This window comes from Lissotriton vulgaris, chromosome 8 (assembly GCF_964263255.1).
Source record: "Lissotriton vulgaris chromosome 8, aLisVul1.2, whole genome shotgun sequence".
NCBI lineage: Eukaryota > Metazoa > Chordata > Amphibia > Caudata > Salamandridae > Lissotriton > Lissotriton vulgaris.
In genome coordinates, this window is record NC_141696.1 from 1,512,907,866 (window position 1) to 1,512,979,954 (window position 72,089).

Genomic DNA, 72,089 nt, shown 5'->3' on the forward strand with positions numbered 1-72,089 from the left:
TTTCTTCTTTCAGGAACTGGTTCTTCGGATTGGTGTCGTTACAACGCAGGCTATTACAACGCCTGCTGTTACAACGCGGTTTTTACATCGCATACCACTACAACGCATAGTGCTTTTAAGCGCTGGATAGTGATTTATTTAATTTACTATTCCAACTCCAGTCCCCGTGGATAGTAGGGAAGGTGTTGGATAGTAAATTAAATATATTCCCTATCCTAGAGCACCCCCCAGCGCAATGCGTTGTAATGGTTTCCGTTGTAATGGTTGCGTTGTAATGGTAGTGCGTTGTAATAAATGCGTTGTAAGTGATGTTTCCCGGTTCTTCACATAATACATGTACAAAATTCAACAAAGGGTATTAAACTTATAAATAAACTACAATATGATCTCCAATATGATCTACAATACGATTTCCAATATGGTCCACAATATAATCTATAATATGGTCTAGGATATGCTTGCCAGTATGGTCTACGATATGATCTATGATCTACAATATGGTCTAAAATATGATCTACAATTATGCTCTACAATATGATCTACGATATGATTCCAATTTGATCTACGATATGATCCACAATATGGTCTACAATATGATCTACAATATGGTCTACAATATGATTTCCAATATGATCTACGATATGATCTACAATATGGTCTACAATATGATTTCCAATATGGTCTACGATATGATCTAAAGTTGTGTTCTACAATATGGTCTACAATATGATCTACATTATGGTCTACAATAGGATCTACAATATGTTCTATTATATATTCTACGATATGATCTACAATATGTTTTATGATATGATCCCATTATTGTCTACAATATAATCTACAATATGGTCTACGATAGGATCTACAATATGTTCTACAATATGTTCTACAATATGGTCTACAATAGGATTTACAATATGTTCTACGATATGATCTACAATATGTTCTATGATATGATCTCCATTATGGTCTACGATATGATCCACAAAATGGTCTACAATATGATCTACAATATGGTCTACAATATGATCTCCAATATGGTCTACGATATGATCTACAATATGGTCTACAATATGATCTACAATATGTTCTACGATATGTTTGCCAGTATGGTCTATGATATGATCTACAATATGGTCTACGATATGATCTACAATATGGCCTAAAATATGATCTACAATTATGCTCTACAATATGATCTACAATATGGTCTACAATATGATCTCCAATATAGTCTACGATCTGATCTACAATATGATCTACAATATGGTCTACGATATGTTTGCCATTATGGTATATGATATGATTTACAATATGGTCTACAATATGATCTACAATATGGTATACACTATGATTTTCAATATGATTTACAATATGATCTACAATGTGGTCTATGATCTGATCTACAATATGATATACAATATGGTCTACGATCTGATCTACAATATGATCTACAATATGGTCTACGATATGTTTGCCATTATGGTATATGATATGATTTACAATATGGTCTACAATATGATCTACAATATGGTATACACTATGATTTTCAATATGATTTACGATATGCTCTACAATGTGGTCTATGATCTGATCTACAATATGATCTCCAATATAGTCTACGATCTGATCTACAATATGATCTACAATATGGTCTACGATATGTTTGCCATTATGGTATATGATATGATTTACAATATGGTCTACAATATGATCTACAATATGGTATACACTATGATTTTCAATATGATTTACAATATGATCTACAATGTGGTCTATGATCTGATCTACAATATGATCTACAATATGGTCTACGATCTGATCTACAATATGATCTACAATATGGTCTACGATATGTTTGCCATTATGGTATGTGATATGATTTACAATATGGTCTACAATATGGTCTACAATATGATCTTCAATATGGTATACACTATGATTTTCAATATGATTTACGATATGATCTACAATATGGTCTATGATATGATCTTCAAAATGGTCTATGATATGATCTACAATACGGTCTACAATATGGTCTACAATATAATTTGCAATATGATCTATGATATGATCTACAATATGGTCACACTGTGACCATAACACAATCACCCCAAAACCCACTTTAAATGCCCCTCTTCAAATATTATCCCTAAAGGGTATCCGCATTTTCAGGTAGGTGGAAGATATCTCCTGTTTTGTTTTTTTAGATGGTCAGACCTCGCTGCAAGGAGAAGGGATCTCATTGCACCAGGGGTATTTCAACCTTATGGGGGTTCAGTGTACAAGTAGGACCTGATTCCAGAACACAGAATATGGTGGTGAGGGATAGGACTTAATGTGCTCCTCTTCCATGTTGTGCACCACACAAAACATTACATTCATATCTACTAAGCATGCACTGCAGAGTCCATGTGCACATACTGTTTGGACATTACGCACTTTAAGGTACAAGGAGATGAGTGGGTTGCCCAGAAGCAGAATCCTGGTCATATCTAGAACCCAGATTTCTTTATTTTAACACCAGTGACGTCATCACCACCTGATAGCACCTCTGCTTTGTCATTCTGCATTGTATCTGCTCAGCGCCTTCCTCCTGAGGCTAGTCCTTGATATGACACATCATAGATAGGTACGAGGTGGTGTAGAAGGCGTCATCATTCACAGCTCCGGTGTCTTGGGTTTTCAGGGGCTGTTCATCATTTTTAGCAATAGGTGGCTAACACCGCCTGAAAGGTCTCTCAGAGGGGCCACATGCTTTTATTCCCGTTTTTAAAACAGGGATGTTGAAAATTACCCATTGTGGGTTTCAATGACACTAAGGAATGAGACTCACATAAGAAAGGTGGCGCCTGGTGCACATAAGAAACATACTTGCTTGGAGTGGCTGTTAAGGTAAATTTCTTTATTTGTTGTCTCAAGCACAAATAGCAGATAAAGTAAACATATTCCCATGTCTGTGCATGTGCAGTCGTGATCACTCGGTGCACGGGTGTCACACCAGGAGGGCGAAATGGACATGATGCTTCAGAAGAAGACGATGGGGTCCTCCGGGGTCGTACAAACCTGATAGCCCAGCAGACTGGGTGGTTCTTTCTTTTGCGGTAGGGGTACAAATATCTTAATGCACACACAGCCGCCATCACCAGTATCAACCTAAAGAATACAAGAGAAAAGTAAAACCGAGTTATTCAAATTCAGTTAAACTGTCTGAAAGGTGTCTGTTCACCAATAAAGCACCACCAAGTCCTCAGGGTCAGACTGGGGAACAAAGAGCACAACTGGCAAGATGCCTAAACCAGCCCTTCTCTCTTCATCTTGTGTGCCGTCCAGAAATCCAGCAATCCATCCACCCAACCATCCATCCATTCATCCATCCATCCATTCATCCACACAGTTAGCCATCCATTCATCCATCCATCCATCCATCCATCCATTCATCCAGCCAGCCTGCCAGCCAGCCAACTAGCTATTCATCTAGCCGTAAAATCCATCCAGCCAGTCATCGAACCATGCATTAATTCTCTTTCTCCTTCTATCCTTGGATTCTCCCTCTGATCACTTTCTCTCTACCTTCCCCCTCCCTCCCTCTTTCATTTGGGGCCTCCCAGTGACTACTGCAAATAACGTAGCAGAGCGGCGACAAGTGACAGAGGCGCTGGGAGTAGTTCTGGTCTCCAGCCCACTCGTGAAATGCCTGGTAGAATAAATGGTTAGTCCGAATAATTCAAGGCCATGCAAAGTGGCATTGCATGGCCTCATAGATATCTTTGCAAGGTCTCCCCACCTGGAGCGTGACTAAAAATTACTCTACGGTGGCAACAGTGGCACAAGGGGCTCATAACCATTTCGATGCTGATGACGAGCTCAGCTCGTCATCAGGCTTACCTGCCGTGTGCGGATGATGAGCTGAGCTCGTCACGTAACGCGGTAATTTCAAAAATGCCGCACACAGCGGGAAAAGCCGCCGCAGCGATGCGGTTAAATATGCCCCTTAGTTTGAGAATCTCCTTTCTCTCCGCACCGAACTTGAAGAGGTGGTTGGAGATTTTCTCATACCAAGGGTGGGAATAAAGGCCATTACAGAGTGGAAAGGTAATGTGAACATCACCAAAATGGGTAGCGTTGTAGAGGAACGGGGGCATATTTATGAGCCCCTTGCGTCACCGTGGCAACACGTTTTTTGCGGCTCCGGCTGGGCAAATCTTAAATTCATATCTATGAGGCCGTGCATAGCCACTTTGCATGGCTTTGAATGGCCTCATAACTATGCAGTAAGCCAAGTCAGCGCAAATCAATGTGTTTCCTTACTCTGCGCTAGGGAGGCATTCCATGCGCATTGCGGTGGGTGTTCCCATGCAACACCCATGGAGTTTGACGTTTTCCTTGATTTACAAGACCATGCAAGCCCGGGATGTGCCAAAACCTTAAGCCTCCCAAAGTGAGGCGTAACAAGGAAAAATAACTTTGGGGCATATTACCAAGCAATAGCGATAATTATCGCTATTGCTTGGTTAGAGACAATAAATTACCGCTGAGCTGCGGCGATTTTTATTGCAGATAAACCTTGGTATTACCATTCTGCAGCACACATAGAAATAGTAACACACCTCAATGGACTGTTTCTGTGCAGGAAGGTGCCCCTTCCTGCACTGAAACAATCCTGCTGACATCTGGCAACACAGGTACCCTTGTACCATGGAGCAAGGGTGCCTGCATCGGTGCTAGGCCACCGAAAAGGCGCCAGCACTGTAGAAAAGGACAGGAATATCAACTCAAATCAAATCAGGGGATGTTTATTGAGCACACATCACCTGAAGGTCTCAAGGCGCTTAACAGACAACTCCGACCTGAGCAGCTAAAGGAAGGGGTACCAGTTTAATTTTCAAACAGCCACGTTTCCAACTCTCCACAGAAGCTATTATGATCAATGACAGTGCGTAGATGAAAAGGCAATTCATTCCAGAGGGTAGGCGCCAAGAAGGAAAACGATCTTCCGCTGTTCTTGACAGTGCGAACTCTAAGAGGGGTGGGAAGACATTTATGACTGAACCTCAATGTTCTACGGGGCTGGTACCAGTTACGTTTTCTTGCTAGGTAGCTGGGGCCGCTGCCATACATACTCTTGTGTGCTAGACAAAGGGTTTTGAAACAGATTTGCTTCCTCACAGGAAGCCAATGAAGATATTTTATAATTGGTGCTGAGGGAGATCTTGATGGAAGGTTCAGTACCAGCCTAACTGCTGTGTTTTGCAGAAACTGAAGCCTGGAAAGAAGTTCTTCATTTATTGATGTCAACAGGGCATTTCCGTAATCCATACGGCTGATTATTAGTCCCTGGACAAGTGATTTCCTGGCTTCTATCGGAATCCATTTGAAGACTTTGCGCAAACTGCGCATAATACCAAAACAGGTACAGATTGTATGGTTTAGCTGGTTCTTCGTTGCTAGTTGGTCGTCAATTAGAATTCCGAGGTTCCGCACCACCTGTCTAGAAACTGGGCAAGAACCGAGATTAGGAGGCCACCAGTCGCTTGACCACTGCTCACATGCCTCACCAAAGAGTATTACCTCGGACTTGCCACTGTTAAGTTGGAGGTGGTTAGTACTCATCCACCTGTCAACATGAGACATGCAGTTTATGAAATGCATTTTTGTGTTCTTAGGATCTGGACCTAGGGTGATCAGAATCTGAGTGTCATCTGCATATGACACTACGTCAAATCCATAAGATCCGATCACCCTGGCCAGTGGAGTTACATAAAGATTAAAGAGTGTAGGGCTCAAATTAGAGCCCTGAGGCACTCCAATCTTTACTGGCCGACTGCATGAAACCATGTCACCGGTCAGTACTGTAGTGGTTCTATTGGCTAAATAACTCTTGAGCCACTTCAAAGCCTTCCCTCTGACACCAATCTTCTAGAGCCATTATTCTAGAATGCCATGGCAGATGGTTTCGAAAGCGGCCGACAGATCTAACAAAACAAGAATGGAGGATTGTCCTTTGTCCAGTGCCAATCTAATATTATCCATTACTTCCACCAGCGCTGTTACAGTGCTGTAGGCAGCTCTAAAACGAGATTGCGATGGATTCAATGATCCATGACTTTCAAGGTGAGTTTCAAGTTGACGGTTGATCAAAGACTCAAGTACTTTCCCAAAGTAGGGGAGCAACAAGATCGCACGATAGTTCGTCAAGAGTTTCGGGTCCGTAGTAGGCTTTTTTAAAATTGGCCTAACTCCGGCAGCCTTCCATATCACTGGAAACGCTGATTGTGACAGTGACCTATTAAATAGGTCGGTGAAATTGTCGAGGAGCAGAGGGATGATGGTGGCAAGAAATCGAGGTGGCATAGGGTCAACTGGTGAACCAGATTTATTTTTGACATAGCAATTGCCACTTCCTCAGATTTACACCAAGAAAATTCTTCTAGCAAGGGAAAAGGACCAGTTGAATCAATGGGGTCCTTTCCCTGAAAATTTATAGATTCAGGAGGCGGAAAGGAGCTATGAATTGCCAAAATCTTATTCTCTAAGAAATGAGAAAGAGTCAGTCCAGTCCTGTGAAGCGGAGGCACATGTCTGGCTGGGAGGAGTCGAAAAATCTTTTAGAATTTTAAAAAGCTCCTTATTGGAATTTGCCGCCTTTTCAATCTTGTTTAGGAGAAACGTTTTTTTTGTTTGCCTGATATTCATCATGTAACTGCGGTGCATGCATTTATATTCTTCTTGATCTTCCGGGGTTTTTACTTTCTGCCATTTCTGTTCCGCAGTCCTACATGAGAATTTATCCATTTTTAATTTCTCAGTAAACCAAGGGGCGGTTTTGGGTTTAAATTTAACCCTAGTGAAGGGGGCAACTTTGTTTAAGGTTGCTGTGATTGCTTCCTCAAAAGAAGTCGCTACTTGATCTACACTAGCCTTGTGACATATGGGAGGGAAACTAAAATGAGTTGAAAAAGAAGTAAAGGTGACTTTCCGCCATGGCCTTCTCCATATAAGTTCCTTTCCAGTCTCATTTTTGGTCATATGGACTGGAATGGTAAATTTCAGCAGGTCATGATCTGACCATAGTAACGGGGACGGGGGTCTACTAAGATACCGATGGAGTTGGTAAACAAAAGGTCTAAAATGTGGCCAGCAGTGTGTGTGGAACCAGTGACTATTTGGGCTAGCCCCAGGGTACTTACGTAAGTGACCGATTGATTGGTATCTGGGTCTGATAGCATTTCTGCATGGTAATTGAAATCTCCTAGTAAAAGGAAGTTCTCTGTAGCAAAAACATGAAGAGCACTGGCCTCGAGCAGATTGTGTGTAAAGTCCTTTCTCGGGCCAGGTGGTCTATAAACAAAAGCATCTCTCCATGTGCCTTTGCACAGCCCATCTATTCTAAAGATACAAGGTTCTAGTTGATCTGAACTCATACATTCCAGAGAGGTGATTTCCAGGCCATTTATTGTGGCTACAAGTAGACTTTCCCCTCTTCTCTTAGTTCTGTCCACTCTAGTTATATTATATTTATTATATTGAGGGGGGAAAGAGGTTACTACATCAGAAGAGGCATGTTCATGTAGCCAGGTTACTGTTATAAAACAGATATCCGGCAACTCCATGTCCAGGAGACTCCATATTTCTATTGTGTGCTTTGGAACTGAACGGGCATTAAAATAAATCCCCTTTATTGGTTTGGGGTTTTTGATGTTGGCTGATTTGCATTTTATAATGAGGTTACATGGAGGAGCAAAGTTTCAGGACTAACATTTCCAGATGCACTGGTAGTGGCTATATACCCTGGTATAATAGGTTTTTCCCCATGGCAATAATTTATGCATTTAAGATCTTCACTAGAGTAACGCAATCTAGCCATATTTAGCCACTCACTGGAAAAACACCTGGGGAAAAGACCAAAAGATTGGCAGGGGTCCTGGCGCTGGTGACGGTCTGGCGTGGACGGGTGTAGACGGGCTTGCCTTTGGTGCGCCACTACACGTCTGCGCGCTTCCCCACCTTAAGTAGGTTGGGATGTCTGGGATGTTCTACAGGCTAGAGCGCTGACCTGAGTTTCCGTCAGGCACCAAAAGTTGGCCAAAATATACACGCCCCTCGTCTCAACAGGCACAGGCCGTGGCGGACCAAGGGCAGCTGGCAACAAGTAGGGGGAGGATAAAAGAAAGTCAAAACACTGACTACACAACGACGCAATATAAAAATAGGTGAGTAGTAACAGCGTAATTACATCCAATGAATGCGTTAGGGATTAAGACTTTTACAAGTTGATGAGAAAAATATATACAGTTTCACATTATTTAAAAAGCATCACACAGTAAAAACAGGGCAGGATAGTACCAGGACCGCACCCTATAGCCGGCACACAGTAGAGAATACACTGTATTGCCCAAATACGGTATGCAACGTTTACAACAAAGTTTTTACAACGCACTACCATTACAACGCAGGCATTACCACGCATACCATTACAACGCATTGCGCTGGGGGCGCTCTAGGATAGGGAATAAGTTTCATTTTCTATCCAACACCTTCCCTAGTGTCCACGGGGACTGGAGTTGGAATAGAAAATTATACTTACCACTATCCAGCACCTCTAAGCGCTATGCGTTGTAACGGTATTCGTTGTAAATACCGCGTTGTAAAGGTATGCGTGGTAAAAGTATGCGTTGTAACGTCATACATCCCCTAAATACGGTGCATTCCTGTCCTTTCAATTTGACGTAGGACTGTGCAGCAAGGTGCAGTGCTGCGCTGCCCTACGCAAATCCCTGTCAATGAGGCCCAGGGTTCCTCCATGGACAGATAATTTGTATGGACTTATCTGAGTGATCTTCATTAATGAGACTCAAAGCAGAAAGAGGTCCAGTCTCCAGGCGAGTTGTAAAAATGAGTCAAGCAGGCATGCTGATTTTTAGATCGAGCCTGCAGTCAGTGTGCATGCGCTGTCGCTATGGTGACAAGCTGTTGTGTTTTTTGTTTAAAACATAGAAGGGGCTTTTAGCCCACCCACACTTACCATTGGTTAAGAGCATAATCACTTTTGTCTGCTGCCTTATAATTTGGCAGAAGTCACAATACCTCACTTCCTGTGGCTTGAGTGAAGCACCGCTCAACTACAAATTAAATAAACTTAATGAGTGTTCTTCCGCAACAAATGCTGTGATTGAGGTACTATTACTACTGAGTTTCTGAATTATGTGTTACTACCGCAAACATATTTTGTCTGCTTCTGCTTATGGATTGTAATGATGTGTTTGTGTTTTGTTTACTTTGTGCCAGCTTGTTTTAACAGCTGTCCGTGGCCCGGAGAACTCCAAACACACTGCAATGCCGGCGTCATTATCGCCCCACCCCTTACCCCTGTAATAACAGAGCCACCCGGCCCGTTTACTCACGCAGTCACGCATCCCGAGGGTGGGCTTGCCCGAGGGTATAAATAAAGGGGCGCAAGACCGCTCGGGTTCTTTGGCCCAGAATAGTAACAGTGTGTGCTTGTGTGATTACTTAGCCCGGCCCAAGCCTGTGGACTAGTGCAACCCTTGCCCTGTGGCCACGATCACCACACTGGTGACGAGGGTGGGATCTACCCCACGCCTCGTCCCGCAGTCCCACGTCGGACCCTCTGCCCAGTGTCCGCAGTGCTTGCGCAGTCCACGCTGGAGCTACCGTCTCGACACGGAGGCGGGTGCTCACCCCGCGAGTGGCTGCCATCCAGCAACTGCCCATGGCCCTGGGTGTGCCGCTCCTGCAGGCGCACCCCCGCCGAGGACATCGTCGCGCAAGGAGCAGCGCGGGGGTGAGGTCTGCCCCGTGCTAGAGTGAGCGTGCAAGCACCCTGCCATCCCACGGGGCCCCACACTGCTGCTGCCCGGCCGCGCTCCTGCTCCCACATGGCAGAGCCGGCGGGTGAATCTCCGCGTCTATCTCAGCGCATCCTCACCAGCTGCCAGCACGCTCGCTCGGAAGGGGGAGTCGGCCCTCACGAGCTGGGGCCTGCCAGAACACACAAATGTGCCCCCACCTTCCTGCACGCTGGTGCACTGCAAGGCATGTCTGCTTCTGAGGCCTTCACCTCGAAAATCCTGCCTGCTGCCCTGCCTCCTGGCCCGCCCGACTGTTTGTGGACACGCCCCCGCTCACAGGAGCCGACTTTGGGAAGGCAGTGCCTCAAGGCCTGGTGCCACGCTCTTCCACAGGCTGCGCAGCAGGACTAGCCCCGGACTGCCCTTCCACTGGCCCTACACCTGGAATTTACAGTGCCCTCACGTGGCCGCCAAGCTCCGCCCAGAGGCGCCTGGGGGAAAGTCTTACGCGCCTGTGTCTGCGCCTCGGCCATCTACCAGTGTCCCTGCCCTGCGGCTTAGGAGGGACGGCGCCAGCCCCAGCCACACCCAACGCCTTACCTACCATGGGCAATGAACAATCAGGCTGCCACGGGGGGAGGGTGCCCCCTCAGTGGCACCGCCCCCTCAGCAAGCCACGTACCAAGCCCCTGCGCTGCAAAATGCTGCCCAGTAGGCTCCCGCTCCCCCCAGCCACGGCACGGCTGCTCCACTGCCGCCCTTCAATGAACTCTCTGACCCGTCCAACGCTTGGGCGGATGAAATGTAGGCGGCCCTGAATCGACCCACGACGACGCAGCTGACACCCGCGATTAAGGAGGAGAGGGTGGATGTGATTCGCAGACGGACACCCCAGTCGAGAGGAACTGCGAGGGCTCCACAAAACAACACGTGCGGCAATTGCGGTTTGGACCACCCCCCAGGGGGTAAATGTGTTGCGAGAGGAAAAACATGCTCGCAGTGTGGCAAGCTCAACCATTTCGCCAAAGTCTGTAGGAGTGGGAGCGGGTGGCGCAACACCCCCGGCCCAACCGGGCTTGCTCCGGCGGTACAGAAGATGAGGATGACGTGTTTTTTGTATCGTTCGCCGGCAGAGACGGCTCCAGGAGAAGACCACCGCCCATGTGCGATATCACCGTGGCGGGATCCCCTGTAAACGCCCTGATAGATACAGGAGCATCAGTCAACGTAATGGACAGTGACCCGTATGAGAAACTAGTGCCTCGCCCGCCCCTCCGACCGTACGAAGCGAAGATATATACGTACAATAGTGATGAGCCACTCCCTCTACGAGGCATTATGGAGGTCGAGATCACTAGTGAGGGCTGGAGTTTGAGCATGAGATTCCACATTACAGAAGGAAAGAGGGGAACCCTACTCAGTTGCCACATGGTGGAAGACTTAGAACTTGTTTTTTTGCCAACCAAGTACACGAGTTACACGCATGTGAGATGCTAAAGGAGTTTCCCATGCTGTTCAAGGGCCTAGGCTGTCTCAAAGGGAAGACGTTCAAGTTACACGTGGACTCAACAGTCCGGCCCATGGCACTGAGACACCGGAGGGTGCCATTTAACCAGCGGCCCCAGGTGGAGGAAGAACTCCGAAAGCTCGAAGACTTGGGGGTGATAGAAAAAGTATCGGGTCCAACCCTGTGGGTGTCCCCCCTCGTCGTAGCCCCAAAACTGAAGCAACCGGGGGCCATTCGACTATGCATCGATATGCGCCTGCCGAATAAGGCGGTAAAAAGGGAGCGTCATCTCACGCCCACAATGAATGACATCATTGCTTACTTGAATGGCGCCAAATGGTTCACCAAGTTGGACCTCAATGCGGGGTATCATCAGCTAGAGCTCCACCCCGACAGCAGGAACATCACAACGTCTTCCACCCATGTTGGACTACGTCGCTACAAGAGGTTGAGTTTTGGCGTCTCGTCAGCTGCGGAAATGTTCCAAAACGCAATAATGGAGACAATCTCCGGGCTGCCTGGGGTAATCAATTTAAGTGACGACATCCTTGTGTTCTCCAAGACCCTTGAAGACCACCATGCACACCTCCGAGCCACCCTGCAATGCATGGCAGACAACGGACTCACCCTGCACGGAGTCAGTGGACGTTCGGATACATCTTCTCCCGAGATGGGCTGCGTGTAGACCTGAAGAAGGCGGAGTCCATTCGGTCGGCCCCAAGACCCACGATGGCCACTGAAGTCCAAAGCTACCTGGGGATGGCCACTTGCTGTGGCCGGTTCATCCCCAATCTCGCATCCATCTCCAAGCCACTCCATGTCCTCACGAGGTACTCTTCTGACCAGGGGCCAACAACCCAGCAGATTTCCTCTCACGCCATCCAGGCCCTACCACGTCACCTCTCACCCTAATGGACGAGGAAGACACCGAGGAATTTGTCCGAATGATCTCCTTGGAGGCATGTCCCGTCGCGCTCACGCTTGAGGACATGGGGAGAGCCACGGAGTCCGATGAGTGCCTCGCCAAGGTCAAACACACTGGTCAACCGGAACTGGCGGCACTTCCTGGATAGTGTCAGCTCCCTCATGATGGAGGAACAAGTCTTTCGGCAGCAGATGTGGAGGGCGCAAAGCGAACTTAGTGAAGGCCCTCACGGGGTGATCCTGAGGGGTACCTCCCTCGTAATACCGACAAGCCTGCAGAAAGAAGTAATCTAGCTGGCACATCAAGGTCACCAGGGTGTCTCCAAAACCAAAGCCAGACTCAGAAGCAAGGTCTGGTTTCCAGGAATGGACGTCATGGTGGAGGAAGTGGTGCGAAACTGTCACTCCTGCAACATCACGAGCGGTGACCCCGTGCCGCACCCGGTAATCACTGAAGACCCATGTCCAGATCCATGGTCCAAACTGAGCATAGACTTTGGGTCATTTCCAGACGGGGAACATGCTGGTGCTTGTTGACTCGCATTCCAAATTTACGGTGGTAGAAGCAGTGTCCTCGACGGCGTTCCCCCATGTCAAAGCTGTGCTAGACCGCACGTTCGCAATGATGGGCCTACCAAACGAGATCAGATCGGACAACGGACCACCGTTCCAGGGCAGAGATTTCCAGGACTACCTGACCTCCCGTGGCATCCGACACCGGAAAATTACTCCACAGTGGCCCCAGGCAGCGATTCATGCAAACAATGAACCTGGCCCTCAGGATCGGGGTGGACAAAGGAGATGATGTAGAACAGTGTCTCTCGCAGTTTCTCAGTGCATATCGCCAGACCCCGCACTGCACCACCCGGTGTGCCCAGGCTCATCTGCTGTTTCGTCGGGTCCCAGGGTACTGTGTGCCTGCAGACCCGTCCTGGAGACACCCAGACTTGGATCAGCAAGCTGCACAAGGGAGAAGGAAATCCTCCAACGACAAGATGAGCCAAGCTCGAAGAGCCCAGCCCATGAACATTGTGGTTGGCGACCGAGTCATAGTAAAGGACCGCCACCCGAACTGGAAGTATCGCATCCCATACGAGCCAGAAGTATGGGAGCTAGTCAACACCCATGGGACCATGGTATCGGCCATGCGAGGTACCCGCGTGGTCACGAGAAACACCTCCTGGTTCAAAAGAGTCCCTAGGGACATGGGAGTGGATGACCAACGGCCCGAAGAGCTGGAAGGAGGAGAAGATCCCAAGGAGCCAACTGGAGAAAGCACCTGTACAACCACAAAGAGAATCGGGAATTGTGGAAGTCAGGGGGGGTTCTCCCAGCCAGAGACTGAAAGACTTTGCGCGGTGTGCTCAGAAGATCTGAGCGGTTCCCTAAAAAGAATCACTGTATCTAAAAGATTGGAGGGATGTAATAACTGAGCCACCCGGCCCGTTCACTCATGCAGTCATGCACCCATGCATCCTGAGGGCGGGCTCGCCCGAGGGTATAAATAAAGGGGCGCAAGACCGCTCGGGGTCTTTTGTCCAGAATAGTAACAGTGTGTGCTTGTGTGATTATTTAGCCCGGCCCAAGCCTGCGGCCTAGTGCAACCCTTGCCCCGTGGCCACGATCACCACAACCCCGTCCTTGTTTGTTTTTAAGACCACCTACACTATTGCTGTTCTTTGCAGGCTGGCACTTTGGTTTATTGAGGAAAGGTCATCAAAGTAATGCAAAAACAAGCCTAGATGAACTCTCTGCACTTTTATTGTTGCCTACATGCCCTGTATCGTTATCACCGTTCAACGGAATTCACTTCACTCAGACTGTGTGGCGCAACATCGGTTCCTGAACGGTACCTCTGCTACAATCTCTTGTGCCCCCCCCCCAGCCCAAACATTTGTCGTGGCAGGGGAAGGAGAGGAGGAAAGTGCTCCATTTTATGTGCAGTCTGAGTCGTGAAGTCACGAGCAGACAAACACATGTGAAGCTGCTGATCGCGCGGGCGGGTGGATCCATACCGGAATGCAGGGGGTGTTTTTGTTTTCTTTTGGTTCACCACTGGAGCCAGTTTGGAACAATCTGAATCTAGCCATTGAAACTGCTGTGCTGTTGAGGTTTCAGTATTCTATGATTCAAGTCCTGATCATGTTTATCTCTCTCCCACTTTTGCTGCCAACCAATAATAACAGACTTTCCAGTGGAAATCTCTTATTGGGAAATTGAAAGTTGTCGTTTTGCATAATTATTGCGGTCGATCTCTCAGATACAACGTAAATATATGTAAGAGTGGGGATTATCACCCCGTCAGCACATTTTATTTACCACAATGATGTCATCTGGCAGAGCCATAGCATATACCTAAATTGTTGCATCTCACAGGGGGTGCCGATCGAGTCTCAGGGTCTAAGGGACAGTACTTAGGGGAGCACACTTGTATTAGTTGAACACCTGATTACGTCCGAAAGGCTGTCTTGCCAGCTTTGCTTACTAGCTGCAATAGGGGCTGAGCTCATAACTTACAAACCTATGGTATGAGTAAGCCATCACTACCATACCCAGAATGCATTAGGTTGTCACACCAAAGCCCAGCCTCTGGCACTATGATTATACACCATATGTATAATCATGGTGTGTGAGCAACAAGTGTCCATGTCATCCAACTGGCCCACACAACATAAATTCACTCAACACCACACTTTTCCATGCAACACTATTCAGCTCAACACAAATCCATTCCACACCACATAATTCAACACAAAACCATTCTATTCTACTCCAGAACACAATTCCACTACACACCACATATATTCAATTTACAACACATAATTCAACATCACAACACAAAATTCAACAGCAAACCAGATAATTAAACTCCACTACATAACCCTCCACAAAACAAAACACCATTCCAGATATTTACACTCCATTACACAAAATCCCACTCCACATAATCCCCAAATATACTCAAAACACATAATTACTATCTATATAATGCAACTATATACCAACCACATAATTCAACCACTTAAATCCACTCCAAACCACACAATGCTACAACTAACAATTCCAATTCAACCCACATAATTCCACTCCAATCCATAACACATCGGTAAGAAACATTTACATTTACAACAGCAAGAGCTCTAACTCTTTTTTTACACCAAAAGACTGAGGGCCCGATTCGCAGAATGAACTTAAGACTCAATCCTAAACTTACTACTATTTTGGTATTCACAGAATGCAATTACTACTTTTGGCATTCACAGAATGAATTTACTACTTTACGTATTCACAGAAGTTAGGATTTTGTCTTAAGTCTGCCTTAAGTCTGTCTTAAGTTTGTCTTAAGTTTGTCTTAAGACAAACTTAAGACAAAATCCTAACTTCTGTGAATACCAAAAGTAGTACGTTCATTCTGTGAACGCCAAAAGTAGTAAGTTCATTCTGTGAATGCCAAAAGTAGTAAGTGCATTCTGTGAATGGCAAAATAGTAGTAAGTTTAGGATTGAGTCTTAAATTCATTCTGTGAATCGGGCCCATAGATCTCGAGCTTAGATCCTACCTATTTATTCTCTTTTGTAACCGTCAGTGCAAACCTTTCCACACAGTTTCACACCCGCAAAGCTATCCACACAGATCCACACCACACAATTAAACTTCACACATTTCCAATCCACAGCACAGAATTCGACACCGAACCACATCATACAACTCAACATTACAATTACATAACACACCACATAAAATCCAATCCACACCACACAATTCCACATCATGCCACAAAATTCAACAACACACCACATAATTAAACTTCACTAGAGACTACTCCACAACACAAATTACCATTCCACCAAATTTCACTCTTGAACACACTATCCCACTCCATAATATTCCACTACACTCAATACCACATAATAAATATCCACATAAATCCACATCATATCATGCAACATAAATCCACTCCACAAATCCACTCCACACAATTCCATGTCACACAATTACACAACTAAATAATCCAATCCAACCTACATAATTCCACTACACACCACATATGTACACTCCATAACAGATAAATAAAAAGAAATGCAATTTACAATACCAATAGCGCTAACTCAAACAAATGCGAGACCGATTGCATTTCCAATGCTGTTTCTTATGTGGATGCACAAACCAAATGTGACTTGGAGAATGCATATAGCTTCAGTTGCTGAAGTTGTGATGCCACCTGCAGGGAGTTTTAAAAAAACAAGGGAACCCTTAAGGTAATCAAGGACCTGGGGTATAGTATATAAAGCAACAGTGGTCCTTAATATACGGTTACACAAAATATACAATTATAGACAACAGCCTGTTCTATAAGGAAGCATGTGTCCAGCCGGATACTAATTTAATCAATGTAAGGTGACACAAGGATATTTAAGCAACAAATACATTGTTCCTTATAGTACAGACTGTTGTCTATAATTGTATATTTTGTGTAACTACCGTATATTAAGGACCACTGTTGTTTTATATGCCACCTTCAGGGAAGCATTTGTCTGGAAAGACTATGGGGTACCAGGTACAGCTTTTATCCTTTCTTACTTTTGTTTATATTTATTCGTTCTCATAAAAGAGTAATATATGCAGTTTGAAAAGAAAGCCGCAATAGCTCAACAAAGAGAAACATTTCTGTGCGGACCCCATAATGTCACAAGAGATTGGCACCTTGTAAGTGTTTCACAACTTTTGATTGGTTCAAGAAGAGTGCCTGAGATGAGCGAATAGGTGTGATGTGATTGATTTTGACGTGAAAGAATTACCTAAAGGGAAACCTTTCTTTTTACTTTACAGTATTTGAGTGCTCCATTCCCTTTTTGGTTTAAATAGAGTCCCTCTCCCTGGCTTGGGACTGATCCAGCAGGTACATGTGAAGTCAGAACACCAGCTTTCTGTTTAGGTGCACCTGCTGATGTAAGTAGATACATTTTAGGCAATTCAGGGGAGAAGGAGGGATGTGACATGAGCATCTTTCCAGGGCTGTTAGACAATGGTCCACAAGAGCCATGCTGGGGTTTCTGGATGTTGAGAGGAGTTACATTTACATAGAGTGAATCTAAATAAAAATCATTCACACAGACACTGATTATCCTGGAATCTGATGTGGACACTCTCCTTCCAGTAGATTCATCTGTATCTTTCTCTAACTTTACCTTCACAATATATTTCGCTCCTGCAACAACTTGACCGATGTAGGCTACGGCTCTAAAGATCCCAAAGTTTGCCCCCATCTTCTCTTCTAATTCAGGCTTGACCTGTAAGAATAAAAAAGAGGAGACGCACGTTCAGTTGAAGATATGAATCAAAGTTTCCATCTCAATCAGTCACAAATAGAGCATGGCTAAAAAGGTTCCTCCAGGATAAGGGGAGAGCAGGTAATTCCGTGGGACTTAGGTAGTACCAATGGTGAGGGACAGAAACACAAATATAGCGGGTTGAGGGACTCATTTATGAAAAGTGATGCATCGCTGCGTGAAAACAGTGATGTGTCACTTTTCATTACGCCCTCCTTGCGACATGCTGGATATTTACAGTATGACGCATCGTGTCGCAAGGAGTTACAGATACGTGAGTATTTCTGAGTATCTGTAGGCACAAAAATGACGCATTTCTGGAGTGTGTCACGAAAGTGACGCAACTCAATCAATGGGTCATTTCACATGGGCAAGTCCCATTTCAAATGTGCCTGCGCCAGTCTTACGCCTGCTGTGAGGCAGGAGTAAGATATTGATGCATTTGGTCCTAGAAGTGACGCAACGAAATCTCAAAGATTTCACGGCGTCACTTCTACGAGGTTTACTAGCGTCAGAACGCCCACCCTGCATTCATTAAATCTGGCACAGGTGTAATGTGGCCCAGGGGTTTACAAAGTGACGCATCTACCTAGATGAGGCACTTTGCAAATATTACGCAACATGGCGCATTTTTTACCCTACTGGTGCGTCACAAAAAGTGACCACCAGCGGCGCAAAAGTGACGCAAGGGCTCATAAATAAGCTCTTGAGTGCCTTGTAGGAAAGGATCTGCCTTGCACTTCGACATGAAGGACTCTTGCATCAGGGTACAGTGATACTCTATGCCTGCAGAGCATATTCTCCTAGTAACTTCACGTTACAGCAGGAAAAATGAAGTTGTATTAAGTGCTAGTACAGAACTAAATACTTTTTTTAAAGTTGCAAGTTTTATGCATTCCTTAGCTGAATGCCCAACCCGACCTAATAGGGTCTGAAGAGTAAACTGGAGTGTCCCTATGAGACCTTTAAGATCAGCTAATCAATGACAGCTCGAGCCCCCCCAAAATATAGAACTCATTCTCACATAAAATCAACAATCTTCTGCTGTTAAGGACAACACTGGTGTCCCAGTTCCCATGGTAGACTGTTCTACAGCAGATGCTGTGTTTAAATCTGAGCACTCGACTGCCTGCGTTAGAGCTTTAGAGAAGACAATATTGAGTATTAATAATTTTTATGTTGAATTCAATACTCAAATACTGAATTAGGGTGAATGCACTTGAAAAACTTTAATATGAGGTTTGGAAATGTGTATTTATTGACATGATTTAGTTAGGCTACGTTTTAGTAAAAACACCACTTTGGATAAAATAGATGCTGTTTCTGTCTGTTTTCCAATCCTGCATCCACCCCTCCCATCAGGTTCCCCTGCACATCTTCTCGTCTCACAGGTTTGCAGAAGGGAACACAAGTTGATGTGGATAATACAAAGGTTTAATGACAGTTTCAGTGTACTAGATAGGTTGCAAGATTCTAGGTCTCTTGCTGTGTTTCTGTAGCTCAGTTCAGAGTTGCATGTTCATGAATTGCCTTTGTTTAATGTTGCTCAAAACATTGCCGAATGACAGCAACGCAGAAAAACAGGATGTTTTCTTTAAAGTGGGATAGTGGTAACATACAATGGTATCAGGGCTGGACTGGCTGTAGCGGGCACCGGGCTTTTCCCCGGTGGGCTGCCGGGGTGGGACTCGGTTTTGGACCCCCTGGGGGCTGTTTTTGTTACCGGGGACTGGTTTTGCAGCATAGCAACAATATCGGTCCAATGTAATAAAAGCATTTGCAGTGTTTTCCAAGCGCACATGCCTCCCCACAACCCCAATCCACCCCCTGCAGCCGGCCTGAGACTCTATTGCCAAGGCCGGTTTGCGTGCCCATGCCGGCCCTGAATGATTCTGCTTTACCAGAGACTTGTTACATTGGATCATGTCCTCCTGAATCTGGGCTTTTAGCTACTTTCCAATGCAAGAATTGTCTATAAGAACCCCTAGATTCTGTTGGGGAGACAGATAGTTGTTGCAGGTTTTCACAATCTATCAGGGATGCTGTCTAAATTCTTTATGATTTTGTTGCTCATTTGAAACTTAGTATTGTTTCTGATTTTTGACTGCTCTGTATTACCTTTGCATTTTGAGCTTTCATGGCATTTATAGTGTAATGCTTGGTTTTTAAGATTTCAGTAACAAACCCTTTAACTGTTCCCTGATCTAGAACTCAAATTTTGAGTTGTTTTAATTACTTACTTTTGATACTCTGCTAAACTGATGTGCGTGTGGATCCTTTTTGCACAATATCTTTAAAAACTCTTTCAGCTCATCTAGGAACCACAGACAATCCTATAAAATATGTAGCCCCCTACATTTTGCTTTCAGTCCATATGTACACAAGCCCTGCTCATCTCTCATTGCTGCTTTATCTTGAATCTGCGTAACATAGGTTATGCCCAACCCTAAATTTAGCACAGAATTCCTAAGCTTGGGGCTTGGCAGAGCCTTGATATAAGGGAACACATCATCATTGCTGCAGCCTTTAACCACAGATTAGGTGGACGGTTTGCTCCCCAGATAGAGCAGGTCTTCATCACTTGTGCTTTTGCTTAAAATCGCTTGTAGCTCCTGCCTGGGGATTGGTTGCCCTATCTTCCGCTGATCTGGCACTAATAACAATTTAACTCTAAACTTCCCTAGCACGCGTCTAACTTGGCAGGCCCAGTTCAGTTCTCTTTTCACTAGTTCAATTTTACAGAGGTGTAATATTTTAGGATTACCCTTGCTATTCAATCTCTGCCAAAAATTCAGCCTAACTTGCTGCCCCGTGATAACTCCAGGCTGTAAGTTGGCATTCTGCATTTATGGCATGGATCATGGTCGATGATGGTAGTGCAAGAAGCTGTTTCACACATTTCCTCTTCTCAAGATTCCAATCCAATCTACCACCCAAGCTTAACACTTTCACCCCATATTCTAATTGTGGCAAACCACTGTATTAAAGGCTGACAATATTGGGCATAGGGATGGCCCTCCCATACTTTCACCCAAACTGTTTTAGGCACCATACAGAGGATAGTGCAGTTGATTTGAATGACTATGTGGTCTCTCCAGTTTAACTTGGTATCAAACCAAATACCCACAGATATTTATATTTGTCAACAACATCAACTATATCCCCTTCCAAGTGCCAATTAAAAGCCCCCTTTCGTCTGTCCAGCACCTTTATTTTGGTCTTATTCAAATGAACCATAAGATTTTTCCTTGAGCAATAATCATGGAAAATATCCAGTTTCCTTTGCAGACCCGAATTCCGTCATATCCACTATCACCAGATCATCTGCATATAGTAGGCAAGGGATGTGGATCCTGCCCATTTTGAGCCATAGGCTGCCCGTTTTTCATAGAGTATTTGGTATATCGCACAAGAATAAAGAGAACAATAGGGGAGCCAGAACACAGCCCGCCATAGGCCATTTTTTATCTGTATACTCTTCAATAAGGTCCAAATGGTATCTCAGATCACACAGGCCCAGTCCTAGATTCCTGATTAAGTGAAAGCAACGCATTTTTGACACCAAGCCGCCTTGGTATATTCCACAGTAATTTACGATCGACCAAGTCAAAGGTGGCCCAGAAATCAGCAAAGCATCACAATAATACTTCGCAACACAGTTACCTTCTTTGCCACTGCCCATACACTAAGACAGTGATCCATTGTTGAATGGCCTTCCTTAAAGCCTCTTTGCTCTATTGGAATTATATTGTTTTGTTCTACCAAAGACTTCATTAAGTCTAACAATACTTTGGAGAACTAATTAGGTGATCATTTTTTGGCTGTGAGGCATCGTCCTTCTTATATATTGGCCTAATTATTGCATGCAGCCTGGCTTTCCAGCAAGTTTATCCCCTGACTTTTTGCTTTTTGCCCTCCTGTTTTGGACCTGTCTTTGTTGGTCCTAGAACTCTGGGCACTTTACCTCTGCTGATCAGTGCTAAAGTGCATTTGCTTTCCCTGTAAATAGTTATGATGGATTGGTGATTTCATGATTGGCATAATTGATTTACTGCTAAGTTTCTAGTACAGTGCACTGTGTGTGCCCAGGGCCTGTAAATCGCATGCTGCTAATGGGCTTGCAGCATGGATTGTGCCACCCACATTAGCAGCCTGTAAATGTAACTCAGACCGGCCACTGCTGTGTTTGTGTGAAGTTTGTTACTGCCATGTCGACCTGGCAAGTGCACCCACTTGCCAGGCCCTAACCTTCCCTTTTCACACATGTAAGACACCCCTAAGGTAGGCCCAAGGTACCCCTGTGTGCAGGGTGCAGGGCATGTGAAAGGTAGGACATGCCCTGATGTGTGCAGCATGTCCTGCTAGTGAAACACTGCCAATTTTGTTTTTCACTATTGAAAGGCTATCTGTCCCATAGAATAGTATGGGGAGTTAACTTATAACATTTCAAAAGTATAATTGCCCATGGGTACAAGATAGCAAAATAGAGTTTAGTATGCCTGAACTCAGAATGTAAAGATTAATCTTTTAGTAAGGATCATTTTTACATTCTGTGTTGAAAAATACCACTTTTAGAAAGTAGTTATTTTCTTGCTTAGCCATACAGTGTGCATCAGCTGGTTTGTGTATTGATTGTCTGGCTTTGGGGTGACAATGGCTGGGGATGTGTGTTCTCTCAGATGGCCACTGGGGAGAGGGTGGTTGATGCGTGTCCTACCTTTTATGAATGGGTCGGGCTGGTCTGAATAGACCTGGGCTGCATTCAGAGTAGCAGGAGGAGTTTTCACTAGCACCTAAATAGGCCCTGTCTGCCTTGGACAATGCTGCCTCCACCTCCTTCCGGGCAGCTGCACCAGAGAGGACAGAACTGGGTTTGGCTGATTACAGAGCCTCTCTGCACCAAATGAACTAAGGAATTTGCTGTATAAATAGTGGGGCCCTTACCCCAGTATTTTAGATTACTGCTGAACCAAGGAACCTGCCAGGAAAAAGAATCGGGAAAGCTGAAGGAGGAGTACTGCCTCTTTGCTGTGTGCTGTTGGGTTGACCTGCAGTGGTTGCTTCTATCTTAGTCAGGGAAAGGACTGGACTGTGCTTTCATTATCCTGCTGTTAGAGTTTGAGTTTGAGAGCTTGAAATAGAGCTTGCCACCTGTTGGAAGTCTCAGGGATGGAAAAGACTTCAGAGATTACTTCTGGGGTTCAAATCAAATCAAATAAACTTTATTCGGTTTCACGTCGGATAACCATAAAAGTTACAAAAATTGCATGTACATCAAATCAAATCAAATCATCTTTATTCGATTTCCATTTTGTGAAAGCCATAAAAGTACATAAGAACACAATAAATATTAAAACTCTTATTCATTCTGTATCAAGCAGTGCCTTAAAAGCATTTTTTAGAAATCCATTTTAAACAGGATGCTCAGTCATGTTTTATAAGTTCGTACGGTGCCTAATACATAATTTTAAATACTGTGCCACAGATTTTGTCATTAAATTATTTTCCAGGAATTGCAACGCCAAATAGGCAGGGCGACATCTGCGAATTTTCAAAACTTTTAATAGTGGTATTATCCACCTCCTGCGTAATGGCGTGTAAAATTTGCAGAAAAAAAGGACATGAATTGTAGACTGTGGGGACATTGGGTCACAGGGACACGCTGAAGTATTATGTGTCCAAACATTCTGGTTAGGAAATAAAACCATATAATGATATAAATTAAACCTGAAACGAGTAAGAAGAAGTTTTTCATATTGTGATAAGTCATACTGCAAGTACGGTTGGATGGTTGGAACCAACTGTATTAGTAGACATTGTTGGACTGATGGCTTTCCTATTTCACTCAACATCCGTAGTTGAGATAAATGCGACAGACAGAGTGTTTTTAGTTCTTTCTTCGATATGTCAGTTACTGACAGTGGGTCATCAAAAAATCTGTGAGAAAGGATTTTACGTATACCATCGATTTTATCTTTATCATGTTGTCTAATTTCATGCAGTCCTGAATTATTATTCTTGTAAGCTGGCACTTGTCCGTTGCCCATATTCTGCGCCATAACATGATTGGCTGGATCTTGATAATGTCAGAAATATGATCCACCCCAAGTTCGAGGTGACATCCAAATGTGGTTGTACTTTTTGGAACAGCCAATAAAAATTTTAAAAAGGAGTTTTCAACTATTTGTAATTGTTCTACGTTTGCCGTTCCCCAGACTCCTGCTCCAAAGGTGGCTGTACTAATGCATTTTGCATTATATATTTTGATCATCTCGGTCGGAGGTCTTTTACCAAGACGAAGAGAAAAAGCTTTTAAAGCGCCAACTGTTCTTATAAGGGACAGCTTTCGGGAATTAATTGCTTCTTTCCAATTAAACGCCTCGTCAATGGTGATGCCAAGATAGGGGTACGTATTGGTTCTTTCAAGGGGAAGGTTGTCCACATAGATTTTCTTCACTTTTTTCCCCTTGGTACCGGCATGCATCACGTAAGTTTTCTTTATGTTGACTTTTAAATTTAAACTGGTCATAAAAGTGCAATAGTTGTTTAGAGCCCGTTGAAGCTGGACTGGAGTTCGAGCGAGAATTACTGCGTCGTCGGCATATAATAATGCTGGAATCTGCCGACGACCGGCTTCTGGGAGATCTTTTACACCCTTTAACATTGCAGCCTCAAGACCATTAGTATAGAGCGTAAATAAGAAAGGGGCCAGCACGCACCCCTGTCTGACCCCCTTCTGTATTGGAAAACTGTTAGTTAATTGTCCTGCTGTCCCAAATCTGACCTTTCCCGTGGCTCCGGTGTATAATTTGCGCAGAAAGTCGACTATTGGTGATTCGATCCCCATTTGCAGCATTATTGACCAGAGTTTTGAGTGTTCCACACAGTCGAACGCTGCTGTGAGGTCGACATAAACCATATGTAGGCAGGATTTTTTTGCGGTTACGTATTTTCCGGCCAATAGTGTTAGATTTAGGACTTGATCCACTGTACTCAGTCCTGCCCTAAACCCGTATTGTAAGTCTGAAAGTACCCCATGTTCTTTTGACCACTCCTGGAGTCGATCAAGGAGTATGCGCCCTGCCATCTTTCCGACCGAGTCCAGGAGGGAAATGGGGCGGTAGTAGGAGGGACTTTCTCTGTTGCCCTTCTTAAAAAAGGGGACGAGTATCAATGTTGACCAAGAGTCGGGGAGATCAGTGTCCTTTGCTGCGTTTAATACTTTGGTTAGAAGGGGAGACCAAAGGTCGGGTAGGAATTTGTAGAGATCCATGGGAACAGAATCTGGTCCTGGTGCTTTGCCAGTTTTGGCGGTCTTTATGGCTTTCATCGTTTCATTAATTGTAAAATGTATTGCTATTGGATATTTCACCGATGGGAGAGGGTCCGGGGAAATTGAGTCTATAGGTTTGACCTCTCTGAAAACCCCTGAGAAATGTTGCACCCAATCCTCTGCGTTTATGGCGACATCCAAGGAAGGGCCAACATTGTTTCCTGTTAAAAAAGGGCTTTTAACTGTCTCCCAAAAAGCTGCGCTGTCTTTTAAAGTACTGCTTTTTAGTAGTTGGGTCCAGAGATTTGCTTGTATCTCCTTTTTTCTTTGTTTGATTGCCTGCATATAAACCTTCCTAAATATAATTACTTCTTCTCTATTTCTTTCTTTTTTTGATAGGGCCCTCTTTAAATCGGAATAGGCTTTTGTGCATTTCGTATTAAACCATCCTTTTCTTAAAGTCTTATTTTGTTTGTTGGGCTTGGTTAATTCGTTTCTTATGGTTTTCACTATTACGTTGTAGTTAGTCATGATCTCTGTTGGGGTTGTAGAGGGGTCTAGGCACTTGTCGATTTCGTTTCTACATATTTTAATTATTCTCGCATTGGTGGTTTCCTGGTCTAATTTACCCCATTTGAGGGTATAACCGTTTAATCTGTCCAGTATTAATGCTTCCTGGTGGAGAATGCCAGGATAAGCCTTGTCTGTATTCTTTCGATGATCGGGTTCTTGATACTTCAATCTGAGTGGAAAATGATCGCTGAGTGCGTTGTTGTCCACTTCAAAGGACTTTATACGTGTGGCTTTGTTGATGGATACTAGGATATAGTCTATTAGGGTTTCAAAACCTCTTCCATGAAATGTTGGAGAAAAATGGGTTGTGGGCGTCTTTAACATGTTCGCGAACCCTATATCTAATTCGGACATAATGGCCTGCATGTTGGTGCCTTCAACAGTGTGGGTGAAGTGAGTTAAAGGATTTCCTTGTTCGTCTGTGATCCCACAGGTAGAGGTGTCACTTTTGTTGCATATATGAAGGTTGAAGTCTCCTCCCCAGATTATTGTATGTGAGAGTTTGGCGTATTTTGTTTTAAGATCGTTAGTCTCATCGGAAATTTCGTTTAGGGCCTTGGACAGGTCCATTGGGCTCATATTGTTGTAGAAGTTTATAATGGTATAAACCTCTTGATTGATTCCTAGGATGTTGATAATCTGATCATTCTGATGGAGTAGTACAGGAGTTATTTCACGACACGGCCAAAGGTTGGAAATGTATACTGTTAGGCCTCCTTTGCTTCTCCCTGAATTTGATTTTATTGCTTGGGAGAAGTATGTTCTATATCCCACAAGATGGATTGGGTCGTTAAGCCATGTCTCCTGGAGACAAATTATATCGTTCGAATCCACCAATTCTAGAAACCTTTTTTCGGAGTGTTTAGTCGCTAGCCCCGCCACATTCCAAAATAACATGCTCTTGTCGAGATTTTTACTGATAACGACAGGTGGCGTTAACTGAACTGTGATTTCTTCAGGTTGGATAAGAGGTAATTCAAAATTCAAGTTTGGAGCATATACCTGCGCATTTGGGGCGTTTTTTAACGGAGTCAACGGTCTGATATGAGCCTTGAGAAGGCGTTGACACTCTTGAGTCTGATTTGCCGTATTTGGGGTTTTTGTCATTGCTGAGGGTTCATGTGGCCAAGTTTTTGTTACAAAGTGAGCTTTATTAGATGACTTGCTCTTAGGGTGGGTAGCAGAGTTGTTTGGGGAAACTCTATTATTAGACAGAGGGGTCACAGTATGGTTCTGTGGTGGTGGTCCTTCGACCATCTCTAAGTAGCTGTAGCTGTTGAAAGTTGGTATTCCACTCCATGGTTCCCTGTAAGGAAATTGCTGTACCCTCCTGCCATAGTTATTCCAGTCACCCCGATCTTTATAATCGTGCCCCCATTCTCCCTGGTACCAACCCCTTTGGTTGTTTCCATGGCCCCAGTTTGACCTCGGCGTGTTATTGTTTTGGCTAGGAGCCATTTTGTTGTTGTGCCTGCCAGCCCGCCCATCCACCCCGATCACACCTCCCTGCGGCCCCTCCCTCTCACTGAGTGAAGAGTGCTGACCCGCCCGAGCCTCCTCTGTGACCTGCCTGACTTGCTCAGTGTTGGCCGCTCCCCGAACATCGGTGTCCCTGAACCCTGGTATCGTTACGATTTTAATTGCAATTGCCGCCACCTTTTTGCATATTATTAGTACATAGCGCTAATTTCATTTTAATCTGCCTATAGCGCTGGAATTTGCTGTAGCGCTGGAATTTGCTGTAGCGCGTGTTTAAATAGGGATTTGACCGCAGCGCTACTGACTTTGTGGGTACTGCCTGACTTTCAACAGCTGCACCTTCGCCCACTTCCCAGATATATTTCAGCTGATTGTGCCGACCTCGGCGTGTTATTGTTTTGGCTAGGAGCCATTTTGTTGTTGTGCCTGCCAGCCCGCCCATCCACCCCGATCACACCTCCCTGCGGCCCCTCCCTCGCTCCGCCCCCCTACACCCCCCTACTTATGTCAGTAGGACCTACGCGCAGCGTTCGAGCGCAGCGATCGCGCCCAACCCGCGCCGAAGGTGCGCCAAAGGTAAGCCCGTCTACGCCCGTCCGCGCCTGGACCGCGCCCAGCGCCAGAGCCCCTGCCCCACGCGCTGCCCAGCCCCCCCGCATTACCTACGATGCCGCCACCCTCCTAGCCCTTAACCCCGGTCGCGTCCCCAACTGCGTCCAAGCCGCTCCTGGACACACCCATGGGCCTTTCTCCTGCTACTCCTGCAAATTCATCGGCACCGACAACGTATCCGCTACGACCACAACACAGACCCCTGACCCCAACCACCTACATTGCATCCTTCTCAACACCCGATCAGTCCACAGACACGCCATTGAACTATGGAATCTACTAGACACCATCTCTCCGGACGTCGCCTTCCTAACAGAAACTTGGATGAACGCCTCTTCCGCCCCAGACATCACCATTGCCATCCCAGAAGATTATAAAATCATACGCAAGGACCGTACCGGCACAGGAGGAGGAATCGCTATCGTCCATAAGAAGTCAATCCGCATCTCAACCAACTCTGACGCCAATCTCACCAACTCAGAACACCTTCACTTCCAGATCCACATCGACCCCAAGACCACACTCAGAGGCACCCTCCTCTATAGACCACCAGGTCCCCGCGCAAAATTCAGCGAAGACATCACGGACTTCATCACTCCACACGCGCTCCCCTCCAAAGACTACATCCTTCTGGGAGACCTTAATTTTCACCTTGAAAAGATCAACGACCGCAACACCACCACCCTCTTGGACAATCTCGCCAACCTCGGACTTAACCAACTGGTCACATCCCCCACCCACATCGCAGGTCACACACTCGACCCCATCTTCACCTCCAGCAACCATGTCTCCTTCAGCCACACCACGGAGCTCCTCTGGACTGACCACAGCTGCGTTCACTTCACCTACAACAAACCAAAACCCACCAACCACCTCCAACCAACTCTGCAAAGAAACTGGAACAAAATCACCACGGACCAGATCTCCGCATCGCTCCTTCTAAACACCCCAGCCCACTCTTCTAACGCAAACGAAGCCGCCGCCAACCTCACCCTATGGTTATCCAACACCGCCGACACCTTAGCACCACTGAAGAAACGTCAAAACAAACCTGCCAACAAAAAGGCCTCATGGTTTAATGATGACCTTAAGAAGTCCAAGAAACTCTGCCGCTCCCTCGAAAAGGCCTGGAAAAAAGACCCAACTACTAACACCAAGGACGCCTTCAAAAACGCCACCCGCACTCACCACCAACTAATCCGAAAGGCCAAGAACACAGCATTCAAGGATCGACTAGACAACAACGCCCACAACAGCAAGGAACTTTTCAACATCGTCAAGGAATTTGCCAATCCCTCGGCCAACTCCAACGACATCACCCCCTCTCAAGCCCTCTGCGACTCCCTAGCCTCTTTCTTCCACAACAAGATTGCAGACATCCACAACAGCTTCGACAACCATCCCGGAGACCAACCCACCCAACCATCTGCTGAACATTCTCCCCCCGTGAACACCCTTAACGACTGGAACCCAATCTCCACTGAGGACACAATCCGCCTGATGAACTCCATCCACTCAGGATCCCCCACAGACCCATGTCCTCACCACATCTTCAACAAAGCAGACTCCATCATAGCACCGCACCTCCGAGACGTCATCAACAGCTCCCTCAACTCCGCCACCTTCCCGGAAGACTGGAAACACGCCGAACTCACCGCCCTCCTGAAGAAACCCACAGCGGACCCCACCGAACTCAAAAATTACCGCCCCATCTCGCTCCTTCCATTCCCGGCCAAAGTCATCGAGAAAGCTGTCAACAACCAGCTCGCCGCCTTCCTCGAAGCCAACAAATCCCTCGACTCCTCACAATCTGGCTTCCGAGCAAAACACAGCACTGAGACCGCCCTCATCGCAGCAACAGACGACATTCGAACTTTACTGGACAATGGAGACACAGTCGCCCTCATCCTCCTCGACCTCTCGGCAGCATTCGACACAGTCTGCCACAGCACCCTTTTACAACGCCTCAATAACATCGGAATCCAAGGAAAAGCACTTGAATGGATCACCTCATTCCTCACAGGAAGAACTCAGAAAGTCCGCCTCCCACCATTCAAGTCCGAAGCCACCGAAGTCATCTGTGGAGTACCTCAAGGTTCCTCACTCAGCCCCACCCTCTTCAACGTATACATGAGCCCCCTCGCGACCATCGCCCACCAACACAACCTCAACATCATCTCTTATGCGGATGACACTCAACTTATCCTCTCTCTCACCAATGACCCCAGCACCGCCAAAACTAACCTACACGAAGGAATGAAAGAAGTTGCCGAATGGATGAAACAAAGCCGTCTGAAACTGAACTCAGACAAAACAGAAGTCCTCATCCTAGGTACTTCCCCCTCTGCATGGGACGACTCATGGTGGCCGGAAGCCCTCGGAAAGGCACCCACCCCGACAGACCACGCACGAAACTTGGGCATCATCCTGGACTCCTCACTCTCAATGAATAAACAAGTCAGCGCCGTATCCTCTTCCTGCTTCAACATTCTTCGCATGCTGAGAAAAACATTTCGCTGGATCCCCACCGAAACAAGGAAAACGGTCACCCATGCTCTGGTCACGAGCCGACTGGACTACGGAAACACACTCTACGCAGGCACTACCGCGAAACTCCAGAAGAAACTCCAACGAATCCAAAACGCCTCAGCCAGGATCATATTAGACATCCCACGCAACGAACACATCTCCGGTCACCTTAAAGACCTCCACTGGCTACCCGTCAATAAGAGGATCACTTTCCGACTGCTAACCCACGCACACAAATCACTCTACGACATCGGACCAGAATGCCTCAACTCACGACTGTCCTTCTACACCCCGTCCCGCCAACTACGTTCTTCCAGCCTAGCCCTCGCCACTGTACCTCGCATCAACAAGACCACCATGGGAGGCAGATCCTTCTCATACCTGGCCGCTAAAACTTGGAACTCACTCCCCGCTTACCTTCGCCTTACCCAGAACCACCTAGCATTCAGAAAGCAACTTAAAACGTGGATATTTGACAAATAATCCTCCTCTCCCCTCTAAGCGCCTTGGGACCCTCTGGGTATGTAGTGCGCTATATAAATTCTCTGACTTGACTTGACTTGACTGGTTCCAGCTTCTCTGTCCGTGATCGGACTGGTTCCAGGACCAATTTGAGGGCCAGTTAGGGTCCTCAAAACGGTGGCCTTGTCGAGGATAGAAAAAGGATAGGCGTTTTACGTTTATTCCTCCGTTATTTCCCGGTGAGTCCCATGAACATATGTAGTCCACAGCACGTGGATTTTCAAAATTAACTATTATACAGTCACCGGGTATTGTTTTTGGTTGATAGCCTATCCATGAGGCCCTTCTCACCGTAGTAATTCTGGTGATATTATTAGGCTGATTGGGTCTGTTAATATTCAGCCAGTAGCGAGTTTTGTTTAGTAAGGACCAAGTTGGTTCATCTGTGTCGTTACTTAGTTCTGGGACCCCTGTTAGGATGACTACAAAAGGTGCTGCTTCCGGTGGGAGGTTTACTGGTTTAGGCCATCTTTTTTTTTACCGTTCTGGTTTATTAATATGCCTCTGTGTCTGATCGTACTGGGGGGTATTTGGTGCAAGCGGCATGGAGGGGGTATTTGCTGGGGGAGCTTTTGCTGAAGGGACATTTACTGGAGGAACATTTACTGACGGTTGATTTTGTGGTCCTGGAGCTGTTTTGAGGGGTTCTTGTGGGGTCTTAGTTTTTGATGAAGGAGTTGGGTTATTTGATTTTTTCACTGGCTCTCCTAATTTTGTGGTTGGAATATTTGTTGTAGCCATGATGTTAACTGATTGTTTTGATTTGTTAGTGGACTTTACATTACCAGCTGTGGCTTTGGGTCCAGACGAGTTTGAGAGGTCTTTAATTCTTGAATTTGGAGTTATTTTTGAAGTAGCAATTAATATCGCTACTTGCTTCTCTATGATTTCTAGGCTTTTTTGAATGGGTTGTAGTTGGTATTTGACTATTTCGGCTATTTTTTTTAGCAGGGAAAATTGTGTCTTAGCATTATTAACGTTTCTTACTGAAGATGGAACCAAGTTTTCTTGATGGGTCTGCTTGGGGTTAGCTCTGTCGTTGTGATCTTCGATTATGAGTACGTCAGAGTTAGTATTGCTGTTAACTTCAGTAACTAAAATAGATTTGATATTATTTTGACTTTGGTCTTTATTCGAGTCACAAGGTTTAAAAAGTGAGTCAAAATCTGAATTTGTAGCTACTGTGTTTGTAGGGTTTTTTGGGTATGTTTCTTTATGATGCGGGAGTTTAGGGATCGCTCCTTCCCTGATCCCTCTTATTTCGCTCTGTGTGAGTTCATTTAGTGATGGCTGCGGACTTGCAAAAATATCGGGGGTCTGCTCGAGACCCTGGGTCAATTGTGAGCCTGACAATTGTGAAGATACTGATAGATCGACAGAATTCGGTATTGCATTTATGTCCGCATGTGTTTCCAACATGGTGGTATTTTGTGGTAAGACGTTTGGGGTTCGTGCCTGTGCCAGCATGCCCATTGACAAGCGTCTTGCTTGGTCTAGTTCGTAGGAAGCTCGTCGATCAATCAACATTACAGTTTGATCGATAGTTTGGTTCACTTTAGTGATGAATTGATCAATGGGGCCTACAGCGCTCGCCATGTTTTTAAGTGTTTTGCTCCTAGAGCCCCTTGTAGACATTATGTGTGTTTAGACCAGTCGGGTGACCGATTATGGTTTACTCAAGGTTATAAACGTAGGTGGTATGTAATCCCTCGCTGGGCTACTTACAGTTCCTTTCTTGGGTCTTTACCTTTTGATAGTTGTTAGGGGGGTGGGCCCAGCCCAGTCTTCTCCGGTCTGTGACGGGCTAGGACGGGCCCACCCTTGGCCCACCCTTGGCCCAGGCTTCGCCCAGCGCCCCGCTCGCGTCCCACGAGTGGGAACAGTGAGGACCTTTATGCGCCTCCTGGCGCGGCGTGATGAGGGTGGGGCTGGAGACCTCGAGGGCTGCCGGGAGTTGTAGGCAGCCCCTCGCCTCACTCCGCTCGGCGGCCCCGCTGTCAGGTGTCAGGAAACAGCAGGGCGGCGGGAGGCTGGCGGTGGTGGGTCTCGACAGCCCGGGGGAAAGATTGTTGTTGGATTCTCCTTTGGGCGCAGTGCAGGTAGTGATTTCAATCAAAGCGGGCAGAACAGCGTGTCACCGCTCGCTGCAGCAGTGAGGACCTTTATGCGCCTCCTGGCGCGGCGTGATGAGGGTGGGGCTGGAGACCTCGAGGGCTGCCGGGAGTTGTAGGCAGCCCCTCGCCTCACTCCGCTCTGCGGCCCCGCTGTCAGGTGTCAGGAAACAGCAGGGCGGCGGGAGGCTGGCGGTGGTGGGTCTCGACAGCCCGGGGGAAAGATTGTTGTTGGATTCTCCTTTGGGCGCAGTGCAGGTAGTGATTTCAATCAAAGCGGGCAGAACAGCGTGTCACCGCTCGCTGCAGCAGTGAGGACCTTTATGCGCCTCCTGGCGCGGCGTGATGAGGGTGGGGCTGGAGACCTCGAGGGCTGCCGGGAGTTGTAGGCAGCCCCTCGCCTCACTCCGCTCGGCGGCCCCGCTGTCAGGTGTCAGGAAACAGCAGGGCGGCGGGAGGCTGGCGGTGGTGGGTCTCGACAGCCCGGGGGAAAGATTGTTGTTGGATTCTCCTTTGGGCGCAGTGCAGGTAGTGATTTCAATCAAAGCGGGCAGAACAGCGTGTCACCATGTCAACATGTACATAAAAACAGTAATATGTTAAAACATGATTTAAAAAGTAAAACCCCATACACAATTTATAAATAGAACCCAGTACCCAGCCTCCCAAATTAGTCAATAACCATACAGTGCAATGTGCCAGGAGAACATATCTTCCTATTATATTTACTTCATCGTGCAAGATAAGCCTTCAAAACTAATAGATCCTACTTAGATCATGTATTATCTAAACATCCATACAGGCCCTGGATTTCGTAGTAGATTTAAAAAAAAAACCTCTATGAAAAGAATACAATCCTCTTTCAACAGTTGAAGATACATAAGGGCATGGAGGCCTGAATACAATTCATTCTTTTTAAAATGGGAACCAGGAAATGCCTTCGAGGGTTTTCATAAAACTCACATAAAAAAACATAAAATGCAGCTGATCCGGTGGAGACTGTCCACAGGGAGCTAGCTCAACTGCATCCAATAGGCCCAGCTAACAGGAGGTGAAACATGTTAATCCGAAACCTAGTTAATAAGAACCTCTCATGTGTTGATAAAAACCCCATAAGATAAGGTTCCGTTGTCAGAGTTGTTTTGAGCATTAAAAACATACGAACACTTGGTTTCGACATTTCTCCTGCTTCTGCCTGGCCATTTTCCTTGAGGTTAAGAAGGCTACCCTGATTAGTTCCACATCTTTCTTAACAATGGATTCAGTCTTACAGAATAAATCAGCGCGACCTACCCCTTCACGGCTACTTTTAATGTAATTAAGCCAAGGAATTTGGGGTGCATTATCGAGGGACATACACTCTCTTAAGATTAAGTGGTTAAGAGTTAACTCCTTATTCAGCCAGCATTTCAACCAAAACATAAGAGGGTGCAGGACCAGGACATCACTTAGGTAGGAGACCCCAATTCCTCAAGGGTCGCTAGGTTAGATATTCCGTGCGGAACACACAGTAGGTGCTTCAAAAAGTCGTTCTTATCCACCTGAAGGGAATCCACAGCAATGTGTCCCCAAATTTCACATCCATAGCAAGCTATTACCATGCTTTTGGCTTGATACACTTTCAACATGGCTCCAATTAGTTTCTTCCCTATTTTTGAGGCAAAATTTAAAATTGCTGCATTTGCCCGGGCCAGGTCCCCCCTTTTCCTCAAGATTAATGGACCCCATTTTAAATGATCATCAAAGAGAGCCCCTAAATAGTCAAAAACAGTGCGGGGATCTTAGCAGGGCCAACACTAAATTGAAAACTTTTTTGGGTTGTTACCCTACTTGCATTATATAAGATTTAGAATTATTTATTTCCAAGTCCCGATCCATCATAAATTAAAAAAATGCCTTTAACAGAGATTGCACACCTAGCGCAGTTCTACATATAAGGACGGTATCATCCGCATAAAGCAAGACGGGGATGCCACGCCGCCCTACACACGGGTAGTCTACCCCGGAGGCTCTTAAAGCAATATCCAAATCGCTCATGTAGAGATTAAACAAGAATGGGGCCAGGATGCAACCTTGCTGTTCTCCCCTCTTTGTCTCCAGGTACCTAGTGACCTGAAGATCCTGAGAAAACCTGACGTTAGCCTTGGTTGACTTGTGCAAATCCTCTAGAATGTTAACAATACTGTTATCCACCCCCATTGCCCTCATGGACTGCCACAATTTAACCCTGTTGACACAGTCAAATGCAGAGAACAAGTACATGAAGGCAAGGTAGACAGTGCCGGGGTGGGCAACTGTATATTTGCTCAGTAACATAGATAAATTGAGACACTGAGCAACGGTTGAACATCCCGACCAAAATCCAAACTGGACATCCGACAGGATCTTATGCTCCTCCGCCCAAGTGGATAGTCTCTGCAAGAGAATACGTCCTACAATTTTAACCACTGAGTCAAGGAGGAAGATTGGCCTTTAACAGTAGGTGCAATGCCTGTCACCCTTCTTAAAGACAGGGACTATCGTGGAAGAGGCCCAAGACGGAGGACAACCGTTCTTTGCAGCTGTGTTAAACAGCCTCCAGTACCGGAGCCCAGACGAAGGGTCGGATTTAAACAGGTCCGGAGGGATACTGTTGTACTAGGTCCTTTTTGCAGGGTCATCCCTGAACTTTTTGCCTTCCTCCTGTATTTTGTCTGACCTGTTTTTGTTGGTTTTATGACTCTGGGCACTTTACCACTGCTGATCAGTGATAAAGTGCATATGCTCTCCCTATTGTTAATTGATGTATGGATTAGTGACTCCATGATTGGCTGATTTGGTTTACTTGTCAGACCCTAGTACAGTGCACTGAGTGTGCCCAAAGCTTGTAAATCCAAATGCTGCTAGTGGGCTTGCAGCACTGGTTGTGCCACCCACAGAAGAAGCCTGTAAAAGTGTGTCTCAGGTCTGCCATGGCAGAGCCTTTGTGCAATGTTGGCTGGGCAAGTGTACCCACTTGCCAGTCCCTAAACCTCCCCTTTTCTTCATATCAGACACCCCTATGGAAGGCCCAAGGGCAGGGTGCATTGTAAGTATAAGGTGGGACATGCCCTGGTGTGTGTGGCATGTCCTAATAGTGAATTACAGGGATGTATGTCGTTACAACACATAATTTTACACCGCATACCTTTACAACGCATTTTTTACACCGCAACATCCATTACAACACATTCCATTACAATGCATGCCATTATAACGAATTCTTTGAAACTACCTTTACAACGCATTCCACTACAACGCATACTACATTTACAACGCATACCATTACAACGCATACCATTACATTGCATGTATGGTAAGTATTGGATAGTGTAGGGGTAAAAATTACTATTCTAACTCCATGGGGGTGCAACAGTAGGGTAAGTGTTGGATAGTGTAGGGGTAAAAATTACTATTCTAACTCCAGGGGGTGCAACAGTAGGGTAAGTATTGGATAGTGTAGGGGTAAAAATTACTATTCTAACTCCAGGGGGTGCAACAGTAGGGTAAGTGGTGGATAGTGTAGGGGTAAAAATTACTATTCTAACTCCAGGGGGTGCAACAGTAGGGTAAGTATTGGACAGTGTAGGGGTAAAAATACTATTCTACCTCCAGGGGGTGCAACAGTAGGGTAAGTGTTGGATAGTGTAGGTATGCGTTGTAATGGTATGCGTTGTAATGACTAAGTTGTAATGACATGCGTTGTAGTGGTATGCGTTGCAGTGATATGCGCTGTAATTGTTGCGTTGTAATGGCATGCGTTGCAATGGATGTTGCGTTGTAAAAGTTTCGTTGTAAAGGTAGTGCGTTGTAAAAGTTGTGTTGTAAGTGTTGTTTCGCGAATTACAGCCATTTTCGTTTTTCACTATTGTAAGGCTACCTATTCTCCATAGGCTAGAATGGGCAGTTAGATTATTACATTTTATAATCCTAACTGACTCAGCGAACATGGTAGAAATTCGAGTTTAGTATGCCTGAACTCAGAATGATAAAATACATCTTTTAGTGGAGTTGGTTTTAACATTCTGTGTTTGAAAATACCACTTTTAGAAAGTAGGTATTTTCTTTTCTAACTATCCAGGCCTGCCTCTGCTAGGTTGTGTATTCCTTGTCTGGAGTTTGAGTGACAGGGCTTGGGGATTCCAGGAGACAGGGTGGGTCCACCCAGTGGTGAATAGAGAGATCTGCATGAAAATAAATAAAACGAATTTCGTTGCGCGCACTGCATCGCATTTTGTGATGCAGTGCAAGCAACGAAATTCGTTTTATTTATTTTCATGTTTACTTACCTGTTAAAGTCCGTAATCCATACATTACTACCCCCAACCCTTCCCCTCCCCCTCCCCATGTCACCGCCCTACCAGTACTCCCACTACAGGCCGCGGCTGGTACTAACTCAGGAGCACAGGATATATTTACTTCACTATAAAACGTGTCTGAGGCGATCTGGGACCATTTAAGTCGTCGTTTGCCATCAGTTGGTCTAAGTAAACCCCTTCTTTTTACCTCGCCAATTTGTGCTGATAATGGGCCCTGCATATAGACACAAAGTGGGTTATGGTCACTATATTCGCTCTCAGCAATGATAAAACCATGAAATAAGGTTTGTAGGGAAGAAGAAATTAAAATGAAATCTATGAACGACCCCCTACCACTCCCTTTAAAAGTTGGCACAGAAAATATAGTGTGCGGGCAGATAAGGACATTAAGGTTATCATATCCAATTAATTTAACAAATCATTCAGCGATTTCCCCTGGGCATGATGTTCAAAATGAAACTCCTTCATACGGGGACAGCCCAACTCAGCTATACAAGATAACATTGGATTTCCACATGGATGGATGCTAAAATCACCAAAAACCATAAGGTTATGTAGAATAGAACCAAAAGACTGTCTAATAAATGTGCCCAGGGTGGTGATGTTACAGGCACCAAATGGACAGGCCACAGAGTTATAGAAATTAATAAGTACCCATCTAGTGTTACCCTTTTTCCCTATCAGTGCCAGTATTCCTGGGTTTGTGGTCAACACAACCTGAATCTGACAATCGACCGCCAAAGATATATATACAACTAAACCTCCCTTGGGTCTTCCACTCACCGAAGGAGTAGCTGGGACAAAGAAAGCCTTATAACCTTCCAAAAATTGATCACAATCCACTGACCATGTTTCTTGGAAACTGTTTACAGGGAATTGCTTCACAAATTGCACCCATAATGGGTCTCGAAGCTTATTTGCCAAACCTGCAATGTTCCAAGATATAAAATTATTGGATATTTCACCTATGGTCCTCTCATCTACCTCTATTGGGAACTGAGTATGTGCAACAAGCTCATTATCTGAGAGCGTAGGGATCCTGAGTCAATCGCACTCCTCCAACCCTGATAAAGCAGAAAATCGGTTATTTAATTCCAACGAAGGGCAGGCGCCAAGCTGACCATCAGTTGCAAATGATGAGTAAACCATGAGAATAGGCTGTTGCCTAGGTACCGGTCTATTTGACCACCCACCTAGAGGAGCTGCCATAGGGACATTGTGATACATGTCCCTAGTAGAAACAGGTTTATAAAAGAAACCCAATGGAAAGGCCCTGATCACAGATCCAGAATTAAAAGGAGCATGAAATGTGTCCCTGGATAAGATCCAGCCCGCAGTTTGGGGGTTATCAAAGTTTACAATGACAGAGTCACCGGTCCGGTGCCCGTTTTGCACAAACTCCCAATCCAGCTCACCCTACCATAAGAATGTTTTTAGCCACATGGGCACCCAGAACGGTGTTATGTGCAAACCAATGAGTTAATTTATTTTTCAGCTGCCCAAAGTCCTCACTAGCCCCTTAGGGGAGAGAAGGAACACTCCCCAAAACCACTACATAAGGAGTAGATTCTGGCAGCAGGCCTATCACTGGAAGACTCGTTGGCTGTAACTCCCTTTTCTCCAACCTCTGTAGTTCTGAAAAATTCTGGACTCATGCAACAAACTTTGTCGTAGCATGACGATTTTTATATCAAAAGACCGATAATGGCTAGTACACTATGCACAAGCATTTTCGTCATATTCTAGTAACGATTTCACCTCGAAATCGTCATTTTCGTTTTTTTCCCCTTGGGTTCCATTTTACGCTTGGCAGCCATTTTGTGAGTTGCCCTTCACATAGGCTTGTAACTACAGCTGAATTCGATATCAAAGGACACATACACCTTAATTGACTTCTCTGTGACCTGGCCAAGCTGGAACCATTGCCCCAAGCCAAACCTGTTCGGTCAGTTCCTCTCCCAGTGGCCGAACGAGATAGCATCAAAGCACAACAGGCCATAAACTGTATGTATGTATGTATTGGCATTTATATAGCGCACTACTTACCCGTAGGGTCCCAAGGCGCTTCGACCGCTGCGAAACCCTTCCTGGCTTCCCTGAGAGATGGTCCCTTAATGGGTATCTCCAGGGTGAGACCAGGCATCCCCGGCGGTCTGGTGGGGCCGTTAGTGAAGATGAGGCAAGCTAATGCCCAGAGTTGCCGAGTGTGATCGCTGATCAGAGTGGGCACCGAGGCGAGAGAATTATCGAGTCCGCTGACCCTGGTCCAGAAACCTGCCGCGCCGGGAATCGAACCCTGGTCCCGGGCCGTCCTCTGCTCTCGGGTCTGCCGCCTCTAACCAGTGAGCCACACTCTTCACTAAACTGTTCCCATCGCACACACAACCCCGCCCAAATCTTGCTCACACCTGTCCCTGCGCTTTTCTCTTCTTTTGCTTTATGATGAGGAGGAGCCTGGTTTTATTGGGGGTACACCGATATCTGATGAAAATGTTGGGCCTTGCCGGGTAATCTATCATGAACTGGACAAACTGCAATGTGGACTTGTCATCATGATTCTGCTTTTTCTTTGTAGTAAAAATATTTGTATGATACACTGTAAAGTGAGGAATGTTTGCCTAGGGCATAATAAACAGTATAAAAGGTCTGTGTGGAGACCATTCAGGAGTCTATCTCATTCATTTGCTTTAGGTGTGACTGGGCGACGTAGCCTCACAATTAATTGTAATAAAGATGTCTTTTCATATTTCAGATTCTCTGTTGATTTCTTTGCTGCTTTTGAATGGACTGCTTATTGGTAAGGCCCCTGAGAAGAAGTCTGAAGTTTTCAGGTACTTCAGTTGGCGCAACCAACCGTGGGCCTCATCAAGAAGTGACTATCTGGAGGAGTAATCTTGTCAGAGGACAGAAATCTACTGGGGAAGGCAAGACAGAAATCTACTAAAAGAGGCACTCTGTGCACAGAGGTTCTGGGGGATTCTTTGTCTTTGCGGCCCAGTATATTTTTGATTTTTCTGACTTAAACTCTCCAAAAGATGTCACTCCTGACTGAGGAACATTTTTGGCGTAAGTTTTTTTTTAAGACAGAGACTGTTAGTGCAGTTAGAAGTTGGCAGTTAGGATTTGGACAAGGTTTGTATAGGTTTGTATATGCGAATTGCAATTTGTGTAGGCAGGTAAGGAAGGAATTTTTTTCTCCATCTGCTTTAGTTGAGGTATAAGTGGGTGGCTCCCAGTCCTTTGTTGTTCTTTGCTTAGTCCTTTGTTCTATTTGAAGATTGCAATTTTCAATAACCAAGGGTCTTGTATATTTACAAGTGTATCGATAGAGATAACCCCTTGAAGTTTGAAGCTAGATTAGCGAGCTATAAGATGCCTGATCTTAGCAAATTTGAAGATTTGTGTTGGCCAACTTTGTATACGTTTGAATTAACCGGTTTACGCTAAAGGGAATATCTAAATAGGTTAGATTTACAAACATATTTCTTCCTTGGTGACTTTGTATCCCCAGGGAATTAAAATATGACATAATACATAACAAGGATCCTTTGCTCTGTGCAATTTTATGAATGTCGATATGCAGAACGATTTTTGGTGTTCTGCCAGCTACAGCTAGTGAATTGAGTGTATTTTTGGTTTTCCTGCACATACAGCTAGTGCTGTTGGGCTGTTTATACAGTCTTTTGGAAGACTATTGAGAAGTGTTTCTTGTAAATATGACTTACAGCTACTTGGTTCAAGTACAGTCTGGGCTGTCCTGTTCTCGTCCTGAGTGTTGATTTGTGGGTTTAATGTATGTTTAAATGTTCATGTGGCTTTTTCTCATTAGTGTAAATTCGGTCTCATTAGTGTAACTTCGGTATGTTAATAGCGTTCGCGCAATTTATGAAAGCGCTGTATTGTGTGTCCTGAATGTTTCAACACTTTCTGTTTGTGTCTGAAATGAGCTCAATGTGTATGTGTGGGTCACATTCAAAAGATATAAATAAGGCCCGGAAAAAAAAATTAAATTATCTATTTTTGCAAAAATAGATACATTTACAGCATTTTTCCTTAGATGCACTGTATTAGATGTTCACAGGCAAACCTTTCAGCTGCAGTATATTTGATTGGAATGTTCATTCAGCCAGCATTTTCTTTTCAGTTAAACATGGGTGGAATTTTGCATAACAGTCCTTTTAAATAAATGTGGCGCAAAAATGTGACGCAGGATTGTAACGCATTTTAAGTTAGGCATATGCGCTTAGGTTTGTGAGTTACTGCATATAAATGATAGGCAAGGGATGCAGCGGACTCTTATATGTAGAACAATCACAAAAAGGAATAATTGGGGTTTGTTTAGAAGACAAAAATTATTAATTATGAAAATAATTATTAAAAAATAAGTGCTACAAAAATCGTTGTTTTATATTTATAAAGCTTAACACTCATACTATGACCTCCTAGCATTACAATTTGATTTAAGTTATGTTGCATCACTAAAATGACAAGTAAAGTGTGTATAATTTCCCCTTGGCATAGGCGCAAGCAAGATCATTTTTATAAAGTATAAGTTATTATTTTCAAATGCCTGACTCATGGGTTCTGTAATAGACATTCTAGTAATGCATATTATGCAAGAAAATTGTAGGATATTCATTTTTTAATGCCCAAAATATGAAAGTCGATTTTGAGTAAAAGCACTGTTTAAAATGCATTTCGCTTTCATTCAGAGTACTTTTTAAAGTGTCTCAGGCTTAAGCAAATGCATGCATTTAGGCTTTTGCTATATATATATATGCAGGTTGTGCCTTCTTATGATTCAGTGGGTTAATGTGCCAGTACAAAGGCTTGTTTTAATATCAGGGTTGAAGGTTCTAGCTTCAGCTAGGCCTACGGAAAGTTTGTTCATTTAAGACTGATGAAGTGTGTACCATAGGATTGCAACAAGCATTTACTCTAAAAAAGTGGTCTGTGTGTCTTTAAGGTTTTGAGAATTATTGACAGTGAATGTAGTTTAATGATCTGGGAATAGAGATAATTTTAGCGCCTAAAAAGAGAAATTATTTTTCAAAATAGAGTGAATTATTGCAGGTTAGAAGCCTTCTGGCTTTGACGGGTTCAGTGTGGCAGAAGCTGGGGGCTGAGAGGATGGCTGGCTCGAGTGCGCTGCTGAGATGTTATCTTTTAGTTTCCCTGTAAACAATGGAGAAGGCTGTCATGTTGACATTTGTGACCCTTTAATTAGGACTTTGCCTCTGAGGAATGCAGAATGACCTTGCTGAACGGGCCTCTAGAGGTGAGGTTTCTGGTTTCTCCATGAGAACATCAATAAAATGAAAGAACTTGATTTAAAAGGGAAAATAAATAGGGGTTTCTTTGGAGGTCCCAAACACCGTGAAAATCTGCAGAACTGATACATTTGTGTCTCCACGCTAAGAAAAATAATGTTTGCTAGTTGCATTTATTTCACAAAAAAAACGAAGTGTGCACTAAGTCTTAGATAAAAAATAAGATGCAGCCCTTTTCCAAAATTTTGAAGGCTACAGGCTACAGGCCTAAGTGAAAACAATTTGTTAATTAGGAGATATTTTTTTTCACAGTGAAAATTATAAGTGCCAATTTAATATGGAATGTCAGTGTAACCATTTCTTTTAGAACGGTAAAAATAAGATAGCTTGATGTTGCGAGGTGAACTGACAAGAGAGTAACAGTTAAGTAATGAAAATTTATTTTTGTGTATGTTAAAAATGTTTTTTTGTGTTGTGTATTTTTCTGCTTCTGCCAACAGATTATTCATGGATTGTTCTAAGGCAGACAAGACACGTGAGTTTGGTTAATTGAAAAGAGATGTGTTTTTGCGTAATTTCTTTGAAAGAAAAAATGTTCATGTTTTCGTTTGGGTATTTGGCCCTGTCATGGAATATTTTAGTTGGACCTGTATGTTAGAAGAGAGACAGTAAAGTAATATTTGACAGTAGACTCCAACTGCGATGTGCTCACTGTCAAAAGGAGGGTATGGAGTTTAGACCTGACAAAATTTAGACAGGCCCAAATATTGCATTTTGGGCTGCAGGTTTACAGTGCATAAAGTACATATGCCATGGCGCTGTGTGTCACCGCTTATCCACATGCTGTTGTTTTGTCTGTGCTGCCTTTTTGTGCTTGATATACAGCGAGTATATCTGATGGCTTGACATGTGCATTTTTATTGTTTGTATGTTTTGTTTTATGTTGTTACAATTACAAGTTCTCCTGTGTTGTGAAGGGATCCGTATGACGATACGTATTGTTGCACAAAACAGTTGGATGAATTTGGTATAATGATAAATTTCACAGATATGGTTTTCATACTGTGAGGAAGACAGGCAGCATTTTTACCAGTGCATGCCTAAATTTGGCTATATTGATATTGAAGAGAACTAAAACGATATACAGGTTCAAAGTGTATCACCTGATGTTAGTCACTTACTGCACATTCCCTTAAAGGAATAGGCAGCCCTAAATTGTTATGTATCCTTGATTGGATCTAAGGATGGAATTTTAGATCTGTGACTCAAGGTGACCTAATTTCTATATTGCATTACTTAATCATGTTTTGTTTCCCAAATAGCATATGGCTTTGTCCCTTGAAAGGAAACCAGGTTTCATTTTTCTCTCCCTGAAGAGAGAACAGGAACATTAGTTAGGATTACTGTATATGGCGTAGTTGCCAGCGGTAGAGTTAGAATTTGTGTAACTTTGGTCTTTTGTGTATCCCCCGTACTCTTGGTGCTGTGTCACCTGCCTGAGGCACCCAAGCAAACTCTTGTTCTTCCTATAGATTTTTCTTTTGTTGCTTCTCCCCTGACCAATGTCGCATTATGCTTAGTTATTGTGGATTTTAGTTGTGTCCTAGTTTAATTTCACTTTCCCATATTCCTTTCACCAGTCAGCCCATTTATTATGGGTGTATTGTTTATGCGCACACTTCTAGACTGTAGTGATGTATCAGGGACCCCCATGTTATGTAAAATGTTTTTTCAGACTGACTGTCGGGGTAGTGATAGGCTGGTTAACTGACCCAATAGTATAGTAAGACAAGTTTTCCATCTCAATAGGAGATACCTTAAGTTTACCCTTTTGAACATGACAAATTTTCAATGTCTATTTTAATTTTTCAGTTCTCTTTTGTTCCTGCTGCCTTCATTTTTGGTGGGATCAGATGTGTTCTAATCATGCAAATACCAGGACTTTCGAGTGCTGGTCCCTTTTGTCTGCACATTTGATCATTAGCTTTTGTATTGCATAGTGCACTTAATGCACATTTTTTTAAAGGGACTTTTCTTCATGTCCTTGATAATCTGTATTATGTCATTTCTCTATTTAAGATGTTTTAGATAAGGAATTTAGGAACGCCTAGGCTTAATCATTGAGGAAAATATGTATTTACCCCATTAGACAATGCCACTGTGTGAGGACATCCATTTAGATTCCTATGGCGTATTGCCACTCCCTTGCAGATTGCAGGCCACCTGTTGTTAAAACCCATGAACGTTTTTTGTGCTTGACTTGAAGGAAACTAACAATTGTGTTACATTTCCTATATCACTAGGTTCTGATGGATCTTCCAGAGTCAAAGGAAGAGTGATACCCTGCAGACCTGTGATCGAGACTAAGCCCACTCCCCATCAGTGACCTCTACAGATGAATGACAGATTTCTTGGCTCTACAATTCCTGCAACAAGAAAGTCATGAAGCTGGACAGCGATCATCAGCGCGACATCAGTGGTACCTCCCAAGCAAGGCATTTGCTTCATCGAAAGGCGTTGCAGAAAAAAGGAGGAGCTGGTTCTTTGGAATTTTGGAATTTGGAAGTGGATTTGTAGAGCGCATAGCTACCCTTGGGCATCCCAGCGCTAAGAGGACCTAGTTTATTCCAAAAGGGGTCAGCGCAGGAAGGTGTTTAGGGAAAGAGCCAGGTTTTTAATTTTTTCGGAAGGATAGTAGATTCTGATCACTCCTCATGGCTAGTGGGAGGGAGTTCCAGTGCTTTGGCGCGTTATAGGCGAACCTGCGGCCGCCAGATCTTGCCTTTTTTATTCTAGGGATGGAGGCCAGGGCAAGCGAATCAGATCTTAGGTGTTTGTTAGATTTGTGTGGTTTCATCAGGGATCTGAGTATTGGGGGGCCCTTATCATGCAGGATTTTGTGCGCTATGCAGAGCGTCTTGAATGTGATGCGCTCCTTCACTGGGAGCCAGTGTAGGCTTTTGAGGGCAGGTTTCGCCGAGCTCCGTGCTTTGGTTCCCGTGAGGACTCTAGCTGCGGCATTTTGGGCCACCTGAAGTTTTTGAATGACTGATGCAGGGGCTCCCAGGTACAGGACGTTACCGTAATCAAGTCTTGAGTTGACCAGTCCCTGCATCAGTAACTTCCTGGAATGGAAAGGGATCAGGTGGAGGATCTTACGGGCCATACGGATTAGGCCGAAGCAGGTCCCTGATGTTTTCCTGGCCTGGGTTTTGAAATTTAGGTCCTGGTCAAGCCAGATACCTACACTTTTAACTTCTGTTTTGGGAGTAGGGTAGGTGCCCATGCAGGGTGGCCAAGAAAGGTTTGCGGGTAATTTGTTTTGATTGCCCAGGAGGAGGATCTCGGATTTATCGCCGTTAAGCTTAAGTCTGGAGTCCGACATCCATTGTGAGATCCCTTCGAGACAACTGGCGAGGTTTCCTAAGCTAGAGTCTGAGTGGTTGATGGACACCACCAGCTGGGTGTCATCAGCGTACATCACTGTCTTGACACCAAATGGAGTGATAATGTCTTCGAGGGGAGACATATAAACAAAAGTGTGGGGCTGAGGGAGGAGCCCTGGGGGACCCCACACTGCATGGTCAGGGGTTTGGACGTGGAAAAGCCGTCTGATACCTGGAATGATCTTCCCTCGAGGAAGGATTTAATCCACGCGAGGGCTGAGTCGGTGATTCCCACTTGACTCAGCCGGTGGACCAAGATGGAGTGGTCCACCGTGTCGAAGGCGGCACTAAGATCGAGGAGGATCACTGCCACTGATTCTCCTGCGTCTATGATGGCTCTCGCCTCTTCGACAACTGCAAGCAGGGCGGTGTCGGTGCCTTGCCCCGGTCTGAAGCTGGTCTGGGAGTCACGTAATAAGTGATTGGACTCCAAAAAGGAGGATAGCTGTTGGTTAGCTATTCGTTCAGCCACTTTACTGATCCCTGGTAGGAGTGAAATCGGCCTGAAGTTGGAGGGGTCTGATGGGTCCAGGTGAGGTTTCTTCAGGAGGGCTTTGACAGTAGCCTTTTTCCAGTTGGCTGGAACGGCGCCCTTCCTAAAGGAGGCGTTTATTAGATTGGTGAAAGGTTGAGCTATAATAGGGGCGACCAGTTTCAGCTTGCTGATGGGAGCAGGATCAGCTGGTGAGCCACTTTTTACAGCTTGCAGGGTATCTAAAAATGTCTCCGTGGAGATCTGGTCAAAGGCTCGCAAGTGCGGAGCCTCCGGATGAAGGGGAGGTGAAATGGAGTGGAGAGAAGCGGAGGGTGCGGGGAGTGAAGTAAGTATTTTATCAATTTTTGCGGAGAAGAAGTTGGCCATTTGATTGCATCTCACGCCTTCGGGGTCTGGGGGGGTCCTGGATTTTGGTGAGGAGCCGTACTATGCGGTATGTTTCCTTCGCGGAGTTAGCCGCTGCAGCAATCTTTCCTTCAAAGAAGGTGGCCTGGGTAGATTTAATTGCATTTTTGTAGAGCTTGATAGCGGTCCTGTATTCATTTTTGGAGGCTGTAGACCAGGTTTTCCTCCAGGCGCGTTCTAGTTTTTTACAGCTCTTTTTTAGGGTGCGGAGTTCCTGGGTGAACCAGGGAGATTTGGTCGATTTGTTCCTGCTAGGCAGTTGTTTGAGTGGCAAAATGGTTTCTAAGGATTGATGGATCCAATCCTGTAGCTGAGTTTCTGCAATGGAAGGGTCTTCGTCCAGGAGGGGGGAGGTGGAGGATAGAGCCTGAGCCCAGGCGTTGTTGTCCAGTTTTTTCCACGGGCGATCGGGGGGTTGGGTGGGAGGTTTACCAAGAGGCTTGGTGGATAGCAGTAGCTCGAAGGGGACCAAGAAATGGTCTGACCATGGAATGGGGATGGGGGGCTTAGCTGTGAGACGCGGGAGGTTGGAGAACACGGGATCCAACAGATGCCCTTTGATGTGAGTGGGAAGGTTGTTAAGCAATTCGAGGCTGAGTGAGCCAAGGTCGGCTTTGAGATCCATCGCCGGTTTGCTGGAGGGGTCGTCGAGATGGAGATTTAAATCTCCCAATATCGTAAAATTCGGTGTTGTACAGGCTAGGGAAGAGACAGAGTCAATGAGTGACTCGCTAAAGTGACGAATTGGTCCAGGGGGACGATAAACTAATAGTCCCGAAAGTGTGAGCGATGGTGGGCGACTCACTGAGAAGAAGATATTTTCGCAGTCCAGTATAGGACTATCTCTGAATTGACATGAGAGGTAGTCTCTGTAAACGACAGCGATTCCTCCGCCTATGCCTTCGGGTCTGTTGTGGAATTTAATCAGGTATTCCGGTGGGAGTGACTGAACGATATCTGGCTCTGATCCTGCTGTGAGCCATGTTTCCGTTAGGAATAAGATTTCAATATTGGAGTCTTTCAGGAGCATATTAATCTCCGTTTGGTGCTTTGGGAGGGATTTGCAGTTTAGCAGGGCCATATTGAGGGTGATGGGTTTCAGCGTTGGCTCTGGGCTGAAACTGTGCGAGCATGAGCGGCAGCGAGAGTTCCCTTCAGCGAGTGAGATCGAGTTGCTGCAGGGGGGGGGTAGGGGGATTCGAAGTCCCAGCAAGGTGTCCCTGGAGTAAGTGATGGCCTGGGGACGGCGAACCAGGGGTCCGGGCTCTGGGCGCGGTCTGGCGCGGACGGGCCCAGACGGGCTTGCCTTAGGCGTGCCTTCGGCGCGCAAACGGTGCTCCCGCTGCGCTCGTCCGCTGCGCTTCCTGAATAGACACATTTTAGTAGAGTGGGGGGGTGTGGTCAGCGAAGTGGGCGTGGCCTGAGTGCTCGACCAGGTGGCAGCAATTAGGCAATTTTCCCTACGTCAGCGCTAGGGTCCGCTGCGTGGGGGTGCTCAGGGAGATAGGCGAGTGAGTTAAAAACACACAGTTAACAAGTGACTCCAATTTTTAAAAACAAAGCAATCTCCCGGCTTCCGCCTCAGGAGTAAACCTCTGTCAGTGTACAGTCCCTTGAGCCCTTGGCCCGAGTTTTGACCACACACACACCTCTTTTGCTTTGCTCCAGCGGAAAGGCAGTGCACCCAAGGATCCACATTTGGAAAAAGGCACTACATTCTGGTGCCCATGAGAGAGCAGCTTGAGCGTCCTCTGACACTAAATAATGAGTGTTGGAGTCTGAAAGTGCTGCTGATCTTGCTGGGTTGTTTCTCAGTAGTGCTTGGATCTGCACGGGATGCTTTGTGCCCATGATCAATGAAGAGCACATCATTTGTAGTGTCTGCCACAAAGAAGAGACACTGGTGCATTGTTTTGAGACATTGAGACTTTCGAGTGAGCTGTGGGTGTTTGCCAGGAGGGCACTCCAACTAAACAGTACTTTTTCTCATGAAAAGGCTTGAATCAAAGAGGATCAACGCGGAAGAAAACGATGAAAGTGGATTTGATGGCCAAGAACTATGACTATGGACAAATACATTATTTTTCTTTTTTTTGATTGTGCAGCTCTCTCATCCAAGAAACATGCTAATTTTTTGATTTTCGAACCGCCATCCGGTTCTGCTGCTAGGGCCGCAGCTGCCCAAAGTCTTTGGGGTGCAGCCGAAGACGGTTAGGTCGACGGTTCTGGTTGGTCTAAGGGAGTTGCCCTGGACTGACAGAAGCACCCCTTAGCAGAATCAACCTCCCGCCGCTGGCAGCAACTTAGAGGATGGAGTTTCCCAAGATGGAGAGACCTGCCAGATCAATGAACTTTGAAACCAGAATATGCACTGTGATGGCAAAAACACGATTTTTTATAATATGCATTTTCATGTTGTGTAGTATAATGATGTTTTTAATTGGCTATGCTTTATTCACCTTTCGAGTTTCATTTGCACCCACTACACAACCCATACCTCCTCTTACGGTTTCCTCGCACTCTTTTCACCCTCTGCCTGAACACGAGTCTGCTAGAAGATTGGAGTTTGTCAATAATTCATTCATTCAGCTCTTACACCAACACCAATCAGTAGTGAATACAACTAACTGTTGGGTGTGTGGTCTTATGCTGCATAGGACAGGCAAGGGTATCCCGTACTTGGTCTTACCAGTTAGCTACAATGGTTCTTTGTGGGCATTTCAAACAATGTTCCTATGTGCCATCAAACCATATCCCCCACGTCCCACAGGAAGCAACTCAAGCAACAAAGCATTGGTGGTAGGAATTGCAAATATGAACAGAACAATTGACTCGTACAGAACGATTCCTAGAGATAAGTTGCAAGCTTACGTTAGATGGAATATAACAAAATATGGAGTTGCTTTGAGTGAGAACCAGCGAGCAAAAAGCCAATCAAGTTGCTGCATTTTTCATCCCAGACAACGCTCTGACAGTATACCAGGCCATCTCCAAACTGCATAAGATCTCTGAATCCATTCACGTGGATGAAGGAGACTGGTCCTTGATGGGGTGGTTCTGGGAACTGGTCTCTGCCTGGGGATGGAAGATTCTGATAAACATTGGGATGATCTTAGTCATTCTTTTCCTGTTCTGTTTGTGTGTGCAGTGTGCTCCTGCTATATGTGGCCTCTGTGCTACATCATGTGTAAGGAAACCTGTATCAAGAGATGAATTAAGTAATAGGATGATGCTACAGCAACATCTCAATGACTTTATGAATATAGACCTGGACTCAGATTAACATGAGATTAGGTTAAATTGCCTATGTAAGGGCAAAAGGAGGGTTTGTAGTTCTGAAAAATTCTGGACTCGTGCAACAAACTTTGTCGTAGCATGACGATTTTTATATCAAAAGACCGATAATGGCTAGTACACTATGCACAAGCATTTTCGTCATAATCGAGTAACGATTTCACCTCGAAATCGTCATTTTTGTTTTTGTACCCTTGGGTTCCATTTTACGCTTGGCAGCCATTTTGTGAGTTGCCCTTCACATAGGCTTGTAACTACAGCTGAATTCGATATCAAAGGACACATACACCTTAATTGACTTCTCTGTGACCTGGCCAAGCTGGAACCATTGCCCCAAGCCAAACCTGTTCGGTCAGTTCCTCTCCCAGTGGCCGAACGAGATAGCATCAAAGCAAAACAGGCCATAAACTGTTCCCATCGCACACACACCCCCGCCCAAATCTTGCTCACACCTGTCCCTGCTCTTTTCTCTTCTTTTCCTTTATGATGAGGAGGAGCCCGGTTTTATTGGGGGTACACCGATATCTGATGAAAATGTTGGGCCTTGCCGGGTAATCTATCATGAACTGGACAAACTGCAATGTGGACTTGTCATCATGACTCTGCTTTTTCTTTGTAGTAAAAATATTTGTATGATACACTGTAAAGTGAGGAATGTTTGCCTAGGGCATAATAAACAGTATAAAAGGTCTGTGTGGAGACCATTCAGGAGGCTATCTCATTCAGTTGCTTTAGGTGTGACTGGGCGACGTACCCTCACAATTAATTGTAATAAAGATGTCTTTTCATATTTCAGATTCTCTGTTGATTTCTTTGCTGCTTTTGAATGGACTGCTTATTGGTAAGACCCCTGAGAAGAAGGCTGAAGTTTTCAGGTACTTCACCTCCCAACCCTTGGAGGCACAGAGGAACCTTACCTGCTCTTAGGGGGGACTAACCAGTACAGGCTGGGATGTCAACACTACTAAAATGTTATTGGACCTACTATTGTCTGATGCCTGTCTCTTTGCAATAGAGCTAACAGATAAGCCCAACACCGTACCTGTCCCCATGATATTTGATGGATCTGCGCTAGACTTCAAGCTAGATGCCAATATAGCTGGGGCTTTGCAGCTAACTATCCGCTCCATCTTTAATAATCTGGCTTCTACAATACTTATTTTTAGCAGGATATGTTCCAGTAAGGTTGACATCATGGTTTCAAGCCTGCCCCAGAAGTTCCCCTTGTGCATTCTATCGGCGAGCTGCCCTGACGCTATGTGACCGTTAGGTTAGGGGGGCCCTCGTTAGGTTCACTTACAGTAATAGCAAGCAGTACTTTCTTCCCAATTATTCTCTGGGCAGGTTTACTTTGTTTCAGTATTCCTCGACTCTTCCTTTTTTTAGGGAGGAGTTTGTTAATACGATCTGTCCTAACGTTGGCTTTGTGCCCTCTGGTTTTAACTTTAGGTCTAACAGAGCTAGATTCTAGGTCAGTAGAATGCAGCAGGCGGCTGCAGGCGGCCAGGAGAGAAGAGTCCGGTTGGATCCAAGGGTAGCCAGCCAGGGGTGGCAAAAGATATGCTGCAGCCCCTGGTAGGCCTTGTATACACCTATGCCCTGGGCACCTATAGTACACTGTACAGGGGCTGATAAGGTGAACCAATGTCCAATTGGGTATGTACCTAAAGTACATGGGTGTGAATTTAGAGAGAGAACAGCAGGCTGTGGGTCTGATTAGCAGGCCCACAGCCACATTATGTCGAAAACCAGTGAAGCAAAAGCAAAAATCTGGGGCGACCATAGGAAAGCAGACCCTACTCTCCTACAGAGGGCTTTTACAATGCAGTAGATTTCTTTTGGTTTGGAGGCTGCTGTATTCATTTTTTCTACAAAGAAGGCAGATTGTGCTGATTTAATCTCATTTTTTTAGGTTCTGAGCATTTCTCGTAGGCAGTTTTTCTGGCGGGGGAGAAATCCAGTCTCCACTTCCTTTCTGCCCTTGGATTCCACACATTTCAGGGGAAGTACTAAGACTAAGGATTTAGAGATCCAGCTGTTGTATTCCTCATTTGCTGAAATGGGGTCTGGATTGTTGCGTGGTCTGGTGTTATCCAAAGCTATCCGCCAGTCATCCAGCGGGAGTTTGGACCAGTTTCTTTGCATAAGTGTGGTAGTGTGTAGCGGAGGGAGCGATCCAGACGAAAGGGATCAAATGGTGGTCAGACCACGGAATGCAAAGGGAGTACCGACTTTCAGCTCTGTACAGTTGCTAAAATAGGGTCGAGTAGATGAGCTTTTGTGTGGGTTGATTTGGGTACTAGTTGGGTCAATTGTAAGGCCGATAGGCTTGCTAGCAAGTGTAGAGCAGTGTGGTTGGTGGTGTCGTCAAAGTGAATGTTAAGATCTCCCAGTAGAGTAAAATTCGCTGGTGTGCATGCTAAGCTGGCCGAAATGGAGGGGAGGTTGTTGGCAAAATCTCCTAGGGTTCCAGGTGGACGGTGTAAGAGGATTCCTGAAAACGTGTTGGTGGAAGAAAGGTCTATCGTAAACAAGAGACTTTCCCAGTCCGGTATCAGATTGGAGGAGCTGCGGCACTGGAAACGGTCCCTAAAGATAATAACTAATCCTCCCCCTTTCCCCGTTTTACGTTCTAGGCGGGATATTTGGTAGCCATGGGGGATGGCCTGGACCAGGTCTAGTTCAGATTAATCGTTGAGCCATGTTTCTGTCAGATATAGGATGTCGGGATTTAGCTCTTCTATGAGTAGGTGGATTTCCAGAGAGTGTTTTACAAGGGACCTGCAGTTTAAAAGGAACATCGTATACTGGTTACTAGTGGTGCTGTTTGGGAGTACCCTTGTAAACTGAAAACCACACTGTGTACAGGTGGTCTGGGGGACTGCCGGCTTCCAGGAGTGATGGCAGGGTGTTGGAGCTATGCTACCTAGTTCATGTAGCTTCTTAGAGTAATAAGTCCTTGGTGCTAAGGTAAAAGGTGCAGGGTTTGTGCCCTCTGGCCCAGGTCAGCCGCGTACGGGCGCAGACGGGCTTGCCTTTGGCACTCCCGCTGCTTGCGTCCGCTTCGCGTTCCGGTCTGCATGGGGTTATAATGATTTTTTTAGAAAGAAGGGAGGAGACTAGGTGTCGACCTCCAGCCTACCTGGAAGCAGCTTCCCTCCACACAGTCGGGATGAAAGCCTGTGCTGGACCGGGGAAGAGACCGGAGTAAGCTTGGGGAGTCCTCGTAAGTCAGGTACTCCCACTAACAACTAGGATAAGTGGCGTTTTTCCCGTGATTTTAAAACAGTGAATTAAAACAGGATTTTGACAGTGGCAGTAAAACAACAGGAGTGGTCAATGCGGCGTCAACAGCTGGCGCAGATAGGTACAATTACAGAGTGTGCCCCCACCTTACACTAAAGGCACCTATATTTAACTTTTTAGTGCCTTCAAATATATCTTGCAACAACATATGGCCATTACAATATAGAAGACATTTACCTAGGATCAGGAAGACCCATTGCCTTTGCAAATGCATGTTTTATTGTGTTTGAATCAGGAATTCATCATGTTTCTAAGAAGTCTCCTGCTAACTGAATCTTTTGCAGCTTTCCAAGCATACTTGTAGAAAGCATTGTCAATACAGGAACATTTGCACCCATGAACGGTGGAAAACTTGCAACCCAGATTTAGATCTATTTGTCGTGTGTTCTGCTCTTGGGTTTAATGACAGTAGGTTCTGGTTTGATGCCATTGTCTGGCGCTAACGAAGATGGTGTGCTATGCCAGCTTTGATGACACCATGTTAAGGCTCTCTTCTGGTGTCTGTGGCAGTCAGTGATAACAACAGTGGGCTATGCTACGTTCAATGACAGCACATTATGGCTCTCTTCCAGTGTCTGTGGCACTCCGTTTTAACGATAGTGGGCTCTGCAAGGTTTTATGACAGCACGTTATGACTTTTTGCCAGTGTCTCACAGTGTTAATGCAAGTGAATTCTGTCTTTTTGCCAGTGTTTGTGGCTCTCAGTTGTACAGACAGTGGGCTCTGTCTTGCTGCCATTGTCTGCGGCTCTCAGTTTTACTAACAGTGGGCTCTGTCTTGCTGCCTGTATCTACATCTCTCAGGGGCATATTATCAAGGACAATATCGCTGCTTTAGCTGGACGTTTTCCCGCTAAAGCAGCAATATTTTTAGCGCCCTATTAGCAAGCTGTCGCTAACAGCAGTTAGCGACAGCTTATAGGCGATAGCTACAGGCTTGGTGCCTGCTTTGCATGTCAGCGATATTTATCGCTAATGACATGCAAAGTGGGCGTACTCAACTTCTTAGCGACTGAAAGCAGACGCTAACACAGCTATCGCCTATTAGCAAAGCAGGCAAAGAGATTAAAAAATTTGCTCTAAGCACCAATATCACCAGAACCTAACACCTGCTCAGACCAGGACTTAACCTGAATATCCACCTCCCATTGGATATACAGGTTAAGTCCCCATTAGCAATAATGCCTGAATATCGCTGGATTTCCATCGATATTCACGCATTGAGCCGCTATCGCTGGATATTTTATCGCTTTAGAGATAAACGTTGCTAGTAGCACGTTATCTCAGCGATAATATCCGTTGATAAAAACAAATGCGCTAAGCACATTTAGCGATAATTATCGCTATTTGTTGATAATATGCCCCTCAGTTCTACTGACAGTGTGCTCTGCCTTGCTGCCAGTGTCAGCAGCTGTCATATTTACTGACAGTGTGCTCTATCTTGCTGCTAGTGTCAGCAGCTGTCAGCTTTACTGACAGTGGGCTCTGCCTTGCTGCCTGTATCTGCGACTCTCAGCTTTACTGTCAGTAGGCTCTGCCTTGCTGGCAGTGTCAGCAGCTGTCAGCTTTACTGACAGTGGGCTCTGCCTTGCTGCCTGTGTTTACGGCTCTCAGTTTCAGTGACAGTGACCTCTGCTTTGCTGTTCGTCTGCTGCTGTCAGCTTTACTGACAGTGGCATCTGCCTTGCAGTCAGTGTCAGCGGCTCTCAGCTTTACTGACTGTGGGCTTTGCCTTGCTGCCAGTTTTAGCAGCTCTCCGTTATACTGACCGTGCACTGTGACTGTCAGTTTTACTGACAGCGGGGTCTGCATTGCTACCAGTGTCTGTCAGTTTTATTGACAGTGGGCTCTGCTTTGCTGTAGGTGTCTGCGCCTCTCAGTTTTACTGAAAATGGGCTCTGCCTTGCTGCCAGTGTAGCGGCTCTCTATTTTACTGACAGTGGACTCTTCCTTGCTGCCAATTTTAGCGGCTCTCAGTTTACTGACAGTGGCTCTGCCTGGCTGCCAGCAGCCAGAGTCTTTGGTTCTCAGGTTTACTGACAGTGGGCTCTGCCTTGCTGCTAGTGTCAGTGTCTCTCAGTTTACTGACAGTGAGCTCTGCTTCGCTGCCAGTGTCTGTGGCTCTCAGTTTTACTGATTGTGGGCTCTGCCTTGCTGCCAGTGTCAGCGGCTCTCAGTTTCACTGACAGTGGGCTCTGCCTTGCTGCCTGTGTCTGCGGCTCTCAGTTTACTAACAGTGGCTCTGCCTTGCTGCCCCCCCCTCTCCTCCCCGCAGGCCACCACCACCAGACCGCCATCCCCATGGAGCTGGTCTGGGCTGGAAAAAGAGAAACCTATCAGCACATTAGGGATACATTTTTTGTGTCTGTTTATCTAAAATATCCCCCACCCATGTCTTGGGCATTTCTCTTTGTAAAACAAAAAGAATACAGACGCTTCTGTAAACCGTTGTTGTGTAATATCTGGCATCCTCGTTGTTGATCAATTACCCAAGATCGTCATGAAAAAGGGGGGGGCCCCTCGTTGTATAATTTTTCTTGAAAGAGTTTTCGCAGTGTCAGCAGAAGAACTCTTGGCAAAAAACACCATGGCGTCAGGGAAATCTAGATATGGTGTGTGTGTGTGTGTGTGTGTGGGGGGGGGGGGGGGGTTGGATTAGGGGGGGAAGGAGTCATGGATGGGCAACCAGTATCATGGACTGAGCTTTGCGGCTCCCCTGGCAGCACCAATATTGATTTTCCCCAGCATAATACCTGCCTGCATAGAAATAATCCGCAAAAGAAAGAACTGGGCAAACACATTCTGCGTATGAGTTCCATCCTGCAGAAAAACGCTCTTCAAAAGGTTACCTTGCAGAGAAGAATATACAGAGCTCACAATTTAAAACAAAGGCAGACACCCAAACTTTTTCTTAGGAAACAACCGTCTAATACAGAGATTCTGCAGAAAAATGTTGTGTTTATTCTTCATGCAACAACATCCACAAAAAGGTTTCTTTTTTTTTCACAATAGGGAGGGTGTCCCAGAGTTTATTTGTTGTAATAACAATGAACTGTAGCTGTGCTACAATATTGAAAACATACATCACTGTACCTGATTATTAGATGTAATCAGGTTAGAATTTGGACGCTTGTGCCTGTGAACTGTCAGTGACCAGGGAAAGAGGACATGAAAGAGCTGAAACTGCATAATCAATTCAAACCTGTTCTGCACTGGGGCCCTCAAAATAGGTTTTGTCCAGGCCCCCAAAGTCCTTAAGATGCCCCTGCGTAAGGACAAGTTTAGGATATAGGTCCTGACCGCCATCCTGTTGGGAACAGGACCCCCCAACTAGCTGTCGACGGTCCCGCCTTCAAGACAATCTGCATATTTTGTGTTGCAGCGCGTGCTGCGGGCTGCAGCACACGCCACCGTGCAAAATAAACACATTGCACACATCCCTGCAGAATGTGGCAGGCACTGCACGGTGCGGGGATATGTGGGGCCGATATTGAAGGGCTAGGGGGGAAGGGGGGCCCGCTATGGGCCTCGCCGCTCGCCTTTTCATGGCAGGTTAACTGCCACGAAGCGGCTGGTGGAAAGGGACATTGTAACCCTACGGCTGTGCCTAAGCAGACACCGCCACTGTTGTAGGGATTGCAGTCCCTCCGACGCACTGACGTCTCTCTGCCTGCACTCTAGCTGCCCACCATCATAATGCGGTGGGCGTGGGCGGTCATTCAGGGTCCGATGGCGGTGAGACCACCACCGGCAGCCCTACCGGGGTGGTCCCACCGCCACTGCAATGAGGCCCATAGTGACGGGCATTGAGACACTCGCACTGCCTTCAGCCTCTTCTCCATAGCTCTCAGTCGTGCTGTCCTGAACACCCATTGGATCCTGAACTCACCCGAAGCCTCGAGGCAGCTCAGTTCGCCGTAGGCGCTGGATAAAACGTATGCACTACATGAAAAACCAAACTCCAGCAAGACAATTGCTGGTAAAAGAAAGCACTCTTAAGTAGAGATACAAATACCAGGCAGCATGAAGTAAAACGCATTTACTGTTAAAGTTAAGGACTTGAAAGGCACAGCCTGATAGGAGCCAAGAACTTTTGAAAGTTTCATGAGCGATGCAGATAAGAAATCGAGAACTTCTGAAATCTTTACCTGGGACATACATCTTTGCATATCTCTAGTTTTAGTGTTATGAATTAAGGATCACGTGCGCGCTGCACATTGTATCATCATCATCATCATAAAACTTTATACGATTTGAGAAATAAAATTATAAAAGTCAAATACTATACAATACAGTTAAATATACAGTATCAGTAATACAGAAAAGAGGTCACAGATTACCTGACTTCAAAACAGCTGAGAGATACCATGATAAGAAACAAAAGACTGTGGGGGTTGGTAAAAACTCAAAGCAAAAGCACCGGCCCACTTGGTTGAAATGTATAGATTGCACCTTGTATCTTACCAGGTCGCAGTACTCTTGCACTTTAGAGGTGGCTTCTTTCTCTTCCGAGAAACCTCCCACCAGTCCTCCTGGCATGATGCAGTTCTGTAGGCGCGAGGCCAGGGACCCGGGACCTGGCAGAGGGCGCTCTGAGGATGCAACTGCTGCTGGGGTAGAGATGGCGCGAGCTTTTGTATGTCAGGGCCAAACCCATGCGTGGGAGGTACATGGAATGAGACCTTCTTGTTGGGAATATTAACTCTATCCGGCACCCCTGGGGCTGGCTGTACGCGCTTTCCTGCACATCCTCTCCAGAGGGAGCCACAAATGGGCGGAATTTGAAAGAGTGGAGTGCCAGGTCACACACGTGTCTCAGATGCCGGTAAACGTCAACCCTCGCCCAGGGCTGGCTTGTTGGGTTGGACCCTGAAAGTTGCCAGTTCACAGCTAATATTGCTTAGTCTGCGATTTTGTGCAGCTTCCTTGGAAGATGTACTGGCAAATTCGCACACATTCTGGGCTTTCTGGCCAGACCAGTTCAGGCAGGCCCACTGGCTGTGACTTTATGGGCAAAGATTCCACCAGGGTGTGTGAGTTGGAACAGGGGTGTAACCATTACTACTGACTAGAGCCTCTAGGCGGTGGGGGCGGGAGGTGTGGCCGCAGTGGCCAATGGGTCCCCGTAGTTTAGTAACAATAATCCACGGAATGAGCTCTATGGCAGCAGCAGAATTAGTTTCACTTTCACTTCTCCTGTCATGGGCCTCTAGCACAAGCACTGGAGAAGAACAGGGAAATCTAGTGGTGGACATGAGGTTTGTGTGGTGTCTACTCTGGACCTAAAGCCTCAGGCCCCAAAGCATGGTGTCTCTCAGTCCCCTCTTTCCAAGACTCCTGTAAATATTCCCATTTTCCTACAGATACATTTCTGGCACAGGGGAGAGCCACCAGTACAACTTGCTTCCCAGATAATTTGTTGCCCCAGCTCTCTTCATGCTGTGGATTGCAAAGTTCAATGAGATGAAAGCAAACAATATTTAAAATGCACATATCTAATGTGACAGGTAGCCAACAAACCTGAGAGTGCCACCACCAAGCACCAAGTACATTTTAAAGTTTAAAGTCCAACTGTACCTGATGCCACTCTCATAGCTCCCAAGTTTCTCAGGTCCATGCATGAATTGGCCAGTTCCAGCTTTTTTCTTAGAATTCTGGGAATTGTAGTCCTGTTTTTGTACTTGGTAAAATAAAACTACAAGTCCAAGAATTCTAGGAGAAAAAACAGGATTTGCCTAACTAGTCACACATGGACCTGCGGAAATTGGCAGCTATTCACTCTGGGACTAATTGTGCTCATTGTTGCCATTTAATATCAGATTTGAAAAGTAGTGGCTGGCACAAGTGATAGTGTTGTTGCATGCACAAGTAAAGCACTCAGGTGTTGCCATGTCACATGTGAGTTTCATCAACCTCTAAAATGGGCGTGGTTTGTATGATGTGACAAGTGGTTATGCCCCGGATGTCCCTCCTCCAGAAGTGACGTGATTTCAGGAAGAATCTATAAATGTTCCTGATACTATTACAGGACCGGAGGCTTCAGATTATGCTTCTCTTAACTTTACTGCAAATCACAGCAGCCATTAAAAACATACAATTAGTTTAATGAAACTACATTGCCCATGATGCTTGCTCATAAGCCACGCCTCCACAGCCCATAGGAGCCGTCTGTGCAGCCCCATAATCCTCTTTCTTTGCTGCTCACAGCAAGAGTTAAGTGCACTATTCATTATCTCCTTTCCTATGTCTAAGTGATTTTTACTGGGGTATTCTCAGTCTGTATTTTCATGCAGTATCTATATGCCCGTTATTCTTTCACTCTCTTTGGGTTATTGTGCTTTATACATTATTATTATTGTGGTTTTTCCTGATTGGCGCCTGCGGCGCGATAGCAGCTTAAGTGCCCTTTGCTCGCTGGAGCCTCCCGACTGTGTTCGCGCCCTTAAATCCCAGGGCGGCGGATGCGAGCGGATCGCGCTTTGTGACATTAAGGATTGCAGTCACTGACCAGAGTGCTCCGTGCCTTCACGAACCTTTTGAAATCTATTTCTCAGCTTTCTCCCCTGAAGCGCTTAAGCGCGAGCGTCTGGGCCTCCCTCGTAGCCCACCAACGCCGTCATTGCTGAGTGGCTCACGGCCGGTGTGCGTGCCCAAATCGTGCGCAATTGGGCTATATTTGGGAGGATTTGGGGCGCGATTGGTCTGCGCACACCGGCGCGAAATTCCCTTCACTGCCTGCACTCACACGATCGCCGGAGCAGTTACCTTTTGAAAGATCGCCTTGGTTGTCTGCATAAACCTGCCTTTAGGAGTGCGCACACGCTCCCCATAATTCATTGGCATAGGCCACTGGCCTGATGAATACAGCTTTGCTGAGGGGGTACATTTGTTAACATCTTGTTCTTTGGCGAGTGTGCATGTGGGCTGACCTCCCCCTACTCCTCCCTGTACAACATATTCTGCTTTTTAGGTCGAAGGCCTAAAAGGCTGCGCTTGCGCAGACTTAGGTCTGAGATTTAATGACTCTCAGTAGCGCAGAAGGTCCCGCCTCCCTGCCCTGTCTCTCCTTCATTGGCTGGCTTCCTAAACGGAGGCCAGCCATTGGAGGAGAGATCAGTCACTCCGATGTAGCCCCGTCCTTTTCGGATTTGGGGGCGTAATTTTTGATGTTCTTTAGACAGTGACGTTGTGCGTCACTCAGAACATCAAAACCACGCCCCCAAATCCGAAAAAATCTCGGAGCTTTTTTCGGCCATTTTGAAGCTCGCTTCTCGACATCGGACGTCTCACGAGGTCTGCTTTCCGTCCTTTTGCCCCGCTTTCCGTGTCCTGCCCTCCTACGCTGAGTCCAGAGGTTTCCAGTAAGGTACTGAGTCATTCCGAAGCATCGCTGTGCATTTTAAATACATTGATGACGTACATAGTCCACGCAGGGGCCTTCTACGGTGTGATTAGTGCACAGAGACGGGCCGTTCTGTGGGTTTCCTGACACACTTTGTCAAGAGTCATCACTTCACACAGTGGCAGCAGCTACCAAGCGGGCGTGGGCCCTAAAGCAGGCAACGAGAATGCCCACCCCTGAAAAACAGTTGGGTATTGAAAGACAACCATAACTGAGGTACAGCGAGATCCATCCCTAGGGCCGGTGCCTCTGCACCAGCTGCTCAAATATGTAGTACCCTTCAGAAGGCGGTTGCTAACATTTCTCTCAGCCTAGGTGCAACCCTTGGAAGTCAGGTGCCTTCAACACGCTCGTGATGTGCCCAGAGCGCCCCCTGCCTTGTAATCTACTTACACGGAATCCCCTGACAGAACGACAGGACGTGACAGCCTTTGACACCGGCACGTCATCCCTGGCCTGTTAACAAGTCATTGTTTGGGTTGATTAACAAGAAACTCAATCAGCGTCAGGCTAACAACCGAAGAGCCAGGCTGATTTCCAATCAGAAACATGAAGAACGTTAGACTGCGGGCTGCTCGTCTTCCGAAGACATGACGTCACCACTTATCAGGTGATGCGGCTGTTGGACTCGGACAATACAACTATGCATACATTAACACCGCACACCTGGGAATAAAACAACGACTGTGCTGCACACCTTCAAATATTGCGCACTTAAAAAAAATGATGTCATGCCCACCTAACAACACACTAAAATGATGGGTGCATGTTCTCATGAAATACACCGACACAATGCACATCGAACACACTGAAATAAAACATGCATTATAGTTCTTCTGCACAGGAGTACACGGTGTGCATATGGCGCAGAGAGCAGAGCTCTGCTGCTGGGCAGAGAGCGCGCGCACAGCTGGGGTCCACACCACACACAGGGGAGACACGAACTACTGCACGGATGGAGGGGATACGACCATGGAGCCCTTCAGCCTGCCTGTGGTTCCGAAGGTGGGGCGCCCTTAGCACAAGATTTCACCAAGAAGTTTGGGGTGTGATAGGTTCCCCACAATGAAAACTGTCCCCTTTCATCCCGGGGAAGATTTGATATTACCACAAATATGCGCGATATATTTCAGAAAACAATGGATGTGCGAGAATCACACTCTACCGAAAGCACTGCGCGCCTCCCCCTGCACGAAGCTGTCACTGTGCTGCGGCCCAGACCTGCACTCAGACACCAGGCTCCAGCAAGACACCTCGGACCTGCACCCGGACACCTGTGCCTACAGCTCTGACCAGGTTCCAGCAGAAAACCTCGTAGCTGAACTCAGACACCCGGCTCCTGCGAACACGTCGACCTACACTCCGACACCCGGCTCCACCAGAACACCTCGACCTACACTCCTCGACCTACACTCCGACACCCGGCTCCACCAGAACACCTCGACCTACACTCCGACACCCGGCTCCAGCAGAACACCTCGACCTCAAGCAGAACACCTCGACCTCACTCGCAGGATAACGCGGGCACTTCCTGTGGTAATCCGAGCCAGACTTGGGAGGGAAAGGAGGAACATGGAGCACTCGGCTCTTTTTTGGATGAGATCGCACCCCAGAGGAGGCCAACATACAGTGACGATTTAATGTTACACCCACCACAGCGACGGGTGATATTCAGGATGAAAATAGTGTAAAGCCAGTCCGTAATGCTAGAAAAAGGCCTTTAACAGATAAGACTACTTGTAACTACTTTACGTTGGCACAAGTAGGTTGTTTTTCCGTCAGTATTATATGGCACGGCCGATGTTAGCTATCTCAATAGACTATACAGTTCGAGTTCTCAACTATCCGTCTAAACTAATTCACTTATTCGTTACTAGGGATTAGGAACACAGCAATTGTACCTATTTTCTGCCCGTGTGCGTGAACTTTTTACTCAAAGATAATTGTATACTTTTACCAAGTTCACGTTTTAAATTCTATTATCTTTCACTCTTATTCTCGACATACACTGTTTGGGAACACATCGGCCTCATTAATCAAACGTCATCTCTTGTTTATTTTGCTGGTCTGTGGTGAGTGTTCCCTGCACTCTCTGCCAGTACCGTAAAACCTCGCTGCGCCATGTTACCCCCGAGCATCTCGCCTCTCGCCCCTCCCCCACACTACCATCATGCAGCCTGGTCCTAGCAGTGTGCCATGCAGCTTACTGTGTTGAGTTTACTTTCTTTATGTCCTCGCTGGGTGCCTCCGTCCGATCCCACCAGGAGGTCCCCCCTCGCCTGGGGTAGTGGTCTCAGGACAATCCTTTAATGTGTACAAAGTGCTGGCAGACACCCCCCCCCCCTTTCCCTGAGCCTCGCCCGCGCTAGTGCCTGTTGAGTACACATCTCTGTGTGATCTTGGGCGTGCGCAGCGGGGGTGGCTGATGAGCCCTCCGTGCCCTGGTCTGGAGATCTGTGGGGGGGGGAGGGTGGGGGGGGGGGAGGGAGAAGCCCCACACTGCCTCCTCATAGCGTCTCCCAGGTGAAAACTTGCCTTCTAGCCGCTCTGTATTCTGTTCTGCGTAGACATGTGACTGCCAGGCGGACAGGCTCAGATATTTCTGCTCTAGAGTTCACTACACCCCCTGGGCCTCTTGAAGCCTCACACTCCCTCCTCATAGTGCCTCCTCGTTGAACACTGGACTTCTCGCCACTCTGAGTTCTGTGTAGACAGGCTCAGACATTCCTGCCCGGCTCTGGAGCTCATTACACCCCCCCTGCCCCTCTCTTGACGCCACACACTGCCTCCTCACAGCGCCTCCTGGTTTGCCACTGGACTTCTAGCCGCTCTACATTCTGAGTAGATATGTGACTGCTGGGTCGGACGGGGTCAGACATGTCTGCCCGGCTCTGGGGCTCATTACACAGTCTCCAGGTCTCTTTAAGTCCCACACTGCCTCCTCATAGCGTCTCCCGGTTGAACACTGGACTTCTAGCCGTTCTGGGTAAACATGTGACTGCCGGGGCGGACAGGCTCAGATGTTCCTGCCCGGCTCTGGAGCTCATTACACCCCCGCCCCCCTTTCTCGGACTGTGGGCCTCTTGAAGCCCCACACTGCCTCCTCATAGCGCCTCCAGGTTGAATGCTGGACTTCTAGCCGATGGAGGTACTGTCAGACATTTCTGCTCGGTTCTGGAGCTTATTACACCCTCCCTCCCCCTCGTCCCCTGACGCCCCACACTGCCTCCTCACAGTGCCTCCTGGTTTCACCTGGACGTTCTACGAAATAGTACTATTAAAGTACCACCACATAATCGGTTCACGTAAGTACAATGGCAAAGGAACCGAATGTTTACATTTGTATCTTATAATGGTGCACCCTTCATTTGCAGTGCCGCTATTGTGATAAGTTTGCAACAAAGAAGGTAACCCACACTTCTAATGGTTTTACACCATTCTGTTCACGGTGAACAGATAAACAAAACTTAATATGTTTATCAAGGCGATTATTTGCGCCGTTTTTATTTTTCAAATTTTGTAGAAAAATTGTTTGTGTGTACAGAGAAATCACACTGCTATTTACATAATAACCAACCAAATTTAGCTACACAAATCATAAATTTACAAACATAAACAATATGAAAAACAGTGCGTGAAAAAGTTTTTTGTATACAACAAAGTGAACATATATCATGAACGTGGGGAGGGAAAGATGTCAAATTATTTTTTCAAAAACATCAACAAACGCAATTAAGCAAACTTTTTCAAACCATAAAGCAATTATTGCCCAAGGAGCAGCCTTTCAATGAATCTGCATGAAAAACAAAATAACCTCTCGGAAACAATGTTTGTAAGGTTATAGATTCCCAAGTGTTTTAGCGTATTTCCAAACTTAGGACGTAATCCTGTTCGCCTACGCGTTTCGAGTTTGCAGGGTATCTTCACAAACTCTCTTCAGGGCCAAATGAATTCTTTCCCCTGTTTCTCAACCTATTAGTGAAAACACAAATAATTGCGGACACTCATTATAATTTGCTCTCCTAAGCCCACTCGTACCCTCTCCTATGTACAACTTAAAATTAGGGAAACATACCTCAGGGGACTTGAGGTAAGATCAGTATGTCCGGAGTGTAACGACAGGATTTTTCGAGTCTGTGCGTTTTCTAAAAAGACACAAGTGGTTGTGTCAGAAAATGTGCTATTGATGATTATTAGCCAGCTCATTATGACCGTAGAAGTAACCAAACAATTCCTACCTGGATACGTGATTCGGGAGGAATCAAGTGGATTCTTCAATTCTGTGGTCAGTGTTTGGCGTTAATTCGCTTCGCAACCTTTTTGTCGAGGGAGGGTCCTGCATGGACCCGGTTTCCCTTAACTGATCATTATCTTTATCTGCAAGTGAGAAAAGAAGGACCGGGCGCCCTTGTTTAGAAACGCACCCGTTCGGTAGTCTATGGGTTGCGCGGCTCGTCTTTTGACAGCACGTACCTGCTAATGTGTCAGCATGTTCCACTTCCTCATTCCATCAATTAGTGTGAGCGGCATACAGCTCCAACAGTCTCTCTAAGAGGCTCGCTGTTATGTAGCCAATCACGGGAGGAACATTTTGAAAACCATCCGTGGTGCATTGTGGGACCTGTAGTTGAATTACCTGTGAGTGAACTTCAAAGTCTAGAGATTTCACTCATTGAGTTAAGGCCCGTATTGATGGTGTCAAAGCGGAGTATCAGGTACGCCTCTTTGCGCAAGAGTGCTTGCTCTATATTGGGCGATCTATGTTGTGGATCTAATCCAGACAAGACCGTCCATTTGAAGTCCGTTTCTTTGTGGCTGGCAGCTAAAAAATGCTCCACCATTGGGGCGTTCTGGACTTTTTTCTTTAGTCTCGAGCGGTGTTGCGTTATTCTGACATTTACTTGTTGACAAGTTTTACCTATGTACAATTTGTTGCACGCACACAAAATCCCGTAGATTACGTTTTTACTCTTACAGTTTGTATGTAAACTGTGTCTCCATTTGATGCCATTGTGGCAGAATTCATCTCCTTCTACAACATTATGGCAGGCCACACAAGTACCACATTTGTGATGGCCTGTCACAGGTTTCAGGTTCCATTTGGAAATGAGGTCACTCTTTGGTTTGTGTAGAGAGCTATCAGCTCTGATGATTTGTTGTCCGACGCTTGGATTTTTCCTCATTGCAAAAATAGGTTTTTGCAAAGGGAATTCGATCCCCTCCAATAAATGCCAATTGCGTAAGATGATTTGGCGAAACTTGTTCGTGTGCGCCCCATAGGTAGTCACACAGACCAGTTTCTCCAATTCTTTTTTCTCCTTGATTGTTAGTAATTCTTCTCTGGGAGTGTATCGTGCTCTTTTCTTAGAGTGTTTTAAGAGTTTAAGTCCCCTGAGGTATGTTTCCCTAATTTTAAGTTGTACATAGGAGAGGGTACGAGTGGGCTTAGGAGAGCAAATTATAATGAGTGTCCGCAATTATTTGTGTTTTCACTAATAGGTTGAGAAACAGGGGAAAGAATTCATTTGGCCCTGAAGAGAGTTTGTGAAGATACCCTGCAAACTCGAAACGCGTAGGCGAACAGGATTACGTCCTAAGTTTGGAAATACGCTAAAACACTTGGGAATCTATAACCTTACAAACATTGTTTCCGAGAGGTTATTTTGTTTTTCATGCAGATTCATTGAAAGGCTGCTCCTTGGGCAATAATTGCTTTATGGTTTGAAAAAGTTTGCTTAATTGCGTTTGTTGATGTTTTTGAAAAAATAATTTGACATCTTTCCCTCCCCACGTTCATGATATATGTTCACTTTGTTGTATACAAAAAACTTTTTCACGCACTGTTTTTCATATTGTTTATGTTTGTAAATTTATGATTTGTGTAGCTAAATTTGGTTGGTTATTATGTAAATAGCAGTGTGATTTCTCTGTACACACAAACAATTTTTCTACAAAATTTGAAAAATAAAAACGGCGCAAATAATCGCCTTGATAAACATATTAAGTTTTGTTTATCTGTTCACCGTAAACAGAATGGTGTAAAACCATTAGAAGTGTGGGTTACCTTCTTTGTTGCAAAGTTAATTGGGCCCTTACCCCACTTCTGTCCGCGTGGGCCAAACTCCTTTTTGTTACATAGCTATTGTGATAAGGACATGCATGTTTTCGTCTTCAAAGCACTTCATTTCTTGCTCATTTAGTAGCCAATTATAGGGCCGTCTAACGTGCTGCTCAGCCATTTTTGAAGTCTACACGAGTGATTAAGAGCCATGCGAATATTGTCATATCTCCCTTCCATTCTGGTTACAGTTGCGTGATTAATTTAGTTTTTGGGGCGTTTATTTCACGTATACATCGCTGAAACTGACCGTGCTAAATATCCTAACTGAAAACACACGTTTTGCAGAGAATGAATTGAAAAGAAAGCAAGAAATATTAAATATATTACATTTTCTGTTTGTATTACAAAATGCCAGCAGGTTAAAAATACATTGGGAAGTCTTCGGTTGGGTTATTTCATGAGTCTCTCTAGTACAAGTCGCAGGTAAACACACCGGTTTGACACTAAACTTTAAAGGCACCGTAGGTGTTCCTTTATTACTTGTGCCTGTATTTGGTGTATTTATTTCTAACTTTTCAGAAAACGGGCTTTTTAAAATATATAGTTTGCTTGTCGACCTAGAGGGACTACACTCAGCTGCAGTTTCCGGTTCGTGAATATTAGTCCTTCGGTCTCCACCCCAGCAGTCATTTCACAGCAGCCATTGTCTGCTGGAGCGTCATCCCATGCATTGCGCAGCATCGGCCCACTTCGGAGGCAGCATGGCGGAAGGTAACATCAGGGAATGGGTTGGCTCGGACACTTCTGCTGTTTATGGATTGTAGCCTGCAATATTGGGAAAGGACCTCTGGGTATGTAGCGCGCTATATAAATCTTTTGACTTGACTTGACTTGACAAGCCCCTGCGTTCGAACTCTGGTGGGGCCTAGCCAGACTTTCATCATTAGGAGGACGATAACATAAGTAATCTGGGGAGTGAACTAATGCGTTAAGACAATTCTGTTTATACCATACACTGTAAATAATCACCACTATTGTCAGTTCAGTGTACTGTTCCAGCCCGCTGAACAATTACTGTCCCAGGGCAAAGCCTACTCACTTAATTAACACACTACATGGAGCAGCGGAAAGGTGCAATTCTATAGCAGTGTGCGTGCACCTCTGAGGGTTTGGAAGGCGATTAAAGATTGTGTATAACAACTGTCTTACATGTTTGGATTACACTTAGATATTACATTTTACATCTTCACAGAATTTAGGCACAAGCGGATCAAATCTTCTTCACAAAACCACATAATTCCCCAACTTCCAGAGTCATCAACTTCTCCACAAAATGCATCCTGTATCTCGAATTTTGTATTATTGTAATAAATAGATTATTGTTTTAGAAGTATTTCATACTCAGTTCTGTCAAGAGCTTTGTCTTAATATATCTAGTAATTCAAAAAGAATGTGCCCTAATAATTATGTGTTTCCCTCGGTGACTATGACTGTCATATCAAATATCCCCCTTTTTTCCTTCCAGTATTGGACAGGGTTATCCTAAAATGATGTCCGCCGCCAGAATTCTTTGTGGAATAATGGCAAGGGGGTAGGGTTTAGTTCGCCACTACCTAAAAGTCCAAGTAATGTGGTGCAACCTGTGATGATTCCCATGCCTGAGCGTGGGTGAAGGTAATGTGCATTGCCTTATGTATAATTTACCCAACAGCAAAAATTCTCGTAATGTATCTACCCGCATTTTAGTGGTTCAAGAAACGTGCTTTCTTCCCCAACTGCTAACAAAGATTGGTACATAACTCTCTCTACCTCACTACTCCACTCTATCTATCTCACTACCTCACTATCTCACAACTTCTCTCTCTCAAAACCTCACTACCTCACTACCTCACAACTTCACTCTCTCTCTCTAACTCACTACCTCAATCACTCTCTATCTCACTACCTCACTCTTTCTATCTCACTAACTCATTTTCACTCTCTCTTTCACTACCTCTCTCTCTATCTCACTACATCACAACATCATACTCTGCTTATATCTCACTACCTCACAACATCCCTCTCCCTCACTACCTTACTCTTTCACTACCTCACTCTCTCTATCTCACTACCTCACTCTCTATCTACCTCACTCTCTCTCTATTTCAATACCTCACTCTCTCTCTGCTAATGCAATAGGTATCACATATGCAAAAAAATAAGCTAATGCCAATAGAAATGACAATGCCATTTATTTAGCGATACAAAAAAGATAAAAATATAATGAGCAATACCAATAGCTCTACCTAAAATATTGCCGAGACCATTGCATTGTAAATGCTTGTTCAGACTGCTATTAATTGCATAAGTCATTTCTGCACGCCATGGAGGATTGGGTGCAGTATCCCAATGATGAAGAGGAGGATGGATATGAGGGACAGTCTAATGCTGTCATGGAGGATAACCTGGTAGAGGCCTTGGATGCTTCAGTCCAATCATCCGTTAATAAGGCTATTGAGAATACGGTCCCCCAGACCGTCCACCAGGCGTTGGCAGCTGCGCTGCGTCCAATTAAGAAACAACTAGAAAATTTCGCCAAACGCCAGGGGTATGGCAAGGAACCTGCAAAGAAGAAAGCTGAGGCTTCTACTTCCTCTGTAAGAACGGATGCAGGCCGCAAATGGCCACACGTTCAAACCTTGTCAGCGCTGCCTAGCAACGCTCCTGATGACCACTCTTATGCTGGCGCCAAAGCCAAAAGTAAGCAAAAAGTGCACATTGATACTGATACCACTACGACGGGCACGGACACTGATACGGATACCTCGGAGGAGCCTCCTCCACCAAAAAGGGCAAAGACATCCACTCCATCAGGCTTGGAGCCTGCAAACACTCCTTTCACATTTGACCCCTCCGATATCATGCATCCCCGGACTTTGGACTGGGTCCCGCCGCCCGAGGTCTCTGATTACATTCACGATAATCAGCGCAAAAGTTTTTCTCAGGAGGTGCGCAGCCGACTTCGGTCGGAATGCCCTAGACCGGACATCCCGGACAAGGTAGCGGAGACGCCAGAAATTGACGCAAGTCTCCTCACCTTTTTGAAAACGTTTTCCAAAGATCCGAAAAGAGGCATTGATCGCGCTTGGCGCGGATGCCAAGATAAACTTCTAGACGTCATCGGACCCTTGGCGAAGATTTTGGAGATGGCCCTGGTGGCCAAAGACAGTTCTACTCCGGTAGACCCTGACATCCTTGCGGGCTGGACCCAACGGGCGATTTGCCTGCTCGGAAACGACAACTGTGCGATTTCGTCCGAAAGACGTAAGTCGCTTCTAATTCGCATGGACAGCAACCTCACGGAGCTGGCGGATGCAGAACCCAGACCCCTAGCCGATGGTCATCTATTCGGGGAGGACGTGTCAAAATACGTCGGGACCTTTACGTCCCTCGACAAAGCCCAAACAGGTATCAAACGGGTGTTTCACCAGGGGGTTTTTAATAGGGCCGGACGAGGCAGAGGTCGCTCGTCAGGCCGCAACGTCAATCAAGGCCCCCAGTGAGGTGACTTTGGACGTGGCAGAGGGGAGTGGGATTCCACCCGCGGAGACACCTTCTACCCCTCACGTCGCAGGTTTAACCGTGGACGATTCCAAGGAGGTAGCAACAGGGCCAGCTTCAAAGCCCAACAGTCCTCAGGTGAGTGTTGTGGACAGTTCTCATCTGCCTTTGGGGGGTCGCACACAACACTTTCTTCACAATTGGCAGGCTCTGGCTCAGGACGCATGGGTATTGCAAACAGTTATGGGCTTTCACCTAGAGTTCAATTCTCCGCCTTGTCAGCTAGAGCTTCCCGCGCAACTCAATTTTTCCCTACAAGAATGCAATTTTATAGACAAAGAAATTGTAGACTTGCTGCAGAAACGCTCAATAGTTCTGTGCAACGGGGACCCTCACAGTTTCTGCAGCAACATTTTCCTGGTGCAGAAGAAGGGAGGTGGAAACAGGTTAGTCTTGAACCTGAGAAGTTTCAATCAATTTTTGACTTACAACCATTTCAAGATGGAAGGGATCCATCTTCTAACAGACTTCTTGCAGGAGGGAGATTGGCTAGTCAGATTAGACCTCAAGGACACCTATCTCTCCATCCCTATTTTTCCTCCTCATCGGAGGTTCCTTCAGTTCCGGTGGGACAATCAGTGGTACGAGTATTTGGCCCTTCCTTTCGGGCTTTCATCGGCGCCATGGTGTTTCACCAAGGTGATGAAGCCGGTTGTGGCACACCTGCGGGAAAGGTGTGTGCAGTTGATCATTTATCTGGACAATATTTTACTGATGGCTCAGAGTCCAGACATCCTTCTCCAGCACTTGCAGCTCATGACGGAGCTGCTGCAAAGCTTAGGGTTTGTAATCAACGTCCCCAAGTCAGTCCTTTCACCGACTCAGGTAATAGACTTCCTCGGCTTCACGATAAACTTCCAGACAGCTCAGTTGTGCCTTCCCAAGACGAAGTTGAAGGATCTCAAGAAGGAGATCATAGCGTTATTGGGCAAAAATACGGTTTCACTACGTGCCATAGTCAGGTTGGTGGGGATCCTGGCCTTGTCGATTCAGGCCATTTTTCAAGGTCCTCTGCATTACAGGAATTACAGGATTTTCAAAGAAATCACAAATTACCATCAACCTGAAGTTAATTTGCTATTTCTTAAGGAGAAATCACACAACTTGGGTGCTTTTTACATCGAATTTAAGGAATCGCAAATTGCGATTCCTTAAATGCTTTCGCAAAATAAGGAATCGCAAATTTTGGGATTCCCTATTTTGCAAGGGCCTTTTGGCATGATACATCCCAAAAGGCTTTTTCCAGTTTACGAACGGGAAATGGGCTTCATACATATGCCCCGATGTCGGTGAAGCTGTTTCAGGGGGCTTTGATAATCAGAAGTTACAAAAAGTCATGAAGGATCCGTTTTAGGGTCTATAGGGTTGAAAAGGTGTTAATATGGAAAGGTAAAGGTGCAAAGAAGCAACCTTTTGTCAAATGGCAGGGGTGGCACGAGAAATGTAACAGTTGGGTAAAGGCTCGCTGCCCAAAGTACATAACAAGTAAAGGCTTTGAAGTAATAGAAATATGGAGACCTCATCATTTTAAATCACCTGACCGTCAAAGCTTCATCAAACATGTTTCTCAACAATCGGATTTCTGACTTTAGTGCGAAACTGGGTAAACGTGTGGATTCGAAAGGGGATTGGAAAGTTGCCATCACAGAACCTAGTACCCCCAGACCTGGAAAACCTTTACTAAATCTGAGGCTAAGTTTAGCATTAGGCGGCATCAGGCGGTAGAGTTACTTAATGCCGGATTTCCTTACGGATCACAGCGGTGAACGATGCCATCAACCAAGCTAGCATTGAAACTTAT

General features: G+C 45.6%; 1 protein-coding gene across 1 annotated transcript; it reads right to left on the bottom strand.

Annotated features, from left to right (window-relative positions):
• Positions 1–2,884: 2,884 nt before the first annotated feature.
• Positions 2,885–57,880, bottom strand: LOC147699055 (cystatin-A-like). Its single transcript, XM_086933550.1, has 3 exons — positions 57,690–57,880; positions 17,433–17,534; positions 2,885–3,156 (listed from the first exon to the last, which is right to left on the bottom strand). The coding sequence occupies exons 1-3, from the start codon at positions 57,762–57,764 to the stop codon at positions 3,028–3,030; spliced, it is 306 nt and encodes a 101-aa protein (XP_086789676.1). The 5' UTR covers positions 57,765–57,880; the 3' UTR covers positions 2,885–3,027.
• Between the last annotated feature and the right edge of the window lie 14,209 nt (positions 57,881–72,089).

Bases quoted from the DNA above. Each gene is read 5' to 3' on its own strand.
- LOC147699055 (XM_086933550.1), bottom strand. From the start codon at position 57,764: ATGCCAGGAGGACTGGTGGGAGGTTTCTCGGAAGAGAAAGAAGCCACC. The intron at 17,535-57,689 runs GTAAGATACAAG...TTATTCTTACAG, and splicing joins TGCAAGAGTACTGCGACCTG to GTCAAGCCTGAATTAGAAGA. The intron at 3,157-17,432 runs GTAAAGTTAGAG...TGTATTCTTTAG, and splicing joins GAGCGAAATATATTGTGAAG to GTTGATACTGGTGATGGCGG.